Genomic DNA, 72,089 nt, shown 5'->3' with positions numbered 1-72,089 from the left:
ATGCCTAGAAAACCCCTCAGAGTCCAAGCAGCACAGAGATCTACTTCCTTCTCATTAGCGGTTTTTCTTTCCTTCTCCCCTGGCCCCTTGTGCTATGAGCCGCAAACTCAGCTGATGGGAGGAATTCACATGTATGGCTCATCTTCTTGGGGGGGGGGGAGGAAGTAAACAATAAAGTCTTTTGTTCTTTTTAATGTTCCACACTAATTTGTCTGGTGTTGATGGGCCTTCCTTGTTAGGCAGGACATAATATCTTCTGCTGGAGACCAGCATTTCACACTAGTTAACGTCTCTCTCCTCACCTCAGCCAGAACTTTATGCCAGCTGCATGGAAGAATTATGAAATGAACTTCTGAATTATTTAAGTCAGCACTGTCAGCTTTGTAACTCTTCTGAGAAGATGTAGTGGTGCCCCATGGAGGTGATGGACTGGCAGCAAAGAAACTACTAAGCAATTTATTTATAGCAAGACTGAGGCGGCAAGTGGTGCCCTGCAGAAGTAATACCACGTTTCTCATGAGCTTAAGACTGCCTACGAACAAAGAACATTCCCTCCGTATAAAACATAACATTCATATGGAAGGAAATTGCCACTCAGATCTACTCATGTTTCTCCTGTTCCTGTGACACAACCAGGCCAGAGGCAGATGGACACCTCCTTCATTTTCTCATATTTTCTACACACTCCAACTCTTAGTTAATTTATGTCTCTTCATTATCTTTTTGCCTGATCCCCTCTGTTTCTAATCTGCTGGGGGGGGAGGGCACGGATGTTGTTACTTACATACCAATAATTACCAGGTAGATCTCTTCAGAATCTACATCATTTTAACATTATAACAGAAATTATTGAGGCACTATGAATACTCTATTCGGTTTAGCTCCATGGGAAGACTTTTATTTTGGTTTTCAATATGTCTATAAGTAGACACGTTGCCAGTCAAAACTGATGTGCATTGGCAGAACTTTGTGAATGTGTGTGTATGGCTGTGAATTTACATAGCATCTGCTTTGTATCCAGCTTACACCATTACAAGTCCTTCAATTTCAAAGCACTTACCAAAAAAAATGAGTAATCAGCTACACATTTTCTATTTAAAAAAATCAGATGACCAAATACCTCCATGACCTCAATGGAGTTACATCAGGGATGAATTTGGCCCAGGAACTCAAGTTGTAACCATCAGCTCCCGTTTGTGATTATCATTCAATTGGCAGGTAACAAACGCAGACATTGGTCCGGGCAGCATCACAGAAATAAAAACACCAGGATAACACTGATTGATTTTCCTCATGTTATTAAGCAGAGCTCTAGAATGTGGGCCTTGAACCACTGCTCAAGAATAAGCAGTGAAAAGCCAGCAGCATTTAAAAGCATTTTTAAGAGGGAGCATCAGGCTCATCAGCCCAAGGATGTGGCAATTCTCTTGTTCTATATGTTAGGAAACCATCAGGTTACTCCAGGACTTTAGATGACTGTGAACTAGGGGGTTCTAATTACCTCTCAGTCCATGTGTGCGAAGCCCACAAAAACTAATATGAATTACACACAGGCATGGAAAGAGAAGAGAACTCCCAAAATGCTTTAGCATTGTCAGCACTGGGGTTTGTTCAGTTTTCTCTCATGGTCAAACAGGGGAATTTATCGTTGTTATTATTGCTATCTCTAGCCAGGGACCAGGCCCGCATTGTGCTAGCCACTGCACAAACACAGAACTAAAGGATGGTCCCTACCCCTGAGAACTTACAGTCTAAATATAAGACAAGAAACAAAAGATTATACAATATAAGCAGATGGGGTAGTACAAGGAAACAAGAAGACAATCTTAGTCAGCATGACAGGCAGTGGTCTTGGCACACCAACAGCCTAACCGTGGTCAAGTGTTTTGTAGGGATCACAGCAAAGAAGAGTTTAAAGGAGGGTTTTGAAATAAGAGAATCCCTCCTACTCTGGAGTTCCATGCTCAGAGAACTGAGCAGCTGATAAATTACCTTGCCACACCGTTATCCCCTGTCCCTGCCACCCACCCACCCACACAAACCTCCTCAGCTAAGGAGCCCTTGTTTAGATGACTGGACTCTGCAGAGCCCAATCGGTGCTTCTCCTGAAACATCTTTCGAGGAATGCTAGACACTCACTGGGCCAAGCGTACTGCTTCCTAAACTCAAAATCCCAGAGAGAGAAACTCCAGAATATGAATCAAAATACATAGAAAAGGATTTGAGCAAGGGGCTGGCTACAAATCTCTGTTCTTAGGGGAAGATGTTCTGAATGGCATGCAGTCTACACACAGTTCTGCCTTTTAGAAGATCCATGGAGAAGACGGGCAGTTAAAAAACAAATATTTTTGACTGGAACCTGTAGGGTGAAATCCTGGCTTCCACTGAAGTCAATGGGAGTTTTGTCATTTACTTCATTGGGGCCAAGATTTCATTCTCTAGCACAGGCATGTCCATTTATTTGCCCAACTACTGACCTAAGGGGTCTGAATAGACAAGAGGAAGCAGGATAGTCCTTACACCAATGTCCATGATAGGCTAAGTACCTGGGAAGATGGGTAACATTCTGATTCATTTGGGTACCTATGCGGGGAACGTTGCCTGTGCAAGCCCATGAATTTCCCATCTTCCTCCATCATTAGTTGACCGGCATCAATAGCATCTGTCTCTCAACTTGTAGAGCACCACGTACTTCACTCCGCATTTGCATCATTTCAGCTGCTCCCTGCACACACTTTGAAGTTGATGCTAGCTCTCGAGCTGGTCATTGAGGGTTCCCGGCAAAGCTAAACTTTGTGCACTGCTTTGAAAACGTAAGTGTTAAGTATAAGGTAGTAGTAGCAGCAGCAGCTGCTGCAATAGCTGAAGTAATAGCAGTGGTGGTGGAGGTAGAGAAATGATAGTAATAGTTACCATCGCTATAGCAATAACAGTGATGGTGATAGTAGTCATAGAAGTAGTAGAGGGTAGGTGGTAGCGGCTGGTACTTGTTGTAGTAGCAGCACATACATAGTAGTTGTAGAGGGTGGTAGTATTAGTTACAGTAGTAGCAACACAAAGGTAGCAGTTATGGATGGGGGAATATTAGTAGCAGTACCAGCGCCTAGGTAATAGTTGTAGAAAGGTGGCAATAGTAATTGTAGCAGCACATAGCCAGAAGCAGTAAAAGGATGGTAGTAGTAGTAGTACATACATAGTAGTAGTAGAAAGGTGCTAGTAGCAGCTGTAGCAGCAGCACATAGGTAGTAGTAGTAGTAGTAGTAGTAGTAGTAGTAGTAGAGGGGTGCTGGCAGTTGTAGCAGTGGCAGTCAATAGGTGGTAGTACTAATAGATGGGTGGTAGTATTAATTGTTGTAGTAGCAGCAGAACAAGGTGAAAGTAGCAGTAGTAACAACGAGGTGGTAATAACAGTTGTAATAGTAGCAGCATGGGGCAACAGTAGTCATTGCTGTGGTAAGGGTAGCAGTAATAGTAGGGGGTAGTTATAGCACATGGGGGCAGTAGTAGTAATTGCAGAAGTTGTGGCAGGTAGTGGTAGTAATATAGTAACATCAGTGGGTGTGTTAGTAGTAGCTGGAGTGGCAGTAAAGTAATTGGGATGGTAGTAGTAATGGTGGTGGTGGTAACAGCAGTTAAAGTAGTAGCTGCCCAGGGACAGCAGTAGTAATAGTAGAATCTTAGGAGGGATGGTTGTAGTAGGAGCAGCTTGGCAGTAGTAGTAATACTGTAGTAGTAGAGGTGGGGGTGACAGCAGTAGTATTACAATATTAAGAGTAACTGTAACTGTCATAATAAGGTGGTAGTAAAAGCACGAGCAGCTGCAATAGCAGTGAAGGTGGCAATATTGGGATATAGGGAAATGTCACAACTTTGAAGAGCTCTCTCCATCCACACGAACCCAGTCATTGCACAGAGCTTTCAACACAAACCTTTCTGCCATATTAAATACGTCTCTCCTGCCGAACTAACCAGATAGACTCGGTATGTGTGCCATCCAATCAGCAATGCAGGTAAGTGCTTGTTTTAGAGTTAATAATGTGGTATTAAAATTATGTATGTCAGATTATTTCATGCATAATGCAAATGCATGATTTATCCCAGTTTGGAAGTTACTGAAATGCCTAAAGCAGGAGCTCTGTGTAGTGTGAGAGAGAACTCTTCTTTTCAACCCAAAGTTGGAGACTGGCCTGGGATATTTTTATATCAGCTGTGGCTGCCCTAGAATTTACTACTCACACGGAGACTCTCTCCGTGTTTCCATTATACGGCTTGACATTCTAGTGAGTGGGAGGGAAGTTGCATTTTTTTATAATCTCTGCCATAAAAATGTGCATTAGCCTGAAATTTGACAAACATTCTAGACAGATTCTGGTGTACGTACATTTTTTTAAATGGTTCAGATACGTTAATCTTACAAAAGGAATGACTAGATGGATGGATCTTAAAATCATGAGCTTACAATGGATGGGGTACTAATCTCATTGAAAAGAAATGTGTGCATGCAACTCCAATTTCACTGAGTTAAGGATAAAGACAGAAGATGGTTATTACCAACTCACCCTGAAAATTACTATGATTTTTTTATATGGATCAACAACTGTTTTCAAAAGCTACCCTGTGCCCAGCCCTGCATAAATGCACATGGGCAGGAGAGGTGTAAAAACACAGTTAGGCTGCTAGTGTGCAGAGATCACTGCCTATCATGCTGATCAATATTGTCTCCTTTCCTCATTCATCTATATCCATCTCCTGTCTCTTACTTAGATTGTGAGCCCCTTGGGGCAGGGACTGTCTTCTTGTTCTGTGTTTGTACAGCACCTAGCACAGTGGCTAGTCCATGACAAGGGTTTCTCCATGCCTCTGTAACACAAATAATACATAATAATACCCTGCTCCTCCTGCATCGGGCCCAGGCTTGGCAAACATCCTTGCATTCAGAGAAGGTGAGAACTCCATAGGGGGCCAGTGCTGCTGTTGCCTTTGCAAAGAAGCTGAGAAAAGGGGAAAGTGGACCCAGCACAGAGCGGAGCAGACACTGCAACCTCATGAGGCTGGTACAGCAGGTGTCCTTCCCCAGTGCTCCTGAGGAGCTGCCGGAGGCATTGTGACTGCCAGAGACCATAATGCTTCCAGCGCTCCCACCGGGCCAATGCTGCTCAGCACCACCCTCAATGTGGGGCTGTGGCTATCTGCCACAATCGACCCCTAAATCTCAATCGCTCTGCTAAAGAGACAGACTGATTGACTTCAATCAATCATCCATCAATCATAGTGAGCCATTGAGTTTCATGAGAGCAAATGGTTCTATCTATCTTGATTTTATATAGCACCTATCACCATATTATCTATTAACACACATTTCCAATATTCACTAGAATGGCTCAGAGGAATAGCATGGATACATGGATCTGATCCAGCTCCACCGAAGTCAATGAGAGTCTTTCCATTAACTTCAATGGACATGAAATAGTCCGTAGAATAATACTAGGTCCCTATTTTTATTTTTTATTATCAGTTGGGTGTCTCATTCTCTATTGCATGTTAATGGTACTTTTGCCTATTTATTTTCAATTGTACCACAAGTCAAGACATTAAATTAAAAGAAAAGTGCATGTTTCTCCCACTGCGTTCTGCTTCTGCATTGCCAGTACAGTATATCCAAACCCTGGTTGATCCAATACATCATACATGTGCTTCAGTACCCAAAGACATATATAAAGTTCAATGGCTGGGATACTCTTTAGGAACTAGTAGTATCAATATTTTTCACCAAAGTATTTAGCACTTTCCAGCTTCAATATTCCTTACAAATAGTAACTATTTCTCCTAATACTCCTGTGAGATACCACTAGATAAAATTTTATTATCACCATTTTACAGATATGGAGGCTGAGGCATAGAAAGAGAAAGACCAAATTTTTCAAACTTGGGTGTCTAAAGTTAGGTTCCTAAATCCATATTTGGGATCCTAAATCAAGATGGCTTGATTTTCACAGGTACTCAGGATAGATAGCTGGATAGATAACTTGCGATATGAAATTCCTAAAAACTTCTCCAAGTTTTTATTTAAGAAACTAACTTTTTAAGCACTCACCTTTGAAAAATTTGCCTAGATGACTTTCTCCAAGGCCACGCAGCAGTTCAGTGGTAGAGATGAGAGAAGAACTCCGGATTTCCTGGTGCCCATTTGTGTATTCATGCCATTAGACCACACCTCTCTCATACAGACTACTTTCAGGATACATCAGAGGTGTGATTACTTTCTATGGGCCAAATCCTGCTCACCCTACTTACATCAGTAGCCCCATTGAAGTGAATGAGACTATTCACATGAGCCAGGCAAGCAAAATTTAGTTCTAGGTGCCCAATCAATTAACAATATTGTCCATAACTCTAAACCAAAAGCAGCAGCTAGTCTCACATATTGCACCAACCAGATACATATTGGCAAATCATCAATCTCTGTCCTTCCAGTCCCTTGGTGGGAAAGTAAACATCTCAGTCCTCGCCCATGCCCTGTTCAAAGAGATGGGATGAAGGTCAACAGATTGTAGCTATTTCAGACCAAAGCAAGAATGAATTCCAAGGTAGAGGGGACACTGGGGGGTAAGGAGGAAAGGTAGATTTGTCTCCCACAGCCTGACCCATACCTAATGAGAGTCTTTCCATTGGCTTCAATGGGCATTGGATCCTACCCCCATATACAAGGGAGCGCCAGCTCTAATTCCTATATAGATCACACAATTCGAATTATTGCTGGTCTAGGGAGTCAGCCTTTTGAAACATACCCAGAATCACTCTCAATACTGCTTGAAGAAGAACAATATCAACCTGAGCCTCAGCCCACAAGACTGTTTTTAACATCATTGATTTCAACAAGAGAAGCAAAGCGATCATTCACTCCTACGTTTCAGATGAGTGATTTGAAAAAGTCAAGGGAGCGGTGTAATTGTTGTGGATAAATGTATGCCAGCCTCAGCAAAACTACCAACCAGAATGACTGAGATCACTTTTTAGGAATGGGCTTGAAACCTTCTCTTCTCTCTCTCCTCTCCGCACCAATGGATGGCTGTTGTTAACGAGATTGGAAACAATAGATAGGATTTTCCAAAGCACCGGCATGATTTGGGAGCATAAGTATTGGAACTTTCCCTATGGGCAGGTTATCCCAGAACTGCGTTCTGCAGGATTTCTTGCACCTTCCTCTGAAGCATCCGGTGCTGGCCACTAGTGGGGAATGGATATTGGACTAGATGATCAGTGGTTTTTGGCTGCGTACCCCTTACCAAATAATGTAGTCTACCATGTACCCCCATCTGAGATAGACAGAGGTGACAAGTGGGGTCATGTGCTTCTTCCCCCCCACCCCCGATTTCTGCTTCCTTTTAGCAACAGCTTCTAGAGGTTTTCAAACTGTGGGGCATGCCCCTTTAGGGGGGCATGGAGGAAGACTGGGGGGAAGGGCAGCAGCACCAAGCAGTTCTGGCCAGCCCTGTGTGTCTGGGCCTCGAGGAGGGAGTGCTACCTCCACCCCCTGACTCACCTCAGCAGGACACCCAGCCTGTCTGGGGAGGGGAACACATTGGAGTTCAAAAATTCAAACTTTTTGAGCTGAGCCCCCGCTTTGAGTTCCAATTTTTGTTTCATCCCCCACCCCAGACAGGCTGAGGTGAGTCAGGGGGTGAAGGTGGCATGGGGCTGGCCTGAGCCCCTGGTGATGTCACCCCTTCCCCCCCAACATTCCTCCATGCCCTCCTAAGGGCGTGCACCCCCACAGTTTCAAAACCTCTAAATAAAATGTGTTGTCTGCCATCACAGGATTGTTATTGGGTACCCCCTGAGGAGAGCTCATGCACCCCTAGGGGTATGTGTACCCAGTTTGAAAAACACTAGACTAGATGGACCTCGGGCCTGATCCAGTTTAGCAATTCCTATGTTCCTGTTTAGGACTTTGGATATTGTTGCAGAGATTGAGGGAAAGATTCACATTGGATTTAGATCAATAAAGCACCTATGCACAGTGGGGCCTAGATCTCGGAGTGGCACATCTGGGTGCTGCTGGATAATAAGTATTTGTTATTATGAATGCAGTTTAAGTGCTTGTTCATCCCTGGGAGTTTTGCCACTTCTTTCAGTGGGATCCAGTTCTGATTTTTTCTAAGCACCGTTCTAGGTTCATCAAGAAGCTGAACTCATATGTCCAAGTAAAACACCTTGCTGTTTAAACAGCAAATAGTCCTGTGTAAACTGGCCAACATGCTATGCTGCGGCTGGAAAGCCACCCAGGGCAACATGCCTCCTTCCTGAAATGTGCAGCATGCTAAACCAGCGACAAAAATAACAATTGCGTCAAACGCTTATGGTGCTGAGGATCTTGTTTCTGCTGTAGAACAGCTGGAAAAGGAGCTCACACGCTAAAGAGTACTAACAAACCGCATTATAGACTCCAGATTCCATTCCGATTAGAATCTAGAGCTAGGAGTGGGATCCAGTGCCAATTAATTGCCGGATGTCCAGGATCCAGGGTGCTGTCAATAAGAGAGACAGCAAGGGGCTGAGCGCTTTGGGTAACTGTCAAAACAAGTTAGCTAGTTCTCTAAAGAGCTTTGCCTTTCGCTGCTTCAATGTGGACCTTACTGTCAGTGCGTGGACATCTTATTTACAGAGCGTTCATATAAGCAATAATAATAATACAGACAGGTTGCTGGAGTATTAATTGCCTAAGATGTGAAATCATACTGTCCTTTGAAGGCTGAACTGCTTTCTGTGAATTCCAAGGGGGATAGGGGTGCAAATTGATCATATAGGCAAAATAATATACATCTATTTTAGCCTAAGGGATGTTCACTCTGACCCCCAAGGATACGATCCAGCACTACAGCCCCCCCCCAAAAAAGGGGCTGCAGAATTAGACCCCACAAGTATCCACAAGAAGAGAGATTGAGCGCAGCTGTCATTTGAACTTGCAGCGTGCCTGAAGTTTACCAACCAGTTGCTAAACTTCCTCTCCTCTTCCATACTGGCTGGTTGCTCGAATCCGTTTGAAACAGAGCGCATCGAGGCGGCTGTCGTTAGAGAAAGCAACGTCTTGGAGGTGATATGGTGGGGATGTGCCATTTTAGTTTGTATCCAGTTCAAAGGCTGCTCAGCGTGTGTTGCATACATATACTGTATATATATACGCAGTACAGATACTGCGAATATATATATATGAACTATAAGAAGTACAGTCATTGTAGCAAACTCTATATGAGGAGGTAGTGAAGTAGGCAGTTTAGATCAGCTTGTGAAAACCCTGACGTTAATCTCCCTTATAGAAACTCACCAGGCGATCCTCCATCTATTCCCCAAACTCCCCTTCAACTCAACAAGAATCTGGAATGCAGGATCGGGTCCTGTATTAAGCAGATTCATGTCTCCCTGCACAAGACCAAACGTTGCGCTGGGTCAGTTTCCCCCATTTCTTGTTCCAGATACGTTTTAAATGGAACTAATCCTGTCTGTCAGTAAATGCCTTCTTCATTTTTTAACAAGACATCAGTATATTGCTCTTTGGCTGCAAACCTATCATTGATTAAAGCACAATAAACAGATGATATATTTAGGTCCCCCAGGATAAAAAAAAAGAGGTTGCAATTGTACATTTCTGTGATCAAATCACTTCAAATTAGAGTCTGTTCTAGCAACAGGAAACAAACGGATTTCTAACCAAATGAGCTACAGATTTACCCAGGCACAATTAAAATGAAATAAACCATACCAAGAACAAGCAAGCAGGAACATAGATAGATCTGGATACATTTAGATTATCTGTCTAGATCTATCCATAACTAATATCCACATCTGCATTTATCTATAGCTAAATATATCTAGATTTTTAGATTAAAGTTATGAAGGGCTCTGAACAATCTAAACTCTGGGGGGGGGGGGGGGGGCGGGTGTCTGCAGAAAGATCTATTCCCGAAAGGCAACACTAAATGCATTGCAGAGTGGGTGTTGTTTATTATACACCTAAACACTTGTTTTAGGAAGGGGTTACCCCGCACGCCTTTACTTCCTACTTCGTAATTTGGAGAAGATTTCCCAAAGCACACGAAGAAAGTAGGAGTCCTTTTTATGTATAAGCCCTTTCCGGACAATTTCATTTCCAGGATCTCCCGCACCCGCAATGCTCGCGTTGCAAACGGTGGGCCTGATTCTGCCCCACCCCCCTACAGCTCCCCGTCCCCCTTGATGTGGAAGACACCCTGCCCTGCTGAGATTATTCCCCTGCCACGCAAGAGGGGCTATGCTTTTGAAGCAACAACAGGTGAATCCTGGTTTTGGACAAAGGTATAAACGTCTCATTTGGTGGCAAAGGGTAGTCAAGGAGCGGCGCCAGTCGAATTCTGCACCGGAGCGAGTTTCCGTGGGTCAATGTTCTCTAATTACGGGAACAATCGCGTAGCAAAATATTTCCTTTTGTCTGCTATCAACTCACTAAACGGCGACGTTACCAGAATACCTTTGGGTATGTGTGTAACTGCACAGGCTGCGTGGTGCTTTTCCTTTCAGCCAGCTAAAAGCTGTTCTCTTAATGAATTACTAATGAGTTAAAATTGGACAGCAGGCTTAATTAAAGCGTAGAGGCAATGTGTTTACCACATTGTAATTGAACTCATTAGGGCTATGGCTTTTTGTTTTTTAAGCAGCCGCCTTCTTCTGCGCGTCAAATAATCTATGGGAGCTGTTTATTAGGAAAGGGAAAAGATATTGTAAATCAATTCTTCGGATGAAAAACGCGACTTTGGGGGGAAATAAAACGCTTAATGATTGCTCGGCTCTTTCCTAGGCGGGGAGCGGGGATGAACGCCGCTCCGCATGCAAGCCGTGCTTGATAGACGCGCAGGAGGCTGGAAAGTTGGGGCGGGGGACTTTTGAGTTGTTCTTGCCACGAGAAATGTGATGGGAGAGACGTATTCCTAGCGAGGAGTTGAGGTGGTGGCTCCAAGACCACTGCAGTTTGGGCAACCCGGTGCCTGGGCTCTTCCGAGAGTTATTCGTGGGGGTCGATGGGGGTGCTCGTTTGAAGGAAAAATAAGCCTAGTTCAAGTCTAGCCCCACAGAGGGATCGTTTGTAGGGCGAGTGTTGCCAAGGGGTCTGCCGAGACTCCCAGCCCAGCCCCCCTTTAGGATTGCTAACGTGGTGGGGAATCTGTGCGTTTAACTTCTTTATTCACTTAAACTAGGGAGAGGGGAGGGGGCTGGTCGGGAAATTGGGAAGAGGACGGGACTAGGGTGTGGGGAGGCGGAGGGGTTTTGGGGGCAGGGCGAGGATAGGGATACGGGGGGGCAGTGAAAGCTGGGAGAGGGGGTTGGAGGAGAAGGAGGATGAGTTAGGGGGCTTGGCGGGGGGAGATGAGGTCGGGCAGGCCTGGGGAAGGGGAGCTTTGCCCTCCTTCCTTACTGTGTCTAGGAGCTTTGAACTCGCCCGTGCGCGGGCAGCCGGCTTGGGACACTCGCCCTTGGGGCTGCCTTTCGCAGCCAGCCCCGTCAATCAGCCGAGTCGCTGCCTTCACAAGCTGCAGAGGCGACGGCGGAGCCCAGCCCCGGAGAGCGGAGCGGCCGGTCCCAGAGGGGCACCCCGAGCAGCTCCTGTGTGGGGTCGGGGGGGGGGGTACTGGCTTGGGAGAGGGCGATTTGCCTGCGGCTTGCAATGCGCTGCCTGGCTGTTAGAAGGCGTCCGCGATCCCCAGCCGCAGGAGGGGGAGAGAGGCAGAGGAAACGCGCTCCTAAAAACTTCCCGGCGCTGTGAAGAGCAGAGCGGCCAGGGGGATGAGCGGGGGGGACTCGGGTCCGACCTGGCCCTTGTTCCTGTGCCAGCGCTGATGCCTAGTGGTATTGTCCCTGCCAGGCGCTTGTCACAGCCGCTGGAGCGACGTTCCCGGGCAGCGGAGTCTAACAGGTAAGCAGCAGCCCTCTGCCTCCCCTCCCCTCCCCTCCCTGGCTGGAGAGGCGGCTGATTTGAAACAGGCTCCCTTAAAACGCCTCATTGGCACAAGCCGCGAAACCTCTCCCTCTCTTGAAAGGCGACGCTCTAACTGATGAGTCGGTTATGATCATAATTATTTGATTTTAGTGCGGTTTCTTTTTTTAAAGGCACAAATAATGACTGGCGTGATGGGGTGTCGTTTGTTGCTCAAGCCTCCATGGCGGAGAGTGGGTCTATTTGATTAAGGCAATTAATCTTTGATTACAGGGCTCTGGTGTCACCTGCAACAAAAACAAAACGCCTTTACAAGGGCTTTCCCGAAAGCTCCAGTCAGCAGCTCCAGTGAGAAATGCCGCGCTCAGCCTGGGGGCAGTCAGTGAATCTTCAACTAGTGTCTGCCTGGCTCTCTCCTGGCAAGTTTGGGGCGGTGCAGAGAGAGGAGAGATCAGGAGTAATAGGAACAGGAGCTACGTGCGTTTGTTACTTACAGGTGCATTTAAACGCTTCATTTCTCTCTTCTTGGGGTTTTTTTTTTTCCCGTGACTAATTAACACTGGTCATAAATAACTGATGCCAAGCGCAAGGGGAGAAAGAGGCTTTTGCTGGCTGTAAGCGGGGCCAAAGCGTGGGGTCTGCTGAAGGGAACCATCTCGCTTGGCTGCTGAGAGAGGTTTTACGGACAGGAAAAGACTGGGCTCATTCCAGGAGGATAATTAGGGGCAGGGAGTATCGCTCGCCATTCCCTCTGAAGCAGCGCTGGGGTCTACATCTTGTGTATCCGGAGCTACTCGCATTGCAGCGGCAGGGTAAGGAGCTGTCCTTTCAGCACCCACAGCCGTCCCTTTGCTCAACAGCCAACTTTCCCCATTGCTCTTAGGGATAGCACCCCCTCCTTAGCCTATCCCAAGTACTTCTTACAACTTGAAATTATCCGCCTCGGGTGGGTTCTCTCGGTATGTTAATCAGATGAGACTACATCGTATCTCCCCCCGCTCCCCACAGCCCCTTTTGGGCCTTAACATTTGAAAGCATAAGGCCGGCTGAAAACGGAGCCCAACTTGATCCAAACCAGGCCTGCTGCGTTGTTGTGGGTTGTAAAGTAGTTCTGCCCATTCCATTTCATCCCAGTACATTTCGCATGTAAATTCATTTCCAGACTCTCTCACTCGAACGGCTGACTTGCAGACCTTGGACCGTTTTCTTTAAAATAAAAAGCAACCTTCCTCTTTGATAGGCAATTTGAATCTGTATTTAAATGGAGAAAGGCCTGAAAAAAATCAGTGTGTGTGGAGGAGAAGAGGCAGAAGTCAGCCAGTCACAAGCCTGTGTATGTGTGAGAGTTTATAAGGGAGCAATATTTTCTGACGTGTGAATCTACACTTGGGAACAAAAGTGAAGCATGTTGTATGGAGCAGATTTTACCTTGTGTTTGTAAAATGACTTTGAGGTCTAAGAAATAACCCGTTGATATAAAAACAAAGAATAAAAAACACTCATGTTGCCACAAACCCTCATAATATGGTTGTAGCATTGCCTTTAGGAATGACATCTCTATACTAGTATAGCATAATATCTTCATTAAGCGAGCTGCATGCTTGTTGCACAGATATCATTGTGGTTTCTAATCAACTCCTTCCAAAACATGGGCAGTCCAGTTGTGATCTATAATCCATTATATTACAAAATCTTTGGGGAAAATGTCCCTATAGTATAATAGGGTCCCTGACAAATTAACTTTTAACATAATCATGACAGTGAGGGGAAAATATGGTAATGGAACAGTAAAGAACTTACATTTGATGGATGAGAGTCAAATTGTGACTTAACAGACCCATAAGTGGGTAACATGAACTATCAAATTATGGAGGAGCGTAAAAGCTAAACAAACATGGTACCCATAGGTTGTTTATTCCTCGTAAAATACAACTCTACAAAGCAGGAAGTTACTGCAAACATTTATCAATAATGAATGAATCTCCTGTAATAAAATACTTACATAATTAGCTACAGCCAAGTATGTGCATTATGCTAACCCTTTTGCAACTCTGTGGAAAATCTGAGCTGACAAATCCTTTAAAATATCCCTTTAAATACCAAAACAAGAGCAACACATTCGCCCAGCGCTCCGCCTTCTATTATGCTACGATTTTCCATTTCTGAAACAGAAAACGTAAGTACTCCTGAAATATAACAGAAAACTCTCTTTGGTGAATTCAGAAGAGTCATTAACATTCAGCTTTAAGTGAATGTTAACAGTAAATAAAGAAATCTCTTGATTGTAATAGTTGTAACAAAGCAATAATAAACCAGTGGGTGGTCATCAGTAATGATAAATGTATCATTATTACTGTGTGTCTGGGAACTGGGTTTGGAAAGTACTTCAGACTTTTTAGTAGCAGGCTTGGTGGCAATTCGTTTCTTAGCCTGGAAAAAAAGCCATATAATTTTATACACAATTTAGGTGAAAATAAATTTAAATCTGTATATTACATTTTTAATTTCAAGATAGTAATTAAAGTTGGTTCATTATATCTCCTCTGAAACTCTCAGTGCTCTTCTTAATTGCCTGTTTGTACAATTTGCTTCTAAGACACCCAAGGTTACTTGGTTCTAAAAGATGCAAAATTTAATTATTTACCAGCATTGAGTTTTCAGATGATCACACCATGTTTTCTTAAAAAGTTTGGTCTTGCTTTTCCTCCAACCCCAGTTGGTTAAGGCCTCATTTTCAATTGTAACAGTTTGTTTCTCTTTTAAATAACTTGAAACAAACATGTTTCTGGTTTCAGATTTTCAAAGAATGGTTTAATTTATACATTTTTAAAAATCAATAGCCGAGGTTTATTTTCTGGAGGTCAATTCACCAATGTCTAAATCTGCAGTTGCTTCCCCCTCCCCCACTATATTAACTTCTATAGGCAGGACAAAGCTATAGAAATAAGGACAGTTGAGTTTTTAAGATATAATGGTCCCAAAAAGCGTAAGAAGAGATACCTAGAAAGAATCTATTCCTAGAGTGTAATTTCTCGTACTAAGCATTAAGATAACAGATTGCACCTTTTAATACAATTCCAACACCGCAGGTTTAATGTTGATTGCTATGATACCACTTTAATATGCCTACAGTGGAACTATTCGGATATGCTTACAAAGGTTTGCAAATATCTTGAATAATGACAATCTCTGCCTTCGATGACTTGAATCATATTTAACTGTGAAGTTAAAAGACCTGCCTCAAACAAAAGATACCGTTTAAATTAATTCCCTCTCCCATACGTGCAGTCAGCAGTTGCTGGGGTCTTCCTCCTACTGAAGACCTATTAACATCCACAGAAATATCAGTTCCCTAAACTCTCCCACTGCCTTTAAAGTGTCAGTAGAAAGAGACCGTGTTGTGCCTCTTTCCCCGTGATTCTGATTATAGCTGCATCTTTTAGACGCGTCTTTTGCCAGTGAAAACTCCACCTAGATCTCTGCCCTTTTGTTGTGTCTAGCTAGGAGGTTATTCAGGAGCAGAGACAAAAGCCTGAAGTGATGTGATCTAAATGAGCTCCGGGGTTTTCCAGATGGGACCATCTCAATTCCAAATGCCCCCTTTGCTTTCCGATTAAAATAACAATAATATGGTTTTTTTTTTTAAATTCAACTATTAAAGAGGGCTTCCGTGTAAACAAAAAGTCCCAACATAACATCATTATCAGTCATTTTAAAAATCATGCTTCAGTACATGAATCTATTTCAAATTGAAATTACACCTTGTGTGCCTATTACTTATAGCTGCAAGTTTCATTGGGATGGGGGTGGGGCGCGCATAATGAATGTGCACAATGGTTAGTTTTCTTTGTGGCTTTTAAATGCAGCAAGGTAACCTTGTTCCTCGTGCCATGGCTGGTAGAATTAACGCTGCTGGAGTAAATAAAAGCTGTAAGGGAGGGTTGATGTGGAGTAAACATGAAGGGTTGAGCTGGATCAATGGTACTTTCCCCTTTCTCTACAGTTGCTTTCAAATCAGCCATTCCTCAAGGAACAGGAATCACTTCTATTTGAATCAGGAGCGATCGCTATATACAGATTATTACGCAGAAAAGGGGAAGGGGGGGGGAGGCGCAGCCCAAGCGAGAGAGTGACTTTCTCTGTCCACATCTGATAGAAGAAGTTTGCCCACGGTTCCTTTCAAGTCCTTCTTCAGAGGTGACCCCTGGTCCTTCGTTATAAAATAAGCCATTTAAGGTGGCAATTGACGGTGAATGACTCCAGATTTGCTCTGTTACACCGGTGTAAATCCAGACTCCCCGATGTTACTCCGGATTTGCACCGGTATAAGTGAGACCAGAAGGTAGAGCTCCTTGGTCAGAGAGCGGATCTCTTTACCTACAGTCTGCTTGGCTGCATAATTAAATGATAGAGACGCTCCCCATAGAAAGCGAATCTGTTAGCCAGTGCAAAGCCCACTCTGTAGCTCTTCCAGCCCGTTAGCAGGCCACGTCTGAGCGAGGCCTGTCTGGATAGTGAATAGTTCTTTTCAGTGCAAATCCACAACAGCCACGTTGCGTTGCGTACTGCACGAATCACCATCGGTTCTTTTCACAAGGTTTTCCACAAACAAATCTGGATTGTGGCTAAAAGGCTCCGCGCGGTTAATAGGACGCCTCGCCATGCTTCTTAAATAGGCATTATTGGGCAATTCTCCTCTCACGTATGCCAGTTTTACCCTGGCGTTACTCCGCTGATTTAAGAGCAGTTACTTCTAATGTGTACACTGGTGTAAATTACGAAGTGAATCCGCAGCTCCATGCTTAAATAGGGAAAACTTCAATGGATTTCAGAACCAGTTGCTCCTGCATTAGCATTACCCGATGGAGCCCTAAAGTGTTACCCAAGGGCTCCAGAGAAGCTATTACAATCTACCGAGCAAAACAAAAACACGTTTAAAAATCTTCTTTAAAAATATAAGACGCTAAATATAAAAGGCTGGCTAAGGCTCTTTCGGAATTAGACTCTTTTCAATATGTATTTCCTGTTGTATTATTTAGCTCATGGGGGAGCTTTGTTGGTTAAAGGTATTGCCAATCTGAAAAGCTGTCCAAATGTGTTTACACACATGCACTGGTGGCATCCTGATAACATGTGAATTTACATGCATTTCTATAGGAGTATTTCCCTCCTTTCTGTGCTGTTGCAGAATAGCGTCCAGGCCCAAAATAAAGTGAAACGTCTTTAAGTAATGATCTAACTTGGAACCAACAAGACCAAAGGAACACAAAAAGTTGAAGCCGAGACTCTAGCAATCGGGAGTCTAAACTGTGGCCGATCTGACAAATTATGTACGAGATTTTCCTCTTGATTGTTGGGATTTACAGGCCTAACACCCATTAGCCTTAATGGGAATTGGGGCTTTGTATCCCCAGGCATTGAAATGAATGTGTATTTATTCAGTATGTGCTGCAAAACCTAGGCACGAGATAGGATGAGCACAAGTTTATCTCCATCTCTGCATTTCCTTACAATTAGATCTCCTTCGAGCATCTGAAAGACAGAGGTTTCTTCTGAAGTTATTTTAGGTAAACTATTTTAATTTACTGTCAAACCCTGTTCACAAACAGGCTCCAACACACTTGAGGAAATATATGCAGTTTTGACTATGAATGTACTGTTAGAATATCAATCTAAATAACTCAATTTTCAGATATAGACAAGCCAGTCTAAGAAATCACCAAAAATAATACTAAAATCCAAAATGATTTGGCTCTCCTGAGGATGAAAGGCCTTAAACTGGATCTCATATTTTTGTGATTCTTCTTACTTTTGTTCAAAGAGGCGTTGTTCTTAAATATTTTACCTGATATGTGCATTTTAGATATATAATCTATGTAATAAACACTTATATATATACACACACACACACAGAGAGCGAGAGCGAGCGAACAAATATGTAATACAGACACATACATACCTGTATTTATATATAACGCTCCTTTCCTATCTGTACCATATACGAATCAAATACCAATTTAGTGAAGACAGGAGAGGAAATTTCTCCGTGGCGTGGTAATAGATCATACAATGTGTGACACTGGTTTAACCAATAAAACAATTTGAATCAATTAGCTCGCGGAGGAGAGTTTTGAAGTGTAAAATTCATGTCAGTCTGGCTAGGAAGCATTGATTAAAATGTCACCAATCTGAGGCTTACAGCTATTGCTCACATGAAAGCAGCACGCTCCGATATGGAAGAGAATCAGAAAGGGGGGGGGGGGCGGGGAGGTCCCTGTGTGACAATTGCTGTGTACGGGCTAGCAGGATTTAATAAAAGGTGACAGAAGTAGTAATAAAGACAGGCTTTTGCATTTCAAAGTTTTAGCGAGGATCAGGCGTTGTAAGGGCTCTGCAAGTTAGCTGTCTAGGTAAAGATTAAAAAGAGTTTTCAATATTTCTGGAATATCTGTTGGTAAATGATGCTAAGAGTGGAAAAGGAAAACTGCAGCTCGCTTTAGCATGCACTGGATCCTTTATAAAACGCATTTTCGGGATTAACAACCACGCGGAAAGGTTTCCCATGTTTCCCCTGATCTTTTAAAAAAAATCTTTAAAAAATAATCTAAGGAATATTTAGAAATACCCAATCCCTTGGCCCTAGATCCATCCTGCTGTTTAAACGGATCTGAGCTGGATCTGTTTGCCAGATGCTATTCGATTTTTGCCTTGAAGTCTGTAGGTTTTCACTACTAGCAAGGACCTGACAAACTTTAGAATGGGAAAGCCCCTTCTCCTCTCCGGTTGCTATCAATACAAAGTTGAAACCTGGTCAGTCCAAACACAGATCTTGTCAAATCTAAGGTGTGTGTGTGTGGAGGGAGGGGGCATCAGGTGTTTGCTCTAATGTTTCTACTTTGAAGAAGTGTTGAAGACCTGCTACATATGAACGATTGTTCATACAACGCAAGGATACCTCTGCTGATCTTTCATAGCATACAGCTTTTCATGCTCACATCTGCATTTATCAAGGAGATCAAAACATTAGCTAAGCTATAGCCAGGCATTCTTGGAAAGCTACAGGAAGGAAAGGGGGAGAAATATTTCGAAATCTTGAGAAGTTCCTTAAAGTCAAAAGAAAGGGAGGGGGTGTGTGTGTGTGTCAAGATTAGGCGTGGAAATTACTTATAATTGGATGAGGAGGAATAAATCGTGGGTAGTTAGATCGAATATTTTCCGTGCGATATGCCGAAAATAATGCCAGCGTCTTTATTTTTGTCAGGAAGTTCAAAGCGTTGATTATCTGCTTGACAAATACAAGTGCAAACTTTACTATCTTGTTTAAGACCTACTTCATATTCGTTTCTTCATTTCTTTTGCCAATTTTGTGCAAAAAAAAATACGTCTCCTTTGGACATTTTCACGACAAGCCTTCGTGAAGTTGGGTTTCAATATGTCTGTGCTGCTTGCATTAGAATGTTTAGTTTGCTTGGGGCGCCACATTTTTATTACTGTCCATTGCGTTTGTTCTTTAGTTCTTGCGCCTGAGCCTATCGGAGTCGGCTGTTAGAAAAGTTACATTGCACCTATGTCATGCAATCCTCATTCTTCGAACCAAAATGTTTCCAAAACTGTAGCTTTTATCCTCCAATTGACTCCCCTCCGCCCCCAATTTCTTGGCAGGGCTAAGGCTTAAAACACTCAAAAACATTTAAACAGTTGTAGTTACAAGTTAAATGTCATTTAAACTTTCAACGCTCTTCCCTCTCTGGTAAAACGTGTGTAATACTTCCCCCTAACTTCTGGCCAGTTAAGGGGCAAATATATTGACAACAGATTAATATCCTGCGCTCTTTATTCAAATCTCTCTTTAGGCAAATCTGCCATTGAGCTTGTTTGTACACTGCCAAGTACCACTGGGCCCTAATCGCTTGTTGGGGGCCCGAGGCGCTGGCTCTAGGAACCATACATACACAAAATTACGTTCAAATGTTTTGCCACGATATAAAGAGTCGTCGATTTGCTACTTAAAGAATCGCGCAAAAGGGATTATTTATTCTTGTTATGGTCATTTTAAATGTGGATCCTTTCCCATCGAAATTCCCTTTTCAAGACAACCCGCGACATCTCCAGCTCAGACAGGTCACCTCGCTACCCATTTGGACAATGCAACTGTTTTAAACACAAGGCAATCCACAGACTTATTTTATACTCAACCAACATTAGGCGGGAGTAGTCTGCATGGCGTAGGCTTTTTGCAGGTTTTCTTCGAAGTACGTTTGAGAAGCGGGTTAGAGGGGAATTATCCACAGGGCTCGATGCTGCTATTCGGGCAAAAAGGGAGTAAGGGTCTCGGGATCGGTCCTCTGATGTAATTTTAAAAACGTCTCCATACTGTGTGGGGGTGAGGGGAGGCGTCTCCCCCCACCATCTCCACCTGTTGGGGAAGCAGCGGGAGGTGGGCTGTAAGAGCTGCTGCGGTGTCTAATCAGAATGGATTGCACGGTGAGGCTATTACATTATCGGGTGACAACAGACCCTCTTTTGCCATGAATCCTGGGAAAAGAAATGCCTCGTTCTGCCAGGGTTGGGGCCCTGGCAGGTCGCCACGCGTGGCTGCACCGGGGCGCCTCTGAGCCCCCAATTTAAGCCCCCATTCAAGGCGCCGGCGAGGTCAGGGCGCTGCCGGTCGTTCTCCGCCTGCCGAGAGGGCTCTCGGTGCAGCCTGCCAGCCCCTGGATGCGGAGTGCCTGGGAGCCGGTGACGTCACCGTGCCCACTGGGTGTCGTCCTTTCGGTCCGCCTGGAGTTCGGAGACAGAGGGGAAGGCGCTCCAGCGAGCGCTCCACCTGGGGCTGGGCGCCGACCCGTTCGCACGCGTAGAGCAGGGGCTGAGGGGGACTGATCCGGCTCGCCATCTGCAACCGTCATTCTCCGCTATCATTAACACAGAGGACAGCCCTGCCTATGAGCGGAAGAAACCTTGCGAGACTCTTTGCCTGCTTGATTTGAGGACATGCTTTGATATCTCTTCCCTCTTCTCCCCCCCCCCTTTCCTCCTTTTTGAGTCCCCCCCCCCCCCTGGAAGCCGGTCAGGAGGACACATATGTAAAGAACACCGTGCTTGAGGAGGTAAATATTTCATCCTCGCTGCCTGTTCGGGTCAATGTTAGCTCTGGTCAGATTTTCTGCATAAAGTTCAGGGTGTGTGTATGGGTGTAGAGGGGAGGGACAGGCAGGTTATACATTAAATTAATTGGGGAAAGGGAGGGTGCTGGGGACCTTTTATAGGATGTTTGCTTGAGCAAAACTTTTACTTTCTTCCAATTGCCTTTTTAAATCTTATTGACATCTTTCACCAGTATTGATATATGGCTTCCCCCCACTCCCTCTGTGGCAGGGGAGGAGAGAAGGGGGAAGATTGGGGAAATGATTTCTAAATCATTTCCACTGGTTTAAACAACGCCTGGTCCACAAAACCCTTGAAAAATCATACCAGGAAAGTCTAGCTGGACTTAATCTCATTCAGGTCCGTGTCTATGGCTGTGTAAAAGTCAGCATAGTAGCTGAGAGGATAAGAATCTTAGCTGGTCAATGAGGGAGCTATTTGAAGAGTTTGTGTAGGGGAACGAGGTATAACTGTTGTCTCACATTGCCTATTAAGTATCAGAGGGGTAGCCGCGTTAGTCTGGAACTGTAAAAGGAGCCAAGAGTCCTGTGGCACCTTATAGACTAACAGACGTATTGGAGCATGAGCTTTCGTGGGTGCATCCGACGAAGTGGGTATTCACCCACGAAAGCTCATGCTCCAATACGTCTGTTAGTCTATAAGGTGCCACAGGACTCTTTGCTGCTATTGCCTATTAAGTAACTATCTCTCCGCCGGAGATATTGTATGTGATCCATCCCAGGTGACAAGCTTGGTTCCTGTCTTGTTTGAACGTGTCTAGGTTTGTTCAGCAGTCCTGAAGGCCACCCGTCTAATGAAAGCTGAGAATCAGAGAAAGCAATATTGTGAAATAGTAACAATGTCATATGAAACAAAGGCAGAATTAGAATTGTATTATGATCTTTCAAATCAGAGATAAATATGACCTGCAACTTATTAAATATAAACGATAAGGTTGAGATGGTCGCAGAAGGACAATTTTAAGCAACTGATGTAGCCTTTGATTATCTCAGTTATTACCCAGTGCTTTCTTGGGAGAGAGGATGGTGTGTTTTTTAAAAAAAAGAGGTTAAAAAAAACCCCAGTTGTTTTGCCCATAGGCGTTTCTGTTGTTTGGTTTGATAAAATAAGGCTTTAGAATGAATTGTAACTATTATTTGCTTTGAAAATATTCTTAACTGATGCAATTAAAGAATTGACTATTCTCCTAACCTGAGATGATATTGGAATGTATGCGTTTGAAAAGATGGCATTATCAACCTTTTGAAGATAGAGGAAACGTCCCGATAGCATCCAGAGAAAGCGGAAGTAATCAATTCAATATTTTCTGCTGATGGTGGGTGGTAATTGGTGCGTAGGTGGGTGGGTAGCTTCCTTGAAACCTTGTCGAATTCTTAAATCACTTCTCAGTAACATTCTTTACGCACCCATTGCTTTTCTAATGTCAACACAGTAATAGGTAAACATTTGAAAATGGTTTCAAATCATAAACACCTTCTTCTATTTAGGAGTATTTGGGTCTCAGGAATGACGATCCAGATTCATCCTGTTGATCAAACAGTAGATAATATAGTTTTAACATTTGATGCGCCAAAATTAACTACAATATTTCCGTTTTGTTTTAGAAGCTTTCCAAATTTTTCTTTTTTGCGACTGAAGATTTTATACTGCAAAAATACCACCACTCACTGGAATACGTTGGTGATGTGGATTTCGTTTCATGTTAGAAAATTATTTAAACTTCCGATTCAAAATTGTGAATTAAACCTGGTACTAAGGACAATCGAGTCATATTAAATACGTTTTGGGATAAATACATTTTAAGATTCTTTGCCATTCAGAACTCCCACTGAAGTCAATAGATGTGCTAGGTATGGTAGGAATGCAGAAAACAATCATAGCATATGAAATGACTTTTTTAGATGTGGTGTTTTAGCCCTGTTGGTCCCAGGACATGAGACAAGGTGAATGAGGTAATATCTTTCCCAAAAGTTGGTCTAATAAAAGATATTTCCTACCTTGTCTCTCCCATTTTTAGATGTCACGTTTGTACTTTTACAGCGCTTGTTAGACTGGAATAAGTGTATAAGCGCTTGTCAGGTCTGATAACCTTTCCGCGTCCACGTTTTTTAACAAAAGGTTTAACTTTCCTCAGTCCGATTCACTTGTAAATAGACCAAAGTCTGTCCCAGACCCTGGCAGAAGAAACTCAAGTGTGGGACTTCGGTTGGGTTGCGGGTTGGCCCGCGATGGCGGGTATATAATACAGTAGGACAAATGTTCTGGGGACTGCCTCTGAAAGGTGTGATTTTTGCCTTTCCTCGCTCCATTGTCCCATCCCCAGCAGACCCATGTTCTTTTCTCTTCCAGTGGGCCACAGAAGACTCCCGAGGCTGAGCGCTGAAGAGATGGCGACAAGCCCCCGGCCAGGACCTACGGACATCCTGCTCTCCTCCCCCTCCAACACCTACCAGCCGGACTCCATGAGCCAGCAGAGAGCCAGCCACGCCAGCATGAAGCCTAACCAAGTGGGCCAGGTGATTTTGTACGGGATCCCCATCGTGTCTTTGGTGATCGACGGCCAGGAGCGGCTGTGCCTGGCGCAGATCTCCAACACCCTGCTGAAGAACTTCAGCTACAACGAGATCCACAACAGGAGGGTGGCGCTGGGCATCACCTGCGTGCAGTGCACCCCGGTGCAGCTGGAGATCCTGCGGCGGGCCGGGGCCATGCCCATCTCTTCCCGCCGCTGCGGCATGATCACCAAGCGGGAGGCGGAGCGGCTCTGCAAGTCCTTCCTGGGGGAGAACCGGCCCCCTAAGCTGCCGGACAACTTCGCCTTCGACGTGTCTCACGAGTGCGCCTGGGGCTGCCGGGGCAGCTTCATCCCGGCCCGCTACAACAGCTCCCGGGCCAAGTGCATCAAGTGCAGCTACTGCAGCATGTACTTCTCGCCCAACAAGTTCATCTTCCACTCCCACCGCACGCCGGAGGCCAAGTACACGCAGCCCGACGCCGCCAACTTCAACTCCTGGCGCCGCCACCTCAAGCTGACGGACAAGACCCCCCAGGACGAGCTGGTCTTCGCCTGGGAGGACGTCAAGGCCATGTTCAACGGCGGGAGCCGCAAGCGGGCCCTGCCGTCCGCCCCGTCCCAGCCCGGCGCGGCGGCGGCCGCCCAGTGCCACCCGCTGGGCTCGGTCAAGGCGGCGGCCGCGGTGGTGGGCGGCGGGCTGCTGAGCCCGCACCTGCTGGGGGCGCCGCCGCCGGAGCTGCAGCAGAAGCGGGCGCGCTTCGAGGAGGACGAGGAGCTGGAGGGCGGCGGCAAGAGCCAGCGGAGCTACCCGGTCATCCCGGTGCCCAGCAAGGGCTCCTTCGGCGGCGTGCTGCACAAGCTGCCCGGCTGCGGCGGCCTCTTCCCGCACCCCTACGGCTTCCCCGCCGCCGCCTTCAGCCTCTGCCACAAGAAGGAGGAGGGCGCGGCGGGCGAGGCCCACAAGGCGGCCGGCGGCCTCTCGGGCCTCTTCTGGCCCGGCCGCAAGGAAGCCGCCTTCTACCCGCCCTTCTGCATGTTCTGGCCGCCCCGCGCCCCCGGCGGCCTGCCGGTGCCCACCTACCTGCAGCCGCCGCCGCAGCCGCCCAGCGCCCTCAGCTGCTCCCTGGGCGACAGCCCCAGCCTGCTGCGCCAGGCCTTCCTGGACCTGGCCGAGCCCAGCGGCGAGGCGGCGGCCGCCGGGCTGGGCACCCCCCCGGCCGCGGCCGCTCCCCCGGCCAGCGGCGCCGGCAGCGGCAGGGACCCGCTCTTCGAGGCGCCCCCTGGCGGCGGGGACGCCGCGTCCCCCGCGGCGGAGGCGGGCGGCGGGGGCAGGGTGCCGGCTCGCCATCCCCACCTGCTGGAGGGGCAGGCCGGCCGCAAGGCGGGCAGCGGCTACCACCACTCCAGCGCCTTCCGGCCCGTGGGGGGCAAGGAGGACTCGGAGAGCCTGGCCAAGCTGCACGGGGCCAGCAGCGGGCCCCACCACCCGGCCTCCCCGCTGCTGCTGCTGCAGGAGGAGCCGGGCTGCGAGCGCCACCCGCCGCCGCCCCAGCCCCCGCACCGCCTCCTCTCCCCCGGCGGCACCAGCTGCAGCTACCCCAGCGAGGAGAGCAGCGAGGAAGAGGAGGACGAGGACGAGGAGGAAGAGCAGGAGGTGGATGTGGAGGGGCACAAGCAGCCGGAGGAGGAGGAGGAGCAGGAGGGGGACCCAGGGGTGGACGCCCTAGGGGGGAGCAGCCGGTACCTCCAGAGCCGGGGGCTGACGGAGAAAGGAGGAGGCAGCAGGGACCGGGCTGCTGCTACTGGCCTCTTCCCCATCAACTCCTCCAGGCAGCAGCAAGAGGAGAAACTAGGGGACACCAATGCAGAGCTGCATCCTCCTCCCCCTGGCCCCCCGAAAGGGGGGACTAGCAGCAGCAGCAGCCCAGTGCACCATCCATCACTGGAGGAGCAGCCCTCCTACAAAGATGTAAATATCCCCTTTAGGCTCCTTCAAGCTAATTATTATTATTGAAATGCACCTTTAGGCTGAATCGGTTCCATATGCGTAAGGAAGATGGATCGCTCGCGTTCCCCACAGAAATAAAATATGCAGGGTGGTTCATACAAATCGGCCCAATTGTTCTTGAATTCAGACTAAATGTAGAGGGTTATTTCTCTTCCTTACAGTAGATTTCGGTGTGTAAAGTGGAGAAATCGCCCCCCTAAAACAGAAGTAGGGAAGAGCGATCTGCTCCAAAGGTTACATCCTTCCCCAAAGAATATTTTTGTTTCCTACAAATGGGCCACTTGAAGGCCTTAACGGTGTTTTTAAAAACATAGAGCAATTTAGACATAATTCAGACCGTCCATAGGAGAGTTTGGGGGCTTCATTCTGTATTTAAATGTTAGTACTAGAAGTCAAGAGGTGTAGAAGATTTATTAGGTCATCTTGTCTTACTCCCTGCCAGTACAGAATGGCGCCTTACAGTAAGTTGTTTTCAGTGGATGATAGAGTTAGGTCCTTTCTGATAGCTCCTGTTCAGTTAAATCTACCAATGGCAAATTAGCTCAAGGAAGAAAATAATCCAGGCCAACCTGCACACCTCCAATCTCCATTACCCCTTCACCACCCCACAAACACACAAAGTAGAAGTTGTGTATAAGAGCTAGTAACATATTGGACCTGTACAAGGTTTATAAGGTTTCCAAAAAGGCAATCATCAAAGATAATGTCATGGGGGATTCCACAATAGTCACTTCTATTGATGCCCTTTTTCTGCTGACTTTGTATTTGCCTGGGATTGTATATCTGCATATGATTGTCTCTAGATATTGATTTTGTGTCTTTAATTATTTTTATTCCTGTAGAATCAGAAAAGCAAGGAAGGTAACCAAGTCATTTTGGCTACAAAAGAGGACAGCAACTTTTCAGGTAAAGACAAATATATTTTCTTTTTCTAAAATCGATCCAATCACCAAAACCACAGCTCTGTGGGTTGTATCACTTTGTTCTCTATAACATGACTTAAACAAAAATAAATCACTTCCATGATTTCAATTAAGAAAAAAAACATTCTAATAGTCTCTTTGATGGCAATTTAACATTATATTCATTCACATCCAAAACACATCTGAGTGTGTGTTTGAATATTAGATATCTATTTTTGTTGGAGTCTACTGTTGTCTTGGGTATGCTATTTCCTGCTACTGAAAGCATTTTAAGTGTTGCATTTGTTTTTTATTTTAGATAAGAACAAAGAGCATAATTTTTTCATCACAGAAGAGCCTTCAGGAGGAGACTTCTGGCGAGATATAGCAGGTATGCTCAGGAAAGTGTAGAGGATAAGCAGACAGAGACTTAAATTCATAATCAAATGTCTGAATATTTAGTGCAAGGGTAAAGATAAAAACAATTCCAAGTAGATATAACTAAGAAAAATGCAAATAGGGGGGAAACAGTGACATTAATAGCAATAAGATTATTAATTGCTGGGCATATTTCAGCAGAAATTTCAGAAATATATCAGGTTACACAATGAAACAGGCTGGAAAAGCATAAAATGACAATAATTGAAATGTTCTCTTTGAAACCTTCCATTAAAAAGGATCACAGCTTATTGCTTTTAATATCTGTCAGAAAGACATTAAAGGTGTTTTATGACATCTATGCCAACATTTATATTATCTCCATGATAATGATCTCTACACAAAATGTATAATACATTTACAAAAATTACATTATACAAATTAAATGAAACCACCTTTTACTGATTGCTAAATGTCTCCAAGGGGTTTGGGAAAGACGTGATTAGAAGTTTTGATACTAAGTTGTCTATTGCAGTGTCTTAAGGAGAGGGTTTTGTTTCTTGGGAAAAAAGAATCTAATTTTCCATTTATGTAATGCAAACTGCCTTGGCTTTGACTATTCACGGTTAATTGACTGTCAAACGAGGTTGTTATCCTCAGGCAATGTCTGCAAATTTGCCTGTCAAATGAGACAGAGAGAGCAAGCGGGGAGAGGGGGGAGAGAGAGTTGTACAAGGAGTGGAAATGAAGAAAACGGGATCTTAAAGAAATCTTATATAATAGCAGAGAACAATTGAAAAAGATCACAAACATTTCTAAATTTATTGCATTGGTAAATTTATTGCATTTGAAAAATTATTTCTTAAAAATACTTAATGCATCTGTGGTGCCTTTTATTGTTGTTATGTGGAGGGGGGGGAAGAAAGCAATAGCATTTTAAATCATGTGAATATATGATGAAGAGATTGATATGTTATTGTGGGTCAGTAGATATCACTTGATTATTTTGGGTACCTTAAAATACTTGCTATTGATTAAACTTCCATGATAGTAGCAAGTAATCCTGAGTGATGTAGTAAGAATACAGGACACATTGTCTGTATTCCTCATTGTGGCCAATTTTTTTAAAGTAAATTTTTGCTTTTTTTTTAAGTGATTCCATCTATGCTAATTTTTTAGACAAATTATAGTGATGTGGTTGTTTTTATTTAGCTATTTATATTGCAGCCTTATGCACAAATCTGAATGCTTTGCATTCACTGATATTGCTAAACAGTGATAGCCATATATTTCAGTTACAAAATGTACATTTTAGTTCTCAAAGATGTATAAAACATTGCATATTTGGAATCTGTTAAGAGTCCTAAAGATACTAAGGAATGATCGGCAACACTTTGATGGTTAAAAGTGTTGGGACTGGAGGTAGAACAAATTGCTGCTAGAGAACTGAAAAATATCTAAGGGCCTATTTATGAAAATGCTTACTATTAGGTGTTTTGCTATCTTACCATAAGCAGTCCCATTATCCTCAGTGGGAATAGGTATGATAGGAAGTGTTTGCAGGATTGGACCCAAATGGTCCTGCACAAAGTCAAGGTATTCATAATATATTTAGTGTCATTCTGTTGGATTCAGTGTTATCAAACGGCTTCCCAGAAATTTCTAAGTATTCAAATGACATTCTAAATTAAAACTGCACATTTCAAGATATGGAAGAAATAGTTTAGAAATATTTTGGCACATGTTCAAATTATGTTCAGCGGTTCATCAGAATAAAAATAGCTTTAGAAGTAGCTCAATATCTTCTGTGTTGGAGAAACACAGTTGGTATAGTGCGCCCACACACCCAATCTAGCATGCTATTTCCAAGGCTGAAGCGGATTGGGACTGAAACAGTCTGTCCTGTACAGCCAACAAACAGTCAGTGAAAATTCTTTTTTCTTTTCAATCAAGAAGTGTTCCGGAAAGAGTTCTAAATTATTCAAATTCCCATGGCTATTTGAAGAGCTACCTGTGACTGACTTACATAACTGGTCCAGTTCTTTGGGAAAGCTGTGATAATTTACCACTCTGACCTTCCTTTAGCATATGGAGCTGAAGAATAGAAAGGCTGAAATTCCTAGGCCACAATTTGTGGTGCACTACAAATACTACATATTGTTTACAGAAAAGATCAGTTCTACAAGGAGTGTACTCAAACTGCCTCAAATTTTGGCTCAGTAAGAAATGTTGGGTAGTCATGAAGTGGATGCTCAAAATTATAAAGACCATTTCTGATTCTCAAATCTTTTTTAATTGTAAGAATGACATGGCAGTGATTTCAGAAAAATCTAAATTATAATCAGTGGGCCAAAATCTGCTTTCCTTTTCACTAATGTAAATCCAGACTAACTCAATCGAAGTAAATGAAATTACTGTAGATTTGCACCAGAGTAATGGAGAGTACAAAGCGACCCAATGTTTGTTCGGCACAGCAAATTACAGGCCCAATCCTGCAGCCTTTACTTGCATAAGTAGGCCCCAGTGGCTTCAGAACTGGGCCCCAAATTTAAATGACGTTAACATTTTCACACAAGCTGGTGGCAAAAACCAGAGAAGCCAAAACTCCAGTATGGGAAGAGAAAAGGGCAAAATTGTAAATTTAGGCCTTGATCCTGCAAATTGTTCAGTGGGGCTCTACATAAGTAAATGGATCTGCACTCACAGAACAGATTGGGGCCTTCAGTTTGAAATAACTGGCTTCTGTCTCTTCAGGTTTTTCCCAAAGAACCCTCAGCAGTATTGCCAAGTCTCTTGATTTTATCAATATTTGGTGTTTTGTAAACCCAGCTCCTGGAATCCTGTGGTTGCATGAAGAATCTTAGCTTCCATTAAAAAAGTAAATTTCTAGCCCTTGTGCTTGCAGAGGAAAGCTTGAATATGTATCCTAAGGGCTCAAAAGGCAAATAAAAAAAATCCCAGATTTATTATTTCTTTAGTTTCAAATTGGAAGATTTTTTTTTAATCTCATGATTTTTGAGGACCTGATAATGGTTTTTGTATGTTTTGGGTTTGGTAATACTGGAGACCATTCTTCATGCACTCTCTAGTCATATAGATTTTAAAAAAATCAATTTCTTTGTTTTTAAACATTAAACGAAATAGACTGTAGTCTATAAAATAGACTTTATCTACACAGAAGTACAACTGATTCCTTTTTAAGGATATTCTTTTTTTTTTTTAAGGCAAATTAACCTTTAAACATCAAGCTTTTTAGAGAGAGATTTATATACGTCCTGATTCCGGAAGGCACTTAAGCGTGTGCTTATGTGTTTTCCTGAATCCTGATTTACGTACTTATTAATCCCAAAATGTGACATGGCTCCTTTAGAAGGTGTTTGAGTGTTTTAAGTAAATGCATGCTTAGGTAGTATTTCTTCAAGAATTGTATATATGTTAAAGCCACCGTTATTTACTTGTTAACACAGAATGGTTCCTTTTGGAGGTCTCATAGTCTTCCAGTTAAAAATCTATCTATATTTTTAAATGCCTATTTATTTATCTAGTAGACTCTTGTGGCTCTACCACTGCAGCTGGTTGTTTATGTACATAGGGCTCTATTCAGCATAAAATATCAATGGCCTCTTAGTGATATATATTCGGGCAGGCTATGGATGCTGACTTCATGGCAGGCTGAACTATCCAAGGGGGAGAGTCAGCCTGCTGTTGAAGTCTTTAAAACAAGACAATAGACAGCTCCAGACAGGGGTGAGATGCAGAGGCAGGGACTAGCCTGCAGTAGTTACTACAGCCCGAAGGCAGCTATGGATAGGGGAGCATGACTCCAGCTGACCAGACTTACAAATAAATTGCATGGACGTGCTGAGGTGGGGGAATTTTGTGAGAAAAGGAAGACTGGTTTTGGGGGGAAAGCGTAGGACTGAGTCAGAAAATATGGGCTATATTCCTGCGCCTGACACAGGCTTGCTGTGTGACTGTGTCCAAATCAATTAGGCCATATCTACATTTAAAACTTCACTACTGTGATGGGAGAGGCTCTCCCTTTGCTGTAGGTAATCCACTTCCCTGAGAGGCGGATTACACCAGGGGTTAGGTCGGCTAACCTGCAGGCTTGTCTACACTTGAAACACTACAGTGGCACAGGGTTCGTGTCCGCATAGGTAATCTACGATCCCCGAGAGGTAGCTAGGTTGATGGAAGAATTCTTCCCTCGATCCAGCACTGTCTACGTGGGGACTTAGGTCGGCTTAACTACATCGCTCTGGGGGATGGATTTTTCACACCCCCTGAGAGACTTAGCTATGCCAATGTAACTTTTCAGTGTAGACTAGCCCTTAGTCTTTCTGTACTAACTTTCCCCATCAGTATAGCAGGGGCAGTGTGAAACTTATTTAGTCATTGTTTACAGAGCATTTGAACAGCCTCTGATGGATTGCTGTATAGAAGTGAAAAGCATTTAAGGTGACACACAAAGGGAGAAAAAATCATGGGTTTGTGTCCCTTTTCTTTCTTTCTTGGGTGGGAAGATGCTCTGAAATGTGGGCTTTTTATTTTTCTTTTACTTTTTTAATGGTTTCTTTAAATTAGAAATTCAGGCCTTTGCTACTCTGGCGACTGGAGTGCTAGTGAAATGTTGACATCACAAGAGCCAAGACCTTGTCTGCACACCAACTTGCACCTGTTTACCCCTGTGTTTATAAACTGATGTAGTTAAATTGGCGCTAACCCCTCTGTGACAGAGTGCAGGGAGTGAACAGGTGAGCCTGCACGCTGATCATTTGGACACCAATTAGCTCCCTGGAGATAGCTGACTGAGGTAATTAGATGATCAGGCTGGCTGAGATAAAGGGCCCACCAGCCCCCCCAAAAAAAAGAGACACAGGAAGGAAGGAACGGGGCTAGCTGAGCCCAGTCCCACACAGGCCTGAGGGAAGGGAGACCTCTACCCCTCTCAGGTCCTGAGGAGAGGGTCTAAAGTACAGAGGATATTGTAAATAGCCCTGTTGCATGGGCCTGTAATGGTGTTGGTGGAGCACGGTGGATACAGTACCAGTAGAGTCTGAGCCAGTTTCTCTTGTGCAAAGAGGCAGCAGCAGAGCCTGCCCCCCTACACCCTCTATAGACACTCTTATTTCCAGTTAACAGTGGCCTATTTCAGTTTAGCTTAGGCCTGGTCTACACTTAAAACTTATAGCCTTGGGGTTCAGGGGTCTGAAAAACGCACTCTCCTGAGCAACTTAGCTATGCTGACCAAGCCCCCTGTGTAGTTACAGCTAGGTCCATGGAAGAATGTTCCCATTGCTCAGAGAGGTGGAGTTCCTACAGTGATGGCAAAACCCCATCCATCGCTGTAGTCTGCATCTACACTACAGGGTTATACCAGCAAAACGACAGTGCTGTACTATGCTGCTATATTTCCAATAGTGTAGACATGGCCTTACTCTGCTTTCTTACAGGATTAAGCGAAACCAAAATTGGCCACTCTTAAATCTAAAATAAGTGTCTACCCAAGGGTTTGCACCAGTTTAACTACTTTGGTTTTAAAACACACCTTTAGTTGGACAGGCATAAGCTTGTGTGTAGGAAAGGCCCTGCAGAGTGATAGCTGTGCTATAAAGAGGGGAAGGGATTTTTCCTTATACTGATTAAAATTGTTGGGGTTTTTGTTGTTGTTAGGTTGGTTTTTTTTAGACATCTATTTAGCTTTTAATTAATATTTAAGAGAAAGGAATCCTGTTAAATATTCAACACCTCCTCCCTTTCAATTAAGGAGTGAGAGTACACAATGGATGCCGAGCCCCCTAGGGAAGTACCTCAGGAAAAACAGGGGAGATCAGACTTAACATTCCTAGATTTTTTTTTTTAAGATAAAAAACAAGTAGGCGGGGGAAAAAAACCTTTTTAAGAAGGTTCAGGTCCTCTTTGTACATCAAAAACAAACACACACACACACATCATATGCTCTATTATTAAAGAAAACTCCTTTTCAGGTCACCTTTAAATCTCTCGCTTCTCCCATCCCACCCTCAGCCTCCCACAAGGGTAAGGGTTGGGGAGTTACAAAAATGCCTTTCTCTGCCTGGTAGGAAGCTTCTCTACTCCCAAGATCTCTGTTTGTTGAGGCTGAAGGAGGTACCCATCATGCCATGTGCCCTTTCCTCCATTCTGATATGCAGCTTTCAGTCAGAGAGCCAATGACCTTAGACTATCCTTTTAAAGTTTAACCAAGCAAGTGGGGAAGAACTTTCCCTAGCACTATTCCATTTCTGTGTTAGGATGTCAGAGGATTGAACTCTCCCAAGAATCTGACAGCCATCTGTGACTTCCTTTGAAATGGGGGAATTGCAGGATACTTAAGGGCGCAGCTTCTGTGGTTGTAGAGAACGAAAAGCTTGAAGGACTGTGTTTACCTGCTGTAGCTGTGGTGCAGACATCATACTATGGTAATGTTTTCCTCAGAATAACAGTTTAAAAAAGATTACCTGAACTCTTTGAGGAAAGACAGACCCAATGAGATGGACCGATTAAGAAAAGAAATCATGGCTGTAACTTGTATAAGAACAATATACATGCTTAATATAATTTGTAGCCTATCCTGTCTCAATTCTGCTATATTCCTTAATTTTTTAACTTATCTTTCACCCGCTCATTTAATACTTCTGTAACAAAATAACTGCTACTGTCAACAATTCTGTTCTCTTTTAACAAAATGTTAGTAACTAAAAAAAGTTATTCTGAGTTATACAAGCACCCAGTCTTTTTCCCAAAAGAAGTATAAACTGATCATCCAATTTGTATTTTCTCTTATTTTAATGTGTTTTTTAAAAGCCTAATGTTTTTTATTTTTATTTATTTATTTTGGTTAAACATTTTTTCTGGACAGAGAGATCTTGTATATTTCACATCACCCCAGAATGAATTTTTACAATCCTATTATATAAACTCCGCTTATAATGAAAATGCTAGCCCCAAAGTAACTATATCTATATAAATATATAGGCATAAATGAGCTTTTATAATAAATGTAGAAGATAGAACAGATGTTAAAAAGGTACATGTTGAATATGTTTCATATATTATGATTTTCACGCATACTGGTTGTAAGTGTGCATTGATTTCTGAAAGTAAACCATAAATGTTTCACAGTAAATCTTCAGAATACATGTAAGAGGGGACCTTCCAGTTTTACTTTAAAACTAGCTCATAATGAAAACACATTCCCAATTACACAACAAGATTCAGGATTTTTCTAAATAGTTGGCAACTTGCATGTTGTGTAGTGATTTATTTAGTGCTGTACTGCTCATATTTTTAAGAATAGCCCTTTTTGAAGATTCTTTTTGGCAAACACTTAAGCACATGAATAACTTTCTTCACCTAATTTCAGTGGGACTACTTATGTGCACAAGTGTCTGCAGAATTGGTCTGTTGGGTAAAACAGTACATTTTGAAGAATTAGGCAACAAATTAATATCTTCCAAAATGTTGGGGTCCCATTCTGCTTCAGTCATAAACAATAGCAGATCTGCCACTAATTTCAATGGGAGCATGGTTTGGTGGTTCTTATATTTTTAAAATAATTTATTTTCCACATTTTCTGTCTCAAATCTCTCAGAGTTAATGAAAATTCAAGAGGGGAAAAAGTCATCTTTCCAGAAGATAATTAAATAGTACCTTATGCCAAAATGTTTACATTTTAGTTTGATAACTCTCTATATGAAGTAACCACATTTAAAAAAATATATATAAAAAATTCAAGAGAAAACTACAAGAAGCAAGGTATATACACTGTGACAGACCCAGACCAGTGGGGTACAGGAGTCTGGTAGAGGGCAAATATACTGGTCATTGGATGAGTAGTTTTCTGTTCCCTGAGTGACCAGAGCAAGGGCTGCACTAGAGTAATCAGGAACCTGCTAGAACCAGTTAAGGCAGGCAGGCTAATTAGAACACCTGGAGCCAATTAAGAAGAAGCTGCTAGAATCAATTAAGGCAGGCTAATCAGGGCACATGGGTTTTAAAAGGAGCTCACTTCAGTTTGTGGTGTGAGTGTGAGGAGCTGGGAGCAAGAGGTGGAAGGAGCTGAGAGTGAGAAGGTGTGCTGCTGGAGGACTGAGGTGCACAAGCGTTATCAGACACCAGGAGGAAAGTCCTGTGGTGAGAATAAGGAAGGTGTTTGGAGGAGGCCATGGGGAAGTAGCCCAGGGAGTTGTAGCTGTCATGCAGCTGTTACAGGAGGCACTATAGACAGCTGCAGTCCACAGGGCCCTGGGCTGGAACCCGGAGTAGAGGGCGGGCCCGGGTTCCCCCCAAACCTCCCAATTGACCTGGACTGTGGGTTCTTCCAGAGGGGTAGGTCTCTGGGCTGTTCCCCAACCCACATGGTGAATCTCTGAGGCAAGAAAATCCGCCAATAAGCGCAGGACCCACCAAGATAGAGGAGGAACTTTGTCACAACACCTAGAAATATACTCAAAGTATGTAATCCAGAAAATTTACACCTTCTCTATTACCAAAAGTTACATCAAAATGACTTTGACTTCCATTGAGTTTCTCCAGAATTGCATTGGCATAACCGAGAGCAGAATTTAGCCTGTAAATTCCCTACAAATGTAGTCAATCCAGTAGTTCCATATGAACAAAACTGCCATTGGAAAAATAGTTTATCAGTACTGATCTCAGTTATAGCCAAGTAAATCTAGTGAAACTCCACTGATTTCAGTGAAGTTACTTATTTTTATAGGTGTACCTGAGATCCGAATCTAGTCCAATATGTGAGATTTGCATTATTTTTTCATTCCTAGAAAGGGTTTTAACGGTTTTACCTTGAATTGAAATAACCAAATAAAATATAGCAAATTTTAACATACATACAAAAAAGGAGAAACTGATTAAATTTGATAGAAAGGAGGGAAAACAGACTATGGGAAAATGAGCAAGAATATAGGAATAATACCTGTGTTTATATTATGTGGGTCAGGCCCCTTGAAACTGGCATAAACTTCCCATCTCAGCCTTGAAGAGTTTTGCTGCATTGACACCTTTAGTGCTGGGAGCACATCAAAGCACCAAGTCTACTTGCAAAGTGCAAAACAAAAGAATGATGGACATGTGGTCAAGGGACTGGACTTGGAAATGCCTGGCTCTGCCATACGCTTGCTGTGTGTTCTTGGGCAAGTCACTTAAAATCTCTTTGACTCAGTTCCCCATCTGTATAATGAGGCTAATATGTCTTTTCTCCCACCCTTTGTCTGTTTAGATTTCAAGTCCTTCAAGGCAGCGACTGTCATTGTTCCTAGCACAATGGGACTCCAGTCTCAGTTGCATGAGAGTAGCACCTGTACAAACAATAAAGAACAGGAGTATTTATTAAAAAGTCATCATTTCAAATGATTACCACATAGTAGTATCTGCGATATCGCAGTTATCTGCTAGTCTAGATCTGGGGAAAATGTGCTGACATTTTAATGGCAACCAGTATATAAACCAGGGGTTCTCAAACTGGGGGTCGGGACCCCTCAGGGGGTCGCGAGGTTATTACGTGGTGGGGTCCTGAGCTGTCAGCCTCCACCCCAAACCCTGCTTTACATCCAGCATTTATAACATTGTTAAATATATTTAAAAGTGTTTTTAATTTATAAGGGGGGTCACACTGAGAGGCTTGCTATTTGAAAGGGGTCACCAGTACAAAAGTTTGAGAATCACTGATATAAACTATATTAATCAGATCTCTACTGCAATCATGCAGGCCAGGCTAAACTCCCAAATTCCTATCCCACCATGCATGGGGCTCAGTGTTTTATTTTTAAAAAAAATAATGTGAGATGGAATCTCTAGGGTCATTCTTTTTCGGTTGTTCCAATGTCCTGGGCAGGAATCTGGAGGGGAGGTTCCTCCCAGTATGTTGCAGATGTCCCCATTGACTGTGCTTCTTCATGTCTTCTGTAGTATAGGCTCTCCAGATCAGGCTCTCTGTGTGTTTTGAGAGAGACAGAATTGGGGCATCCCCCTCTGCATTGGCTTGTGTGCTGTGTTTCTGGTGTGCATAACTGCACAGTGAGCCAGAATTTGAGCCTGTCTTTATCCCTATTTTTCAATTTGTTGAAATGCAGTTCTGCTAAATCTGAATGTATTGCCTAGAGTCAGCCAAATGTGGTAAGGTGCTTTGCAAACATCCCCCTGAAGTTTTGCCAATTACCTGCTCTGCAATAGCCCATTCAGTTCTAGATCTCTGTTAAGCAGAGATTGCCAATTATACCACATCTTTTACAATGTGGGCAAATATCCATTAGGTTCTAAGTGTGGAACATCAAAATGATTTCATTTACAGTATGATGTAAACCAGATTTCACTCCGGGGGACTGAAGGAGGCAGACATTAATGTCTCTATATCATCTAGCCTCCTGTCTAGTTGTGTAACTAGCTTTCTGCTTAAAATTTAAGACCTTTGTGTATTTAACAAAGTCTCGGTTCCCGGAAATTATTTTAACTATCTGGCTTTTTCACAGATTTCAAGCAGGTAAACATCAGGAGTCCTGCTCCATATAGTAAATACAGCATGTTTTATTTACTTAGAACCCAGTCTTGAAATTGAATTCCTTAGGGCAGACTCACTGCAGGACTGGGGTCTTAGATGCTACAATAATAAGCCCAGGTCCGAATTTTCAAAAATAGAAGCCTAAAGTTAGGCTCTTAAATCCATACTCAAATGAGTGAGATTTTCAAAAGCATCTAAATGACCTAGGAGCAAAAGTCCCATGGAGCTGAAGTTGACTTTAATGGGACATTTACTCCTAGGTCACCTGTTCATTGATGTCAACTTCAACTCAGTGGGACTTTCTCCTAGGTGACTTAGGTGCTTTTAAAAGATCCCACTCTTCTTAAGAAAATGTTGGCCATTATGTACAAACCTAAAACAGTGTATCAAACAGATTTAAATTCATGGAGAATAATAGAAATTAGAGTCAGAAATTACCTGAGTCCTCTAGCGCATTGGTTTTCAAGCCATGGGGCATGTCCCTCTAGGTGTCTAGTTGCAATGAGGCTATCAGGGGGAGCAAGGTGAGGTGCAGGGCTGATGCTGTCCAGATGTCCAGGGCAGGGCGGCATTGGGGAGATCGCGCAGGGAAGCCCCAGCCATCGGGGGGAGTGCACTTCTGCACCAGCGTATTGCTCTCCCCATCCTGCCCGCTGGGGACTCTCTGCACTGTCCCTGCTGCTGCTTTGGCCTGGCCTGGCTGGCCGCACCCTATGTATTTTAAACCATCTGGAGCCTCCTGGAGTGAGAGGCTCTGGGGCAGGGGGGAGGGAAGGTGAGGAGCCCTGATCTGCTCTGCTTCCAGGAGCTCCTCCAGGGATGGAGCCAGCTGGGTCCTGATGCCGCCAAAGGCGTGAGCCGGATGGGTGGAACTTGGGCTGGGGGTGGGCCTGTTATGTGACTCCCATGGAGAAGGTGGAGCACAACCAAAAAAAAAAAGCTTGGGAACATCTGCTCTACCATATCCTCTAACACAAGCTGTGGGAGACTTGTTTCACCGAATCCTTACGACTGATTTTTCTCTCTCTTCACAAATGAAAGTTATTCTGCTTTCCCTGTTACTTAGTATTTATTTAGCATCATGAATCTCTCACCCTACAGAGCTGCTAGAGATGCCGTCCCTGCACTTAAGTGTATGATATATTTAAGGTAGCCAAGAAAGCCATGGGGTAAAATTTTAAAAAGCACCTAAGTTCCTTTTTCAAATGCATTTTGGACACTTAGGAGCCTAAATCACATTGACTTTCAGTTAGGTTCCTACGGTCCAGATTTGTAAAGGTATTTAGGCACCTGAAAACGTAGATAGGCACCTAGTGGGATTTTCAGAAGTGCCTAGCTGTCTAACTCCCATGTCCACAGTCCTTCAAGCCCTCTGCTCTTGGAACTGTCATTAAAGTCAAAGCGAGTTCTTCACACAGCAGTTTTGCAGAATCTGGCCTGCCCGGTGCTTGCACAGAGCTAAATACCAATACTACAAAAGAGAATGGAAAACATGCTCCTAAGCCAGTGACAGTGATGAAAATAGAAATGTTTCCTAAACAGATGAGATTGTTCTGTGTAATTTAGATTGTGCTGACCCCCAGAATGTACTAGGCCCCTTTGAAACACAAAAGAGGACACAGTCCCTATTCTGAAGAGCATATAATCTAAAACCCAGTAATTAGCATTGCCAGTGGGAATGCATGCCCCCCCCCGCCCCGCACAAACCTCAAATCTTGTGCTAATTTAATACTCTGCCAGTTAATTCCAGAAAGAGTATTCAATCTGTTGTATTCCCATATTCATTTTAAAGTATTTATTACATTAAAGCATTCTAAATACTGACTCCCAGATTAATCTCTTTTAAAAACAAAATCTTTTTATTAAACAAAAGAAAGGGATTCCTATTTATACAAGTCTATTAACAAAGGCCAATTATCCAGTATGCTTCAAACGTACCATGTCTGCTCAGATTTATCAAGTCCATGCTATAAATTAGGGCCTAATATTAGAGTCCTCATGCAAGCAAAACGGCTGCTTCAAAGGGAGTTTCGTCCATAGAATTGGCCTGTTTCTAGCCAGTAGGAGCAGGAAAGGGTTCTGCCGATGGACACACCTTTGTGATGGGCAAAATAAATCCAAATAATGTCCTGCCCCTCTATTGGGTCACTTTTTTTGTGGGCATCATAGATTCAGTAAGTCTTCAGGAGGGATGTGAATGAAGAGCAGGCAGTAGCTTGGGCGTTCTGTGCATAGAGAGTGGGATGGAAGAAGGTAGGGTGATGTTTGCGGGAGAAGTGAATGAGAGAGGCATTGAGGTTGGTATCTGTGACAGTGCAGAGGTGACGCAGTAAGAGACAAGATTCAAGATGTAGGGTGAGACAGAATTATGCAGGGCCTTGACAGTGAGGACAAGAAGTTTCAATTTGATGTAGAGAATGGGGAGCCAGTTGAGCCGTGCATAGTTGGGGAGCGGGTTGACGTGGGCATATCTGGGGAAGAAATTAATGTTAGTGACCACATCTTGGATGAGTAGGAGATGGGTGATGTGGATAGCAGGGAGGCCAGAGAAGAGGGAGGTGACATAGTCAAGGAATGGATGTAATTTCTTTAGCTATCGGGGGAGAGAGGAAGGTTTGGGACTTTGATATGTCTTGGAGGAAGGACAGCAAGATTTGGACATTGCTTTCTCTCTTATTGATGTAAATCAATAACTATTCCCCCCTCCATTTATCACATTTCCTGTCCTTAAACCTTAGCAGCAGCATGGTCTGCACATCCATCTGAACCCCACCCTGCCACTGAGCTGGGGAAGGAATGCTATCCCCGCACTCACTTAGCTCACCTATGCACCTGCTTTGACCTTCGAGGAGCACATATGCCAAGTAGTTACCATCTGAAATTAGGAGCTAGTGTACGCTAAACAGCATGGTGATAAATTCTGTTTATAAAAAGTACTTCTAAGCAATGAAATTTTGTACAGAGCATTTCTGAAGCCTTGGACATCTATGATAACACTTAAGATCATAGAAGATATGACATCAGAAGTCTGGTGATTATGATAAGGGCCCGATTCTGCTGTCTTTGCAAAGGCAGAACTCCCTTTGATATCAATGATGGTTTGTCCTAGACTGCAGGAGTGAGCTCTGAATGCTGAAACCTTCTGTCCAGACTTTCAAAGAGGATGTAAGAACAATACCCGATAAGAAGCAACGTATATAAATCAATAACTTTTTTCCTTTCTTTATTAAGGTGAACACACACAAGAAACCAATTCACCTCATTCACTGAAGAAGGATGTAGAAAACATGGGGAAAGGTAACCACCCCCCGCCTCCCCTCCCCCCCCCCCAGCTTTGATATTATTAAAATGCTCTTGGTTTTAATAGAATATAATGATAAGAGGGAAGTATTTTTGTTCAGCACCATATTTTAAGCTTGACAAGTAGCATATGAATAATATATGGACCTTTGGGTGGATATAATTGAGATTAATGCATACATATCAATCAATACATGACACTGTAATACAATACTTTAAAATAATATATTACATTGATTTATATTCATGGATTTCTGCACAAAATCTATCCTAGATCTATACAATGTTTTTTTTAAACTACTAAAATATTTTCTTATAATAATGAATTGCCACACATAGCAGTTTGCTCAAGAGTTATTTATACAAATTAGTAAAACAGCTCTTCTTTTCTCTTTGTTAGAAGAACTTCAGAAGGTTTTGTTTGAACAAATAGATTTACGGAGGAGATTAGAACAGGAATTCCAAGTGTTGAAAGGAAACGCTTCTTTCCCAGTATTCAGTAAGACATATTTCTGTTTTCACTGTTTGTAGAATGTCATCATCATTTATTATCAATTTATAAAAGTATAGGAGTGATGTTCATAGGTGTGTTTGTCACTAGATGCCTGAGCTGGCCCCACTGAAGTCAATGGGAATTCTACCATAGATTTCAATGGCAGTAGGTCAGGCCCTTCAGGCATAAACTTAAAGTGAGATGTATATTTTTGGATAAGTATAAACAAGAATTTTGTCACACTGGCTTTGGTAACTTTCCTCTCCCTGTTCAAAACATTAGGGGTCCACCAAGACCTGCCCCACTATTGTATTCTGACCATAAAGCCAGCATAAGTAGCGGCACTCCATTGGAGGGGGAACCTACAGCATTAGGGCCTATGCCATATCTGTTGTCCCTGCAGCTGGCCAAAAGGGAACGGTTGGGGCTTCACTATACCCTGTAATGCCCATCTGTTGCATCAACCCCATGAGGCCTTGGTAGCCAGTGGCCTTCAGGCTTTTCTAAGTGATGGAGGGGGACTGGCCCAGCCTAAATTTGGGGCAGGCAAAGGCCACTTCTGCGTTTTCCATCCTGAAGTGGGTTGCGTGTTCTTTGGCCATTGTTGAGGATCTGGGCCATTAAGAGGTGATGGACTATGCCATACAAACAAAGGATTATGAGGAACGTCATAAAACCGATATGGAATTGTCTCCCCTATGGTGAAAGACCAGTTGCTTGAGGTTTTTCAAAATAGACTGAATGAAGGAGTGGAAAATAAGCTGCAAGGGAAAATCCGGCACTGGCCAGGGTCAGATTAGACGACATAATAGGCCTTTTCGGTTTCTGATTTGTATGATTCTATAGCGCTGGGCAAGCCAACGTGCCTCTGCAGCTCTCTGCTTCTTGTTATGCCACACAGCACAGCACTCAGTACTGCAGTTCAGCTCTTCCCACGTGCAGCCCACTGTGCATAAGGAGATGTCACTGTCATGCAGCTGTTCAAGCACCCAATCCTCTGCTGCCATTTGCTCCACTGAAGAGTGAAGGAGTGAGGCTCAGCGTTAAAGGTGTCCCGAAAAGGAAAAAACTAAACCATTGGTGCCCTTTTCTGCTTCTTCCTGATGTCTAAAGAAGGCCTGAAAGTTTGGTTGCATTTTTGTTTTTAAAGTCTGTTTGCTTTTAACTTTAATATCAGGTCTTGTCTATGCCCCTTTTGCTGCAGGGTTCTGTGGATTGACAGAGAATTATTGAGAGTAGGACATCACAAAAGCCGAGAAGCTGAAACTTAATCAGCTGGGAGGGGAAGGGATTTTAGTCAGATGCTTGTTTTTTGTTATCACTTATCTGACTGAAGGCACTGATGATTACTTGGGCAAAAAGCTCTAAACAATGCCATTTCTTCAGCTGCAAACCATTCCAGTTCTTTGGTCCTGCAAATAGTCCTTCCACAAAATCAATGAAGACAAGACTCGATATGCCAGATATTCCCAAGGTTTAAAAAACAAACAGAACAGGCCTTTACATCACAGAGAAGGGAAAGGGGAGTACAAAAAGTATTTTCCCCACCTTTAAGTAGATAGAGTAGAATTTTACACCCCCCTTCCTCCCCCTCCCCCCCCCAAAGGCATGACATCAGGGAGAATACAGAAAAGCTAAGAAATGCAAGGAAGGTCTCTCTGAATATCTCCCATCTTTAGCCTGGATATCAAAAAGATTAGTACATCTTCATAAATTAATACAAAGCAAATCCTGAAGTTATGTGATGTATGCCATAAAATAAGGATGACCCAATATGTAGAACAAAATTAGCCATTGGGCTTGGAGCGAGATGATTTTAAAGTAATTCATGTACACCTCTACCCCGATATAACGCTGTCCTCAGGAGCCAAAAAATCTTACCGCGTTATAGGTGAAACCGCGTTATATCGAACTTGCTTTGATCCGCCAGAGTGCGCAGCGCAGCCCCGCCCCTCCCGGAGCACTGCTTTACCGCGTTATATCCGAATTCGTGTTATATCGGGTCGCGTTATATCTGGGTAGAGGTGTACTTCAATTTATGTACTTGAAAGCATTTACATTCATGGGATTGTAAAAATGGCATCTTGGAATCATGCCATTCAGGTCTCACATTTATCCTTTTGTTCTGCAGTAAAATTAATACTCCATCATTGCCATGTAAATAAACCCTGCAATTAAACCACATGAAATACAATTCATATGAAAGAAAATAATGCGTACTGCTGACCAAGGAAGTGGCATCCGTGCACACCAGCATGAAAAATAGGTGGTTTCAATACACCACAAAGCAGTGGTCAATTTTACTCTAGTTTAAAATAGAAAACAAGTACTTGTGCTATAAACACTAGATGCAAGTGACTGTAAAACCTGTTTACAGATTTAGATTTACCAAGCAAACAAACAACCCCCTCCCCCCAACATATATAGTAAAATGGGAGAACAGGCCTTTCTAAAGAAAACGTGTATAACATCCTAGCTAACTGTGTCCCTCTTGACAGGTTGTTCCACAGCAGCTCTGCTTCTACCTGAAAAAGCTGTTTTTTAAGCTCAAGTGCTAGAATTTTGGGGGGTTTGGTTCTGTAGGTCCCAGGTTTGCTCCACATTGACAGCTTGTGCTGGGGCCATCACAAAAGGACCAGATAGATAAATCTCATGGTAGATTGCAGATGGTCTTATTAAAAGGCAGTTGAATTGAAAATGGTAAGGAATTAAAAGTACAGAAAATGAGCACGAGAAGGAAAACAGACCTCTTCTTTCTGAGAGCCTGATGCCTCGGGGGCAGCAGAGTTTGAAGAAAGAGCACGGAGCTGGGAACCAATCCTCTCACTGTGTGATCTTGAGCAAGTCAGACAAAGGATTGAATGGGCTATGGAGGTGAACCTACTCTCCCATCCCTAGAGCTGGCTGGGATGAAGACATATTGGGAGGGGGGGCAATTCTGGGGAATCTTGCACCTCCCTTGCAGTGCTGGAGCTGTTGTTGCCTCTTCTATACCTCGTCTATGGATAAGAGGCCTTTGGTTTGCAAGTCTAACAGTTCGGCACCTTCACAATCAAATGTCATTTAAAAAAAAAAGAAGGAAGCATTCATCTCTGCCATAGGGCAGTGAGCCAACACATGTACTTGGAAGACAGCACTGTAATAGCCTGGCAAACCAACTGATTGTAAACCCGTCAGGGTGGGACCCACGGCTTGCATGTCTGTACAGCACTGAGCAAATTGTGGGCACCATATGAATTAATAGTATTGGCACTGCCATCCAGAGCAGTGCCACAAGGTCCTCTTTAAATATTCATCTCTGTTCCCCTCGGTATTGTGGAATGTTATCATTGCCACTATAAATCCATTTCCCCAGTGAGCTTTTGTATCCATAACGTGGGGCTATACCGAAATTCTCCAGGGCAATGCCTCTGCTTCCCAGCTTAAAATGGCATTAGGTTTGGTTTGGTTTTTCACCACACTGTATAGAAAGTGCCTATCCAGTTGTCCAGTGTCAGCCCCAGGTCACCTTCAATGTTGTTGCTTTCTAAGTATTTCCCTTCTCGTAAAGATCTTTATTTTAGATTGTATTTGTCCAAGCTAGAATCTCATTTTCCACCCTTATAAATTAGTGGGACACGTAGTCCAACAAAAAAAAATAATCTTTTATCCTACTGAGCTTTTCCTCCAAGACCTTTAGTGTGAAATGGTTGTCAAGAAAGAAACCAAAGGCTGTTGCTTTATCTTAGGCTTGGTCTACACTAACCCCCCAAATCGAACTAAGGTACGCAACTTCAGCTACGTGAATAACGTAGCTGAAGTTCGAAGTACCTTAGTTCGATCTTACCTCGGTCCACACGCGGCAGGCAGGCTCCCCCGTCGACTCCGCGGTACTCCTGTCGCCGAGCAGGAGTACCGCAGTCGACGGCGAGCACTTCCGGGTTCGACTTATCGCGTCCAGACAAGACGCGATAAGTCGAACCCAGAAGTTCGATTGCCAGCCGCCGAACTAGCGGCTGGGTATAGACGTACCCTTAGAATCAAATAGAGGAAAGCCAGCTTGCACTGTAACCCAGCTGTCTAAGACATGTTCTGTCTCCTCAAAGATCTCTCCCTTCCAGTTACTGTATTTTATAGAGTTCCTTGTGTTTCCTGAGTCTTCTGCTTGGGGTTTCAGTCTCCAGCCCTGCTTTATAAAGATTCAAGGCTTATCTGTACAGTGATTTAGAGCATGACAACCTGGGGCGTGAATCTATAGCACTAACCTGTGTGACAAAGTTCCTCCTCTATCTTGGTTGGTCCTGCGCTTATTGGCGGATTTTCTTGCCTCAGAGATTCACCATGTGGGTTGCGGAACAGCCCAGAGACCTTCCCCTCTGGAAGAACCCACAGTCCAGGTCAATTGGGAGGTTTGGGGGGAACCCGGGCCCGCCCTCTACTCCAGGTTCCAGCCCAGGGCCCTGTGGACTGCAGCTGTCTATAGTGCCTCACGTAACAGCTGCATGACAGCTACAACTCCCTGGGCTATTTCCCCATGGCCTCCTCCAAACACCTTCCTTATTCTCACCACAGGATCTTCCTCCTGGTGTCTGATAACACTTGTGCTCCTCAGTCCTCCAGCAGCACACCCACACCCTCACCCTCTCAGCTCCTTGCACCTCTTGCTCCCAGCTCCTCACACTCTCGCCACAAACTGAAGTGAGCTCCTTTTAAAACCCATGTGCCCTGATTAGCCTGCCTTAATTGATTCTAGCAGCTTCTTCTTAATTGGCTCCAGGTGTCCTAATTAGCCTGCCTGCCTTAACTGGTTCTAGCAGGTTCCTGATTACTCTAGTGCAGCCCCTTCTCTGGTCACTCAGGGAACAGAAAACTACTCATCCAGTGACCAGTATATTTGCCCTCTACCAGACTCCTGTACCCCACTGGTCTGGGTCTGTCACACCTGCCATGCACTAAGTGGACCCAGCTGCCATGCACTAAATGTTCTGTAGTGGTCTTAGTAAGTCAGAGTGTGCTACAGCAGGCTAATGCGCAATAGATTCACACCTCAGCTTGCCGCACACTAAATCGCCACACTGAGCACTTAAACTTAGCTGCCAGCATTTGAAAACTCAGTCTTTGGTGAAACAACTAAACTTGATCCATCCAGAACATTTCTGGAGTCACCCCCTTGTTCTATCCCAGATAGGAACCTTCTGACAAGACTGCCCATCACTGGAGGCAGATAATTTTTGGACAAAGGACTGTGCCGCGTTTAACAAATTCTTCAGTGGTGGTTTGACTTTATTTCTACAAATTCTGTGGTACAGGTTGATGGTTTTAATTCATGCACCTCCACTCTTTTCTTTTCTTTTTTTTTTTCCCCCCCAACCCACATAGATAATTTTCAAGATCAGATGAAACGGGAGCTGGCATACAGAGAAGAAATGGTGCAGCAGTTACAAATTGTAAGTTGTCCTTCTCTACAGGAAATGTTAGGAACTATCCCTGTACTCTCTTATTTACATTGATAAATATATTCCTCAAATTTTGTTTAAGCAATACAAGTGTACTATTACTGAGCCCATATTAACTTCTGCATAGTCAGGCTTGAGTGTGCAGTTCTCTCCGTTGGTTTGAAGTCTAATTACCAGGAGATTTACTTAGAGATACAGTCAGCAAGGTTACTTAGAGGTGTGTCTGCAAGGTTCAGCTAAATAGGAACTACTTTCCATGGGTTGACTCAACAGAGAGATGTACATCTTCAGTGAAACTGAGGACTTACCTACACCAGTCTAATGAACAGTAAGCTAATACACTGGTCTTTGCCACGAGACTGGTCTATGCCACGAGACTTCCATTGAAGTCAGGCAGGAACATTTGTCAGACCTGTATATAATTTAGTAGCAGTAGCTGGAGATCAATGTCCCAATCTGGCAAATGCTTAAACAAGTGCTTTTAACTTTAAGACTTGAGTAGTTCCATTCAGTTGAATGGGACCACTCTTTGGAGTAAAATTTAAGCAAATGTGTAAGCGTTTGCAGAATTGGGGCCTGTAGCAGTGTCGAAGAGTCACCAGTGCAGGGGCTCCTGCTGGTCATCCTGGGAATTAGCTCAACTCCAGTTCTGGAGCGCCCTCTGCTGGCTGGTGTCCCACCTGCCTCAGGCCCCGTGTCCCTCCCAGACCCCAATGCCCCTTTACCTCGGAGTTCTGCCCCAGCAGTACCCCCACTCTCGGGGTCTCCCCTCCCAGGGGAACCCCCACCCCTCTATCCCCGCCTTGCCTCACTGGCTACTGCCAGTCGTCATCTAGCCCCCTCTCACTGGGGCAAACTGCAGTCTGTAAAGGCCACTCATCATTGGCAAGGTGGTCAGACCAGCTGCCTCTGCCTAACCCCAGGCTGCACATCTGCAACCCCAATACCTGCTTTGGCCTTTAGCAAGGTCCACAGCCTGGGGATTTGCCAGGCTGGAGCTCCCCAGCTCCTCTTGTCTTTCCCCAGCCCTGCTCCATTCCCTGTACCCTGAGCTCCCAGGCAGCCAGGTCCTTCTCTCTCCACAGCTAGAAAGAGACTCACTGTCTTCTGGCCCTGCAGCCCTTTTATAGGGCCCAGCCTGGCCCTGATTGGCTGCCTCTCCGCCTTTTCCGATTGTGTCTCAGCCCCAGCCCTCTCCAAGGGTTGGCTTTTAACCCTTGCTGAGCCGGAGCGGGGTGACTGCCCCACTACAGGGCCCAATTAGCTCTCTCCCCTCCCATCCCCCGGGATCCTCTTGTTTTGTCTGCACTTGCAGCAGACTACTATGGTCATTGATATGCAGCTAAATAGCATAACCTCCAAACCTCGTGGTGGGTCAAACACATTTTTTTTTCTGAAATCTCTTTAGTAAAATCAGAAACCGGGATAACAATTTAAAGCTGCATTTTGCCTCCCTGTATAGTAGTCACTTAGATGGGTTCACAACAGCTTTGCCTCGACAACATATAGTTGCACCTCTGTAATGCTCATAGGTTTTGAGGAATCAGAGTTCTGAAGTTATATTCTAAACTAGTTCTCCCAGATTTTCTTCTCCATCCAATCAACTAGGAAAATTTCCTTAATTTACAGCAAATGCAAAAATCACAAGGCTTGGTGTTTTATTGTTTTCGTGATCAGGAATAGAAATGTGATCATGGCAATTTATACCATCTTCGTTTCCCAATGCCTGCTAGAAATATACTAGTAGTTGTTTAATAAATGGCTACATAGCACTTCATGCATGTATTTACAGTGACAAGCTCTAACCTGTATTTTTAAGTCCTGTGTCAAAAAACTAGGGGTCTCTTCTCCATTCACTGGGACTGCCTAAGTTCCATTATTGTTTAATTTTGTCAGAGTATTGGGAGAAGAAGAATAACTTTTTAGGCCAATTTCTGATCACATCTGTGCAGCCCCATTGATATCAGCAAGGCTGCATCAGTACAATTAAGGCCAGAATATGGCCCTTTGTATTTAAAGAATTAGCATAAAATAATGCAGTAAATAGCTGATGATTTCTTTAAATTCAGTGCAAAAATCTTCATTAATATTTTGATTGAGAATTTAAACACACAGTCAGTACATTTGAAGTTAAGCTTCCTACAGGAACTGTAAGCCATTTGCATATGAGTGTATTTTGTATTGTTATATGTGGTTTTAATCTTTATGGGCCAAATATATTCATGGTATAACTCCATTAACTTCAGGGGATTTACATAATAAATTAATTTGGTTTAAAATATATGTACGTTATGGGTACTTTGGGAATCATAATTTGAATTTCTTGATTTTTTTTGTTGTGCATCCAGTGATAGCATTGCATTAATTTAGTTGTCTGCACTGAATTTCCTTTTATATTGAAACAAGAAGAATATAGAGGAGAACTATTTGTTGCCTATTCAAATAAACACACAGGCCAAATTCTGATTATATTTTCACTGGAGTGTAACTGGAGTATTTTTACTAACTTCATAGGAGTTAGTCCAAATTTACACTGTGTGACTGACTGCAGAATTTGACCAACTGCATTCATTTAATGTAAGAGTCACGTAAACACACTGAACAAGTTTTATATGAATGTTCTCATGTGTATAGGGTCATGTAATGTGAATATATTATCTGTGCATGTTTATTTCAATGGGCAGAACTCCGGAAGAGCATGGATATGTCTTTAGCTCCTCACCTCATGATATTAAGAACAGTTCATACCGTGCATGCACTGTATGATTTTCAGACACTTCTAACTTTGCTCATTCTAAACCAGTGGCTCTCAACTGGAAGGAGTCTGATTTGTCTTGCGTACCCCCAAGTTTCACCTCGCTTAAAAACGACTTGCTTAAAAAATGAAACCTAAAAATACAAAAATGTCTCAGCACACTATTACTGAAAAGTTGCTTGCTTTCTAATTTCTACCATGTAATTATAAATCAATTGCAATATAAATATTGTGCTTACATTTCAGTGTATATTATATAGAGCAGTATGAACAAGTCATTGTCTCTATAAAATTTTCGTTTGTACTGACTTTCCTAGTGCTTTTTCTGTAGCTTGTTGTAAAAATAGGCAAATATCTAGATGAGTTGATGTACCCCATGGAAGACCTCTGCATCCCCCAGGGGTATATGTACCCCTGGTTGAGAACCACTGTTCTAAACCAAAGTTGTTCAGGTCTGATCATTGCTGACTAAGCCAGTGTTCATTTAAAATTTTAAAAATAAGTTGAATTTGAGTTATTCAAGTGCAAAAACAGCATTTTGGGGACAAAAAAAATCACCATTGGGCTGAGACTAAGCATGAGAAAGTTTAGCCTGAAGCATCATTTTTGGGAAAGTTGTTGTCAAGGAGATGAATCTAATTTTCAGATGCCAATTACTCCCAAGACTTTCTAATGTAAATGACAATTGTGTCTTGATTGTTAATGTGGAAACAGGATTTGAAGCTAGTGCCTCATGTGCAGCTAATACTTACGTTGAATGCACATTCTTTTGTCACAGTTCTTGAATTACATTGTGAAATTGCAATGCAGAACACTTGATGGATAATAAATTGCTAAACCAACAACATTGGATGAACTGGAGTGACAGGTATCTTGAAGCCATATATTTAGTCTTGAAGTGCCCTCTGCTGTTTCCATGTGATTACTGCACTTTATGGCAGCCAGGACACTTCATAGTTTTAAAGTTCTCCATTAAAAACTTCAATTAAAATAATGTTCAATCAATACATTTAATTGTAACGTTTTTTCCACTATGGACTTGTAAAGATTATTTTATGACTTCCTGACAGGCAGGAGCAAAATTACTAATTTCTGGAAAAATCATGGGCCAAATTCAGCGCTCAGCTACACCCTCTGCAAAGGGTATTGACTTTGGTGGGGGTAACTGACTGCAGAATTTGGCCCAGTGTGGGGTTTTTTTTGCAGCAGTTTGACCCCAATGTGAGCTACAGCAACTGTCGACGAGAAAAGAGTTGATCAACAACAGGTTCATTCACTGTGTGCATTATAGCTAGTGGGAAATGTTCCAATCTGTTCGCTCCTTCTGCTGAGAAGAAACTAATCATCGCCTCTAATGAGAAACTGGATTTTAAAACATCCAAAAACTGCCATCGCCGAAAACTGACAAAGTATAGTAATTATGTTTGGAGAAAGAATACATGCTTGAAATAAAATACAATGGTTTCAGCCAGAATGGTCACCACACTTTACCTAATGGCCCATGAGAATGAAAATCTCCTGCTAGAAGGGTGGGGTAAATTCAGATCTAGTGTAAATGGGTGCAGCCCCAGTTGAGATGTGGCTTATGATAGGTCTGATTTTGGTCCAACTTGACCAAACTGATGAGCATCTCCAGACTTCAAAAATCTAATCAGCTACTCTCTGAGCACCTGCTTGAGACTCCAGGTCCAACAAATCCGCTAATATGTTCTCCTGAGCAGTTGCATATTTATCTGTGCACCAGATGGAAAAAGCCTGGGCAGCAATAAACAATAGGCAACATTCTGTGTTCCAAAGATGGAGAGAGCACAGTGGTTTTCATCAAATGCTTCCATTTTTGTTTTGATTTGACTCGGTCATGTTTTTCACAATGGTTTCTGATCAACGTCTAGTATGTTCCTGTATATCCTTGGATATTTTGTCTGTCAAATACATCCTGCAGGTGAGGCGAACACCTTTCATACTGCCTTCCCGTGTGTGGAACAGATCAGAGGTGACGTTTTAGTCTGTTCAGGGCAACAGAAAAGGTTACTCTTTTGTTATCATATGATTATAATTCAGCTCTCCAGAGGGTAACTAATAGACCCTTCTACACTCTATAGTGTAATGCAGCAGTGCTTTTAGAAAAGCTAGGAAAGTAAACCATTCAAACAGTGACCTCACTTTCTATTTGGTTTTTATTTTAAAGGGACTCTGGCAAATCCCCCTCTCTCTGTTTGCTCAACTTTGGGCTGGTCACAAAGTTCAGATCCATAATTTGATCCAACTGGAATTTCCTCAAAGTTTGGATGTGCTGCATTTTGGAGCTATCTCCATTTCTGGCCTCTTTGAAGAACCAAGTAATCCAGCAACTATTTGACTGCAGAATTGATGTCTACCTCTCAGTCCTGCCATTCATGCAGGTTTTTAAATGATCATGAGCCACCAGAAAATAAAATTCTGCCAAACAATTTGATTTTTGAGGGCAGGAGACCACACTCCTCATTGGGTCCTTAATGTGCTACTGTAATTTAAAAAAACAACCCACCAATGGAGTTGCACTAAAATTAAAGAGCTCACAATTTATGTTGTATGAAGGATAGGCCCCTTTTTATGATCACGATGTTCAGTATATGTGTGAGAGTGTATCTAGTTGTATGTGAATGAGTCAGATTAGGACCTGCCTGCCTGTCTGCCATTCAGAATTTGGCTGCGAGTAGCAATGCAAGTCAGTGTGTCAATGGCATTACCAGTTTGTTTCTTTGCCTAAAGTTTTTAGAATATATTGACCTTGGCAAGGATATTAGAGGCAGAAATCAGTCTTACGGAGTGGCTCTGGATTCCTTGAGCCCAGCCCTGTCCTCAGCTGGTACTTATGTCCATTGATACTCAGCTAACTATGTAAAAAGTAGCTTTGTGGGGCCTCATTGTTGTTTCTTGCTGATATCCAAGTCAGATTTTCTCACTTTACAAATGAAAAGATGTTTCCCTTCCCTCCCCAGACATACCTGCCAGTTCTGCAAGCTTGGTTCGCTCCATCTCATTCATTATCACCAGTAATGGAGATACTGCAGGCCAAATTCAGTGTTTGGTGACACTGTGCAGCCCTGTTGTCTTCAAATTCTGCATTCATTTGACCTCTTTTTGCAGAGAGACAAGTATAAACGAGAGCAGAACTTAGTCCCACAGTTGCTTAATTAACAACTCTGGTGAATGAGCTGGAATAGAATCCAACTCTCTCCCCCAGAGTTGGTTTGGCTCTGCTGGGGTATAAAGCAGTAAAACTTCCTTTTGTTACGGACGTCAGCATATATGACTCTGAATACATACAGCAAGCTGCTCTGCTGGGTAATCAGGTGCCATTTTATCTAGTCCTTTGGTTGCCAATGGCTACTTTTTAAAATACTAAACCTGTACCTGTGTCCCTGAATGTGCTATGTTAATAAGATGGAACAGTGCTCCTTTCCCAAGGTTTGGTAAATCCAGACTGTAAAAGGATGTCATTGTGGAGTCAGTGGTTGCAAAAAGTAAAAATAAAGAGGGATAAACCGAATAGCTTTCATTTTAGGTAACTTTGTAATAGGGTCATCGGCACTATTTTAATTGACTGAAAAATGGTTGTCCTATGTATCTAAAGCCAGCTTTCCAAAGGGGCCTGAAACTAGCCACTGCTTCTGCATGTGCACAAAATCACTTATGCATGCAATTTTTGTGCTCTATTACTTATACATATGAGAGAATATACATGCACCATACCTGATTGTCACTTTTTTGCACTTTGTACAATCAATTTATACTAATATCCGTGTACGTTACTACCCAGTCACAATGGAAGAGCTTGATACTCACTCTCCATAGTTGTTAAATGATTGCACAAGGTGGAAGACACTAGAGAATCATACCCTTCCAGTGCAAACCCATTTGCATTGAATTTATGCTCCAGTTGGCACATGCTAAATGGAGGTTTCTGAATGCATGCTTTTTTGGCTTGGATACCTGGTTTTATGCAAATATATCACATGCATAAATACAGGCTATGTTTTGAAAGTCTGGCTCTTAGAAGCAACTTTTGATGTGTGTGTTAAACTACACATCTGTCTCTTTCCCTTTATGGATAGTCTTTGTGGTAGGCTGGTTGTGTTGGCTAAACCAGATTCTGACTAATTTTGTGTGTCTACCCACCTGGAGCAGTTTGACTAAGCAGATTATTCTGATACAGAGTTAAAACAAGGGCACTGGACAAATGGAGATTCCAACTTTCAACCGCACAGGTAACGATTTCAAGTCAGTACAGTGAACCACGTGTATTTCACGTAGGATTACCACACAATGATGGAGCCACCTTCAGTGGATGGTGCACAGAAACTCCTTTACTATTGCTGATACCAGCGCACATTCTTGTGACGTAGGATATAAGGAACACACTGGATCTTCATGTCTATTTGAGGATCATTCCTGCTCTTCTGGTTATCTCTATCGTGATCATCACCACAAAAGCATAAAAAGGGGGGACCCTATTGTCAGAGAAGAGCATTAAACTCTGCTAGTTCCACTGCCGCTGTGGAGGCTTGAAATAGAATCTTCCAGAGAGGAACGCAGAAGAAGATTTGGTACTGCCTTATAGCTGAACTTCTGGAACAAAATGGGAATTTCCCTCCTGGCCTACAGCTCCATATTTTTAAAGGTAAAATGGACAGACCTACACATGTGGAGAAAAAGCCTGTCATGCCAAATATATCAGAGAAATTATTTAAGAACAGTTAACTTGTGACAATATGAACCTGTTATACTTGTGTGGTCTATAAAACCTTGGCAGATCTCCTGCATTCGTGCCAGCCATCCAAGTGGATGTTGTTTGCTGACAATTGCGTGTGTGGCCAAGATTTCTACACCTTCTGGTGAGAACACCACAGTGAAACTATTTGTAAAACACTGATTGTATTAGTGTTTGGGCGTCTCACATTCAGTTTAACAGCCTTGACTGTGAGTCACCCAAATGAGTAACCCAGTAAAATATATGTATATAATCCCTGTCCTGAAAGATTGCTAATTTACCAGCCTGTGTAAACAGGGGAAGCCTTACACTATATGCTGGAAATCACTAGGTTCAAATAGTGCAGGGCCATTGGAAGGAGCAGATTCCACAAGGGAGAGCTCTCTACTGTGATCCAGGCTCTGGCAGCAGGCCTCTCCTGCTCTGAAGGGAAAGGGAGGCAGGACTAGCCATTTAAACAGCTGAGCTTTAAAAATCATGAACTTTTTAGGCCACCTCTTTCTGGTTTTCTTTCTCCCCTTTTGTCCGTGTGCACTCGCCTCTCGTGCTGTTTGCACCTGAGTGGGAGGGGAATACTTCTTGAGGGACTAGAGCTAAGAAGGCATCTCTCTGACATCTCATTGTTGTAGCTCTTGGGCACCTTCTTGTAGTGTCAGGCCACTTTCATGAAGTTTCCAGGGTTAACTCTTGAGTTGTAGAAGCTCTTTTATTTAGCCTTTTTCATGGGACTTAGCAGGTCTCTCATTTACTCCCATATATGGTTACCCAGCACATTCGATGATGGATAACACTGAGGTATGGTAACTTACACAAATACACTGATACCCTGAGTATAATACAGATACTCTTGCATGCTGTGGGGTTCAGTGTAATGAAAACCAGAACAGGACTTTAAAATAATACAATTTGGGACAACTGAGAGGGGTTGATTTTCAAAAATAATTTCTTAAGTTAAGCCTACAAAATGTATGTATGTGAGTGCAAATCCCTGTCTTCTTGTGTCGTATATGCAGTTGCATATGCAAAGTGGCTCATTGACCTCTTTCATACATTTGCACAGTTAGTCAGCCCTTTTTGCTCGTGCAACTTCAGGCTTTAGGCCTGACTGATCTATCTCGCTTACACTGGTTTATTTGAAGTTTCTTCTGATTTACGCTGGTGTAACTGAAAGCAAAAGCAGGTCACTCGTGCAATTACCTGTTTGTGTCCCCACACGGTACATTTTGCAGTCATGATGAAGGCACTTCCGAACATTTAAGTCAGTGTCAAAAAATGGTAAATCTCTAGTAGTTTGGATTCCCAAACATGAAGAAATGTTGGGTGTGGCAGAGTTTTGCTGTATTCTATAGCCTACTGCATAAATCATTCCCAGCTGCAATATTTTCTCATGTATGTATCTCTTTTTCTATGTTCTCCTTCCATTTTTCATTAGTTACTGATTCCACTGTAGGGCCTCTTAGTGGTGTGAATAAAGGAGAAACTTATAAAGTCCAACGGGCTATGCTGATATAAATGAGTAGAGAATGAGATTCTTACTTTTGTTTGTTCTAATTGTACAGAGGTAAATACTTCTGCCCACTTTATTACACAGAGCTGATTTTTGCTGCTAGGTTGGTTGGTTGATTTTTCTAGATTACTGCTATACGTTGTTGTTGTTGTTTTTTAAAAAAACCCTCTCAGAACTTATATACTACATCGGTTTGTAAGACCTGGTGTGTTGTTTTTATTTTGTCTCTGCTTCACATTTGTACCAACTGCTTAAAGATCTTGCTTTATTTCAAACCATCTTGTCCTAAAATATTACAGCGAGGCAAAATAAATTAACTTCCAAGGATTCCATCGCATTGAAGGATCTGGCTTTGACACCTTATTATCAAATTCTTGGCTCACCGCAATGGCTTTGTCTCCGTGTCGTTGCAGATTCCCTATGCAGCAAGCTTGATCAGGAAAGAAAAGCTCGGCACACACCTCAGCAAAAGCTAAAAGGTGAACTTGTTAAAAAGGAATGTATTTTGGCAACTAACTCTTCATATTTCTAATTACTGCCATTGCAAGTATTAAGAGATTCATTGTGTGAGGCAGAAGCAATGCTACCAGTACTAGCCCGAAAGCATTATTTTGGCTTAGTCAGTACTCTGGCCTGATGGTATCTATGAAGGGGTTCACCCGTCATGCATGTGGTACGTGTCCAGGATTTGGGTTTTCCCAGGGACAGCATGCTACAAATGCCAGGAAAGAGAAGGAAATGGATATAATGCTAGGGTGCACATGATCTTTAAAGACTTCCCAAACTTAGGGTTTTTTTAATAATTCATATTTTCAGTGATGTCTTGCACCTGATCATTTAATTCCACTGTTTCCTCCTGATGTTGATGGCAATGTTGACCAAGTTTCTGATTTTCCAAAGCCATTGCTGGGTTCTTCAGTGCTGTCTCTAATTGGCAGTCTGGTACATTCTATAGGCAGAGTTGAGAGGGATTTGGACTCAAAGGACCAGATCCTCAAAGGGACTTGGGTGCCTAAAGCCCAGATTTGGGTGCCAAAAGTCCAGATTTAGGCACTGCTGCGATCCCCCAAAGCCCCACTCAGCTACTACCTAACCCTGTGGGTGCCTAAACTCACTCGGTTCCTACATTTTTGCTGTAAAAGGTCCTGTAGGTGCCTAAGTTTCTGCCTCTGGGCATGCACACTGCTGCTTCAGGCCAGCTCTGAGGCATCTATCTCATGCCTTAGCCCCGATGCAGTTCTCAAGCCAGGGGAAGACAGGTGTTGCTCCATCTCACCTGCAGGGCCTGAGCTGGTAGGTGTGCTCTGAGCATATCTAATTCTACACACAATGCATGGGGGCTCCATTAGAACCTCTAGTCCAGTACTCACCCAGGATGTGGGAGATCCTGGGTCAATTCCCGCACCTGGCTGCTGAGGAGACAGGATTTGGCCAGGAGTTTCCCACCTCTCAACTCTCAGGTGAGTGCCATAACCATTGGACTCTAGGATAGTCTGGTGTGGGTCCCCCTCAGTCTCTCTTGTAGAAGCTGTTCTTTAAATTAAATAGTTAAATATTAATTGGGCCACAGACAGAATGAGAATCGCTCTGTAGCCCAGTGGGAGGGGAGAAACCACTGGTCACATTCCTTGTCCTCCTCAGGCAGATGGGAGAATCGAGCCAGCCCTCTCCCCCCCCCCCCCGCCCAGGTGAATATACTAGCCACTGGGCTAATAGTTATGGAATGGGATGGGAGGCCTCCTCCTCCTCCCCCCATGGCCATTTGGTGGGAAAAGGCCTAGGTGCCGAAGTCACCTGACTGCAGGAGAGGCGTTCCCGGCTGTGGATGGCAAGCAAAGAGAGGTGCCTCCTTGCAGCCCGGACTTAGGCACCAGGCTCCATGAGAGGGGTGGGGCTTAGGACACATCCCTCTCACCAGCAGTTCCCATTGGCTAGCTGAGGCAGCACCCCACCTCGCATGCTGGCTTTTGAGAATCCCATTCTTTGGACCTCTCTCTTCCCCTGCGTTGTATAAGGAACTTGGGCACCTAACTCAGGCTTTGGGGATTCCAGTGATTTTTCTAGGCACCTAAGTCCCTTTGCAGACCTGGGCCAAAGGCACTGCAGGAAGAATAACATTCCCAAAATCCTGGGAGGATGAGGCAGCTTCGGAGGTTCCATTACCAGGTGGTAGAAGCCCCTGGCATTTTTGTTTCTGTTGTTTGTCTGGCAAAGCAAAGAAGGCTGGGAGGGGGAAGAGAGACAAAGCATATAGACTTGGTGGTGAGTTATCATGTCACAAACTCTGTATTGTGGCATCGCTGAATAAATCCCTCTAAAGGAATAGGGAGATTAGAAAAGAGAGAGCTTCTATTTACACACAGTGATCACGGTAATCCTCAATGGGAAGGAATTATGGAGAAAGTCTGGGGCATTTGAACAAGGTTTTGATAACATCGATTATTAAAGCTTGCCTGCGTTTTGTCGGGGGGAAAAGCTAATTTAAAAATAAAAAACCTAAACAGAGAGTAGCTAGACTGATAACTAACGCTCCCTGCCCCCAAACAATCGCATAGTTAGTTACACAGGTCAACATGACATTCAGATCATTCTAGTCTACTCTGTATAGGTTCTTCTACCACTCTCATTACCATACTATCTGACTGCCTTCCAATAGATTCTGTATTAAATACCAATTTAAAATACAATTAAAACATATTAATAAATTTAATATTAAAAAAAAATCCCTAAGGGAGAGAGGGACCTCCACTGGAGTAATTCAATAAAGTGTTGATCTAAAAGAAAACCATTTGTCTGAGCATGGCATTAGCTCTCTAATGCTCTTGTGCTAGAGGTCAGGTTTTCACACCCAGTTATGCACCGCGCAGAAGCTGTTGGCACCAGTGAGATGACAGTGGCATCACAACTAGCAATGCCTCACATTTATGTGCAGAAAGAGCGAAGGAGTGATGCATTTCTCATGCTGTTTTTGTTTTCAGTGACATCCCTGTAGACAACAGGGATTTCTCTAAGTAGACCCTAGTGCTTTTGAAAGATTAGTGGTTACTTAAATGCGAAGCTAAATCAGCCAAGCAGAGAATCACAACCATATTGTTAGAAGTAATTTCTGATTCTCAATGGGCCAAGCCAAAAGGAGTTGCCTCAAGAGGAAATGTGCACACACAAAATACACCGAGGGAGGTAAAGAAACTTTGCATTGCTGAGCAGCCACAGGCTACTCAATTAATGCCTGATGTGTCTGATGAGTCACCCTTGAAGTATCATCTCTCCTTCCATTGCCAGCAGGTGTATTGTGAACGTCCAGGGGAAGAAGCTTCTTATAACAATGTACAGCCTCCTTCCGATAAACCATATCATGGTTTTTAGAAGATGCTCTGTGCCTCTCAGCAAACCTTTGGGTGCTTGGCACTGCTGCTTCCTTCAGCTGCCCTGAAGTGGGATAATGTTTGTTCTCTGTCTTGTGGTATATTGACCAAGCTTTGTTAACTCTTTGCATTTCACCTTTAACGAGAGTCTCTCAAAGTGCTTTACAAACGTTAACTAGCTAATTCTCACAAAAATGCCGGTGAGGTGGGTAACTTGTTATTTCTATCCTCTTTAATGGATGGCATTAATTGAGGCACAAGAAAGGCAGTGGTTTGCCCAAGGTCACGTAGGGAGCCAAGAATAGAACCCAGGAGTCCTGACTCCATTCCCCTCTTTTAACCACTAGGTGGCACCCTTGATGAAGAAGTACTCTTTTACCTGTTCCATTTGAATTTACTGTTATGAAATAAAAGGGAGACATCCATTTTGTAAAATTGAGTAAAGAAATAAAAAAAGTGCTACCACTGATAAACCCTCATGTTCACGCTCTCTCTCTCTTTTAATAACAGACGCACAGGATCCTCTGCAGCTGTTATCTTGTAAGATACAACCCACCACTCAGAAATCTGATTTGTATAAAGACTGAGAAATGGAAGGGCTTGGGAATTTAAAATGCAAACAAAAAATTCAGGTTCCTGTGAGCCCAAGGACAAGTGACCTCAAAGCATCATGGACAACCATGTAAAATAGAATGTAGCAGCCATTTATTAGTAAAAACAAAAAAAATCAAAAAATGCCTGTCCTGGATCTTTTGGTGGTACCAAAGTTTAAGTCTCTGTGTTTTTAGAAGGACAATTGAACTTGACAGAGTCTGAGAAAATGCTTTTGAAGCACATGGAGAAGCAGCGAAAGGAACCGCTAAACCTTTCAACGCTACAAACACTGGAAGCATCTGCAAGTTCATCTTTTGCTGTTGAATAGTGATTGTTTTATGGAAAGAAATGTGTGTCTTATCAGATGGGCCAGAATCACCTTTGACTGAATGGAAGGAAAAGCATTAGCCATACACAGTGCTTTTGAAAAGCAGACTGAAAATTCTAACGCCCTCTTCCTCCCGGCCCCCCTCCTCCTCCTCCTCCGGTACTTTGCCTGCTGTATGAATTAAGATTGTACTCTTCTGGAAATATTTTACAATTTAATATTGAGTGTAATTAAGAATATAATCACTTATCAAAAAAAAGGTATTTAACTCTGTTGTAGTTTCTTTATCATTCATGTGGATAAAAAGTCTATAATAAAAAAAAGAAAACTGACATAATAGTTGTGCTTCCCTGTCGTTTCATGGTACATTGATTTGCTAATGAATGAACAGGAATTCTGTACATGGGGACTTTTCTTCAAGGAAATATTTTAGCTTGCAATCATTTAAATGCATTTACTCTTAAAGTGGAAATCCATTTAAATGGTTATTAGAAAGTAAAGTTTGGCAGCGGATGAATGAAGTTACTGGAGATGTAGGCTTTTTAAATGTGCTCTGCAGGTTTAGCTGACCTCTGCTCCCATTAGAATCAATGGGAGTTTTACCATTGACATCACTGGAGTAGATTTAGACCAGTTCTGAGGGCTTTTGAAATCACACCCATAGTCTGCTAACGTGTTTCTGAATTATATGCAATATGATTTCTTTAACGTTGAGTAAAATTTGCCCCCCTTCAGGTGACCCACTTTAGGTCCTAGACACCACATGATCCTTCAGTGTAGAGGTTCCGGGGTGTGAAGGACCTTATATGCTCTCTCAGCACCATTGTGAGTTTTACCTTTGGTCCAGGCCTTACCCAACCGAAGCTGTGTTGGTAAGTTGTAAAGAAGTTCAGGGCCAGACCAAAGTGGCATTAAATGTAGTGGAAAGAAGGCACTCCGATGGAGGTGCAACCAGCAGAGGCTGCAGGTCCCATTGCATGCTGGGACCTGTAGTTTCTGCAGGATGTCTCTCTTCTAATAAAATTGAAGGTATCCATTCGTTATGTAGTAGAACTCCCTTTAACCTTCAGGTTGTGCTTTTGACCACCTTTGTTTTAGAGTTGGATGAGCATCATTATATCAATAGCGAAGCTTATCCAGTTAGAAGAGGAACCCTTGCAGTTTCTAAATGGGGAGTTAATTTTCAGAGCTGCTGAGTGCTCACAGCTCCTATTGACTCCCAACAAGCAGATACTAAAGTTGTATTCTTCTTTGTAAAAGAAAAAGCATTTATCCTGTAATCCAAGAAAACAGGTATGCCCTCTGCTTTGCAAGCTGCTCATGTTTACTCCAAATGCACTGTACGTCAAAAACGGACTTGCCAATGGCATGCAAATTAGTTAGGTTCTGTGCATCCTCTTTGCTGGATCATAGAATCTGGGCATGCCTGGTTGAGTGAGAATCGTGGTATAAATGAAACTAAATGACATCTTCAATCTGAAATAGAACACGTCTTATTACTGGGAATACTATCTAAAACAAGCCTATAAGATTTGCCATACCACAACAGACCAACAGATTCTTCAAAGGAATGCAAAAAACTTTATAAAACACCTGGCCAGTTGCAGATGAGGGAATACTTTTTCCTGAGTCCAACTCCTGATCGTTTGACATTAAAATCATATTTCTTTGATTTGCTACTTGCCAAGAATCATACTCTACTGGAATTGACTACTTAGGATGGCATGGCACCAGCTAAAGGGGTCTGGATAGACTTGATCGAAGATTTTGATGTAATACCTTGGCACTGTTATTCTAGTTACTGACCATGTGTTGTGGCTTTAGGATTCTTCATAGTCATTGTGACAGGGTCCTATTGGGTTCTGGGAAGGTGGGCTGGCGCAAGCCCGCCCACAGCTAAAGGACCCTCCCTCAGCCTGTGGGGAGGATCCATTGAGCCCAGGAACTCAAATGATTACAGGGGACAACAGAAAATATAACAAGGGCAGGTGTGAAGGGTCAAAACAAAGGGAGCCTGAAGGGGACACCGAGCAGAGAGCCCCAGACAGGGCCCACTGCTCTTCGAAAGTGTCAAGGGAGCCAGCGGATGCCACCCAGAGGAACTCTGCCTGGATGCGTGAACAGAGGGAGGATCGGAAATAGGCCCCACAGTCGCAGAGAACCCCCTCAGCCAACATTCTCTCCCTGGCATTATAGATGGCCACTTTGGCTGTCGCTAGGAGGAGATAGACGAGGAGGTCCTGTGACTTTATGGTGCCACGGATAGGGTGTGTGTTTATAAGGAAGTGAGGGGAGAAGTGCTGCCAAAAATGCAGCAGTAGGTCAAGGAGGAGCTGGAAAAGGGGCTGCAACCTGGCGCACTCTAGGTAGACGTGCGCCAGGGTCTCTCTCATGCCACAAAAGGGGCAGGCGTCAGGGATGGGGGTGAACCGCATCAAGTACACGCCTGTGCTCACAGCTCTGTGAAGGAGCCACCAACCAATATCCCCGGTGGGCCGTCGAACCAAGGTGGAATATAGGCTGGCCCACTGGGGTTCCTCACCCTCAATAGGTGGCAATAGGTCCCGCCACTTAGCATTGGGGCGGGACACGAGCGTGAGGAAATGGAGAGTATGGAGCACGAATGTGTACAGATGTGCCCTTGGCACAGTTCGAAAGTGAACCGGCTTCAGGTCATGCAGCCAGCTCGGAGTGTGTGGGTGGGGCGGCCAGGGGGGCTCACAGGCCCTATGAAAAGGTCCAGAGGGCTTGGGGTGCGGGGAGCACCCTCCTGCAGGACCCGCTCAAGGTAAACCCAAGCAGCAGACTACCACAGTGTCTGGAGTGGTTCATGACGGTGCGTGCCAACCTCAGGACAGAGTATCAAAAGCAGGGCAGACACCCCAAGCTGGTGGTATGTTCTATAATTAGATTTCACCAATCCAGAAACAAATGTGAACTCCTGGATCTCTGTAATGGTCCTAACATGGAGTTACAGACCGTCCCTTTGGGCATTCCAGTCTAGCTTGCTACCCAGACAAAATGGATTTAATGATAAATGGTCACTTATGCCAAAAATTACAAAATATTCAGGTTGCTTCCAGTCCCAAGAGACCAATCACTTACCCCAGATCAATTTGTACCTTAGATCTCACACCAAAGACAATGGTGGTAGCCAATCCTATAGTAAACTAATTAAGGATTTATTAACTAGAAAGAAGAAATGAGAGAGTTATTTAGAGATGAAAGCAGGCAACATATATTCACAAATTAGTTCAGTCTATAGTTCCAAAAGGTGACAGAGATGTAGCAATCGGTCAGCACTGAATGTCTTTTCAGAGCTAAGCCAGGGTGACCCTGGGGATCTCTGTTTCTTGCTCCAGCCCTTGGAAGAATCCAAACAGCAAAGAGATGAAAAATCTTCATGGTAACTAGCTTCATTTCCTTCTTCCAGCATTCAAACTGAGGAGACAAGGCCTTCTGCTCATACTTCTCCATGGGTGGATGGGGCAATCAACAAAGTTTTTGTCCTACAATGACCCACTTAATTTTGATAGTCCTCCTGGATTGGGGGGGGGTCACTCTCCTTGTCTGAGTTCACAAGTTCAGAACAGGCTTTTTTATGATTATAAAACAAACATACTTTACCTTGTAGCATGGAATACAGGCATTACAAGTAAGATTAACGCATGAAGCAACCTACAAGCATTTTATAAAGTCAAAACACTAAACATATCCTTACAAGTCTAACACCTCTCTTGAACAATATTAACAGAAAGGTGAGCTGGTCTGATTTCTAGCTATTAATTTGTCAGTGCTTAGCTGACCCCTACAGACTTGTCAAGAGCTGGCACCTGGTTTACCAGCATCGCAGAGATACCACTGGGACCCCCTGAAGTTATCTAGTTAGAAGAATAGAAGAAATTCTTTAATTGCCTATAAACCCGTGGTAAGAGCCTGAGTAACAAGTGAGAAGAATTGGAATTGCTCATTTATGAGCGTAAATTTGATCTAGTTGGTATTACTGAAATCTGGTGGGATTATTTGCAAGATTGAAATGTTAAATAAATGGTTATAACCTACTTAGGAAGGATCGAGTGGGCAAAAGAGGAGGGGAGTAGCAATCTATGTCAAAGATGCCATTACTTGTTTCCAAGTCACTGACAACTTGGTGGCAAATGATCCTGAATGGTTATGGATGAATGTTCTAACAGATAAAACACAAGATGTCTGCTACAGAACACCAAATCAGGATTACCAGGATGAACAGCTCCTTAAGCACCTATCTGTAATGTGTAGGGGAAACAATGCTGCCTTATTATGGGGGACATCAGTCTGAGTGACATATGCTGGAGGTCTTATGCTGCCATATTAAAATAGCCTCCGAATGTCTAAAAATTATAGATGACAATTTCCTAAGTCAAAAACTGTTGCATCTATCATTGGGGAACTCTGTATTAGACTGCATCTTGACAGATAAAGAGGAATTGATCACAGAACTAAAAACTGGTGGTTGCATAGGTACATGTGATCATGACTGGATTACATTTGTTACGTGCAGACAGAATGAAGTCCAAACCAGTAGTATAGATACTTGGTGCTTTTAAAAGGCCCAATTTCAGAAAACTGAAAACAATTCTGAACCAAATCAGTTCGGAGAAAGAATTTAAACAGAAAAATCTGAATGATTATTGGGAATTGTTTGGTAATATTTTACTAGAGGCCTAGAACACCACAGACTCACAATCAAGAAAGAAGGCTGCACTGGTGAAAGAGGGAAAGTGAAAGCTGCTCTAAAACTAAAATAACCCCACATATAATAAGTGGAAGAAAGGGAAAGTTGATAGTAATGAATATAAATCAGAAGTGAGGAATTGTAGAAAATTGATAAAGGAAGCAAAAGGGCACAAGGAAAAACTTATTGTCCTTGATTCTGTTGGCCCAAGAAGGAGTTTTTTAAGTATATTAGGAACAAAAGGAATCCTAACAATGGTATTGGTCCATTACTAGATGGAAATGGTAAAATTATCAATAATAATGCAGAAACAGCAAATGTGTTGAATAAATATTTCTGTTCTGTATTTGGGAAAAAGCCAGATGATGTAGTCATATCATATGATGATGATGATGAAATACTTTCAATTGCAACGGTAATTAAGAGGCACTCTCTAGCTGTTAATGTTGATTTTAAATGTCTTGGAACACTCATGAAGTTTCAGAGGAATGGAAGGAAACCAATGTCATGCTACTATTTAAAAAGAGTAAACAGGACAACCCAGGTAATTATAGGCCTGTTCGCTTGATATAGATTAGGGCAAAATAATGGAATGGATGATACAGGACTCAATTAATAAACAATTAAAGTAGGGTAATATGCCAATCAACATGGGTTTATGGAAACTACAGCTTGCCAAACTAACTTGATATCTTTCTTTGAGGAGACAAGAAGTTTGGTTGAGAAAGGTAATAGTATAGATATTTGACTTGATAATGCATGACATTTTGACTAAGAGACTAGAACAATACAAAATTAACATGAAACATTACATTGATTAAAAAACTAGTTAAACGGTTTCACTCAAAATGTATTTGTAAACAAGGAACCATCATACAGCAGGTGTGTTTCTAGTGGGGTCCCACCAGCATCAATTCTTGGCCATATACAATATAACAATTTTATCAATGACTTGGAAGAAAACATAAAACCATCACTGATAAAGTTTGCAGATGACACAAAGATTGTGGGAGTGATAAATAATGAAGATGGCAGGTCATTGATAGAGTGATCTATGCAAGCAAACAATATGCGTTTTAATATAGCTAATGCAAAGTTATACAACTAGAAGCAAAAAATGTATGCCATACTCCCAGGATGGGGGACATTAACCTGGGAGGCAGTGGCTTTGAAAAGGACTTGGGGGTTGTAACAGATGTTGCAAGCCCATGCAGTATATTTGGAGACCATTGTATTACATTTATAAATGGTTTATGTATGATTGTGTTCTATTCTATGGGGGAGGGTTACCACAGCTCCTACAGAAACTAAAAACAGTAGGTGGTGATTACCCCTGGGATTGTAAACAACTGCAGAGAAGCACCACCCCCTGGAGTGTTTGCATATACCAGTTCAAGCTGGGTTTTTCAGAGACCAAGAGATAAAGAATTTGGGAGGGTAAATAGCCTCTCTGGGTCTTCATTCTGAGTGAGCAAATGGACAGGCCATTCTGTCCAAGGGGAAGCTCCAGTCCAGTTGAAGGGTTGGAATGACTTTAGCCTACTAGGCCCCATAAAACTGATGGGCAATTTCTGGTACGTTTATTAGTAAGTGTGTAGGACCAGTTATTGTTTTTATATGTTTTCTCTATAATGTTTTTGCCCTAAGAATAAATGTACTCTGCTGAGACAGAGCTGCATGGTGACTTGTAACTCGGACGGAAAGCAAAGCACAGGTGTTGCCCTTTAGGTAGTCTGGATTGCCAGGGATATCACAGTGTAAGGCAAGGAGCTGTACAGAAGTAACACCCCGGATCAGAAAGAAGGGAGACGTGGGTCTCTACCCAAGAGAGGTGATGGCTGGGAGCCTAAAACCTTAACTGGGTGCTCTTGAGGGACCATGGAGGAGGAATACAAGTGCAGTTACTCTATAAACTGTGACAGGAGTCCTAGTAGATAATCAGTTGAACATGAGCTTTCAGTGCAAAGTTGTGGCTAAAAGGGCTAACACCATCTTTGGGTGTATAAATAGAAAGGAGCATACGCTCTGGCAAGTCAAGTGTAAAAGTATAATTAGGCAGGCCAAAAAAGAATATGAAGAGTAACTAACAAAAGACAAAAACTAATTGCAAATGTTTTTTAGTACATCAGAAGCAGGAAGCCTGCCAAACAATCAGTGGGGCCACTAGACAATCAAGGTGCACTAAAGGAAGACATGGTCGTTGTGGAGAAGCTAAATGAATTCTTTGCATCTGTCTTCACTGAAGAGGGTCTGAGGGAGATTCCCAAACCTGAGCTACTCTTTTTAGGTGACAAATCTGAGGAACTGTCCAAGCTTGAGGTGTCAGTGGAGGTGGTTTTGGAACAAATTGGTACATTAAACAGTAATAAGTCCCCAGGACCAAATGGTATTCAGTAAAGAGCTCTGAAGAAACTCAGATATGATATTGCAGAACTACTAACTGCGGTATGTAACCTATCACTTAAATTACTCTCTGACTGGAGGATAGCTAATGTAAGTCTGTTTTTTTTTTTTTTAAATATCTCCAGAGGCAGTGATGGAAAATACAAGCCAGTAACGTAACCTCAGTGCCAGGCAAACTGGTTGAAATGATAGTGAAGAACAGAATGATCAGACACAAAGATGAACACAATATGTAGAGGAAGAGTCAACATGGCTTTTGTAAGGGGAAATCATGCCCCATCAATCCATTAGAATTCTCTGAGGGAGTCAACAAACATGTGGACAAGGGTGGGCCAGTTGGTATAGTGCACTTGGACTTTCTGAAAGCCTTTGACAAGGTCCCTCACCAAAGGCTCTTAAGCAAAGTAAGCTGTCATGGGATAAGAGGGAAACTCCTCTCATGGATCAGTAACTGGTTAAAAGACAGGAAACAAAGGGTAGGAATAAATGGCCAGTTTTCACAGTAGTGAGGTAAATAGCAGGGTCTCTCAAGGATCTGTATGGGGGACCTGTGCTGTTCAACATGTTTGTAAATGATCTGGAGAAGGGGGTTTACAGGTGCAGATTATTGCAGAGTGAGTCACTGTGCATGTTCTTTCTCTCACGGAAACTATATTTGTTTTCGCTTGCTTCTGGCTTTCCTTCATCTGAAATAAATCAGCTGGACTGAAAAATACATGTTTTGCTCTTTGTATGTATGTGAAAGCATGACAATTGGAATGTCCTAAACCAGAGGATATTGGGTGCATTTTGACAAGATATCTTACAGTTCTTTGATTGCTAAAGCTTTTCATTCCCCCCTTAAAGACCTTTTCAAGTTTTGTTGTCCTTGTTCAGAAATGCTTATGTGGAATCCAGTGAGTCATGCACAGACACTTTCAAAGTAACTATGTACCTGCTCACATGCAGCTGTGAATAATACTTTCATTATAAAAAGCACATTGTTATCTTATCTCAGTACCAACAGAGTTCAATCAGCAAAGGATTTATAAGAAGTCTGTGGGAGTTTTGCATGAACAAGGACTGGGTAAGGATATGACCCAATTAATGGTCCTTTCTTCACAGGCAGGAAGTTAAAAGGCTGCTGGGATTTTTGTACAAGTCAGTGATCAAAATCCACTGGAGCTTATCACTTTTCAAGAAATTACCGCTGGGTCTTTCCAATTTTCCAGTTTCCTCATGATCATCAATTTCTCAATTCAAAATAAGAGCAGGTGTCCCAGGAGTCTGGATAGCAAGATGCTGGGAAAGCCCAGAGAAGAGTGGGAGCTGCTGTTGAGATTGCACTACCTCCATTTTACTAAACATTAACAATTAGTCTCTGCAATTTTACATTTACCATTGATTAACTCATTTACCGTTCTTGTGTCTTTTACCTTGTCTTTCATGAAGGGCTTTACCTCAGATTATCCTAAACTTCATTCTTCTTGTTCCACATACTTTCTGTAACACTTTAAGGCCAGTTGTAGCAAAATTATGGCTGTGTTACAATTGCAACTTCCGAGACAACAAACCTGTTTCCTGTATTGTAACTCTGCAAGCTGCATTGAGTAGGTAGCGGTGTGTAGCTACTCCATACCAGGAGCAATGCAGAGAATTAACTAAAACCCAGAAGGTGACAATTCCCGCACTTCCAACCCAATTTCACCTGATTCTTAGAGCCCAGAGATGCCAAGGGTTGGCTGTCCTTAAGAGTGAGATTTACAGCCCCACAGAGTGAGGTTCAAGGCTAAAGAGTGAGACTTTCCAGATGCTGTGGTAGGTCATTGATTAAGACAGGGACTCTTATCTTTGGTCCTTGGTGACCTCTAATAGTCCAGGTTTTTAATCCAACCAGCACTTAATAGTTTGTTTTAAAATGCCCCTGCTTAATATTGCATATAAAACACTTAAATGTCCTAATTCATACTAAAGTCTAGGGCACGTGAGAATTCTATAGGCAATTCAAACCAGTGGGTTTTAATAAAAACAATTATTCGCTGATTGGAACAAAAACCTGGATGGTTGGATATCCCTGAGGACCAGAGTTAATAACCTCTGGTTTAGGCCCACAGTCAGTGGACAGAACGATTTATTTTTCAATATTTGTCTTGTTTTTATATAAACCTAACAAAAAAGAAAACTGTTTTATCATTACAACACTAGGTTTATTTTGCATATCACCTTGTCATAGTGATCATCCCTTTGAAAAACATTTTACTGTACAAATAGTATTTGGTTTGTATATTTTGTTCATGTTACATTTACCGCAAACTAAATTAGTCAGATTTTTAAAAAAAATACGTGCAAAATAAATTAATCAAAATTAAATAAAATAAAACACAATCAAACAATATATTAAATGAAGGTAAAAATAAATAAAAATACTAAATTGAATTTAACTAATTTGAAGCTAACAAACCATATATAAAGGACTCAGATTCCACATTTCTTTTAATATCTAGTTTGTTTTCACATTTTATTCATGTGCTTTGTTATACTGCCAAGTGGCACCCTTTGCTGTTTTTATAACTTCTTTTGGTGCCTCATACTTGAAACATGGCTCAGGATTTGCCAGCTTCACTTGGATAATAGAGGACAGTGTCCTGTCTGGTCCAAGGTTTGTCTGAATGGTGTCTTATTCTTTCGAACAAGACTGAAACTCTCTCTTCTCTTGCCTTTGAGTGGGGTAAAACTAAGACAAGCCTGACAACCCTGGACAGTAATGGGAACTTTGAGAAGACCACTAGGGCTTTTGCTCTCAGGCCCCCTGGCCCTCTGCCTGGGCTTACTCCTTGCTAAGAGATGCCCACACAGTGTCCATCCTGTATTGCACAGTAGTTTTATCTGTGTCTGTTTGTAGTGCTGCCTCATCCCATACACACTAAGGGATAGCTGATTTCTGCATAAACTGGTAATCAACAACTCCTCTTGCAGATTCTCTATTTCAGGTGGAGAGAGAGATTGAACATGAGCTGGTATCTGCCAACAAAGTACTCAATCTGTTCAAAAGTGCAGTTTTCCCTAATATCAAAGATCACAAATCCTGCCCTCTTTAACATTTCATCATTCAAAGGTAGCTTCTCACATGCAGACTTGGCTACACTGGTATAGAATGCTCTGGCTGCACAAAAGACCTTCCATTTTGCAAGAGGACTAATATCCTCCTGCTCTTCCAATTTCTATACAACCTGTTTAGTGACCAAACCTACAAATACTGTTTGCTGTCTCTTTCAGTGCCTGAGGTAAAAATATTTTAAATCTTTATATATTTACTCAAAATTAGTGAGCTAAGCTTTGGAAGGTGTGTGAGAGTGAGATAGCATGCTAATGAGTGACTCTCACACCCAATGAGTGAGACTTGATAAAATTAATGGAGATATCCTATCTCCAGAACTGGAAGGGACCTTGGGTTATTGAATCAAGTCCCGCCCCCTGCCTTCACTAGCAGGACCAAATACTGATTTTGCCCCAGATCCCTAAGTGGCCCCCTCAAGGATTGAACTCACAACTCTGGGTTTTGCATGCCAATGCTCAAACCACTGAGCTATCCCTCCCCCTCGTCTCAGATATGTCTGAGAACCCTGCTATAACAGCATTGCTTTCCAAAGTAGACTCAAGTTCTAAGATAAACAGCTGGAGCTACTCCTTGACTTAATACCACTATATTACTATAATCTTCTGTAACTGTTAGTTTACTGTGTTCATCCATGTAGTTTTGCTTTATTTATGCCATCAAATGTATTTTCCTATAATGCTGGTTGATTGTTTGGTTTGTCCAGTGATACATTATGAGAGTGTTCTGTTCCAACACTCCTAGTCTAAGGCTAAGGAAAGGTTTCAATAATAATATTATACTTAGCACTTACTGCACCCTGTGTTTTTCATCTCTAAACATTAATGAATCTTACCACAGCCACGTGAGATAGGTAAATGGGTCTACAGAGGAGTGAAGAGTTTAGTGACTTAAGCCAAGACCACAGAGTGGATTCTTGGCACAGCTAAGATTAGACTATGGAAACTAGGCTCCTTGCCCTCAGCACAAACCTCTAGCCCACACAGCATCTCAATTTTAACCTCTTAAGACACGTGTAAAATGGTTTACTAGGCCCTGTCTACACTAGGTAAGCTGCACTGATGCAAATCAAGTCTTACATTGACTTTTGCTTGGATACACTAGGGCAGGGGTCGGCAACCTTTCAGAAGTGGTGTGCCGAGTCTTCATTTATTCACTCTAATTTAAGGTTTCGCGTGACAATAATACATTTTAACGTTTTTAGAAGGTCTCTTTCTATAAATCTATAATATATAACTAAACTATTGTTGTATGTAAAGTAAATAAGGTTTTTAAAATGTTTAAGAAGCTTCATTTAAAATTAAATTAAAATGCAGAGCCCCCCGGACTGGCGGCCAGGACCTGGGCAGTGTGAGTGCCACTGAAAATCAGCTCGCGTGCTGCCTTCGGCACATGTGCCATAGGTTGCCTACCCCTGCACTAGGGATTTGCACTGATGGCTGTAACCAACACAAATCCCCTGTGCTATCCAGGGGAAAGAATCGCCCTCCTCACTATTGCTCCAAATTCTGTGTTTTGTTTTTAATTTCAAACTTCGCAATGAAATCTTAATTTAGGGCTGGGCAGATACCGCAAAAACAAAATTGCAAACACTGTTTTGAATGAATTAAAACCATGAATTCACTTCAATGGTATTTGAGAGCCATTTTTTTCCTCATTTCCTCCAAATGTTCGTACGACTGAATTTTTGTTCACAAGGATATTTGTAGACGAAACCATGTTTCCAAATGCACACATGAGTATTTTCACTGGCAGTGTTGACAGGAGCTGCGGACACTCAGCACCTTGCAGGAGTTGTTAAACATCTGACAAGACTGGGCTCCTTTTTTGTGCAGGTTGAGAGGAGAGGAGACTTAATACCACTTTCACATAGGG

At 43.0% G+C, this 72,089-nt stretch overlaps 1 protein-coding gene across 1 annotated transcript; it reads left to right on the top strand.

Moving 5' to 3' along the window:
• The first annotated feature begins 23,520 nt into the window (after positions 1-23,520).
• Positions 23,521-56,192, top strand: SKOR2 (SKI family transcriptional corepressor 2). Its single transcript, XM_065406619.1, has 7 exons — positions 23,521-25,617; positions 26,499-26,562; positions 26,878-26,949; positions 40,705-40,770; positions 41,174-41,272; positions 46,625-46,692; positions 56,130-56,192. The coding sequence occupies exons 1-7, from the start codon at positions 23,521-23,523 to the stop codon at positions 56,190-56,192; spliced, it is 2,529 nt and encodes an 842-aa protein (XP_065262691.1).
• Positions 56,193-72,089: the final 15,897 nt, after the last annotated feature.

The sequence above is a fragment of the Emys orbicularis genome, chromosome 6 (assembly GCF_028017835.1).
Source record: "Emys orbicularis isolate rEmyOrb1 chromosome 6, rEmyOrb1.hap1, whole genome shotgun sequence".
Lineage (NCBI taxonomy): Eukaryota > Metazoa > Chordata > Testudines > Emydidae > Emys > Emys orbicularis.
This window is presented reverse-complemented; position numbering and strand designations above follow the sequence as displayed.

What these genes read in the sequence shown, in the direction of transcription:
- SKOR2 (XM_065406619.1), top strand. Translation starts at nt 23,521, where the DNA reads ATGGCGACAAGCCCCCGGCCAGGACCTACGGACATCCTGCTCTCCTCC. An exon ending in CTTCTGGCGAGATATAGCAG is followed by an intron (nt 26,950 to 40,704) that starts GTATGCTCAGGA and finishes TTCTTTATTAAG; the next exon opens with GTGAACACACACAAGAAACC. An exon ending in TGTAGAAAACATGGGGAAAG is followed by an intron (nt 40,771 to 41,173) that starts GTAACCACCCCC and finishes TCTCTTTGTTAG; the next exon opens with AAGAACTTCAGAAGGTTTTG.